Raw genomic sequence first — 72,089 nt, forward strand, 5'->3', positions numbered from 1 at the left:
CAACATGTAAAGACGCCGGTAAGCCACCAGCCATGTGGCAAGGTACAGATTTATAAAAATGGGTTAATTTAAGATAAAAGAAGAGTTAGCAAGAAGCCTGCCATGGCCATACAGTTTATAAGTAATATAAGTGTCTGAGTGATTATTTTATACGTGGATTGTGGGACTGAGGGGCTTGGTGGAACCTGGAGAGAAGCCCTCCAGCAACAAGAGCGTGAGGGGGAGGCCTCAGCAGGAGCTGCAGAATTCCACCCAGGCCACACAAAAAGAGACCTAGAATTCTGACTACAAATGCAAGAAGAGAAAGAGCAGACCCACCAGAGGGGCCTGAGCTGTGCACTGCCATCATGTGCAGGCTGTGAACCCAAGCTCTCGTAGGCTAGGAGGCAGCTTTCCCCAGTAAGGCCTGCCAGGGAAAGCCTTACTTCTGGACAGGCTTGCTAAATTGTACACAAGAACTTCAACCAGGCTGTACTCCTCAGCAGCACATATGCGTCTTGTCCCACGCCCCAGGTCATACATGGTGGAACTTCATACTGAACTTCAATCTGATTTCCAACTTCTCGACATTCCAGGCAAACTTCACCTTGCTCAGGTCCTGCACTCAACTCTCCTCCCTAAAATGACCCTGCAGCTTTCAAAGCTCCCCCTAGCCTCCCTGCCCCACTCAACTGACAGGAGATCAGTGTTCTCATTTTTATTTTTTATTTTTTTATGCAGAGCTCCTGTCCTTTGAGGCCATTAAGTAAGATAAGTGTTACTTGAACACAAGGGCTGTGTTCTCAAGAGGGCTGATCTTCTAATGAGACACCTGGAAAGCAGGTACTATATAGAGTGGGGATGCAAATGGAAGATTCAGGCCCCAAGAGTGAAGGAGACCCACAGTGTGAGGCTTCACCATGCTATTATGGATAATGCACAAATTGAAATTTATGTATTGTTTATTTCTAGAACTGTTTTTTTTTTCATGTGTTTGAATCAAGGCTGGATTTAGTTAGCTGAAGTCACAGAAAGTGGAACTGTGGACTGCCATAAATGCATGAGTTATATCACCAAGAGAGCTAATAAGAGAGCGGGGCCAGCACAGCTCAGGGCAGGCTGGGATAGAAGCAAGTAAGGAAGACCACTGCTGACTGCTGTGGGATGTCTTTCTGTATGCTGCTCCCAGTGGAGCAGCATACAGAAATAAATAAAGCTGTTTTGTCCTATGACAAGAAAGCTTACAGCCAGGCGGGAAATCCAAGCAGAGATATAGAGGGAAGAAGGTCGGAAACAAGAGAGAAGCCAGCCACTGCCGAAGGAGCAACAAGATGCCAGCAGACTGGTAATACCACGGCCACGTGGCAACATATAGATTAATAGGAATGGGTTAATTTAAGATGAAAGAGCTAGCTAGCAAGAAGCTGAAGTCATAGGCCATACAATTTGTAATTAATATAAGCCTCTGAGTGATTATTTTATAAATGGCTGTGGGACCACGGGGCAGGGTGGGACCTAGAAACTTGCGGCTACAGCTGACTGGGCCTGTTTTGCATCTGGCAGGCATCACGGGAGAACAGGTCTAGGCTGCAGGTATTGCTTGGTCCAATGCCTGCAGCAGAGAGGAAAGGAAGCATGGGGGGACAGTATGACAGATAGATCTTGGGATTCACATTTTCTTACCTTCATTGTAATAGTACATTTCAGTTGAGCAACAGTGTGGGCTGAATGAGTCCAACCCCCGCAAAGTTCTCAAACAGTACCTAGAACAAGGTGATGAGACTCAAGGCAGGACTGTGTAGGTATCTATTGCCACCTCTCAACTCTGAGCATCACCTTATTCAGGTTTATAAGGAGACGGCGATCCCTCCCCCACGCCGCCCCATGCAGATTTTGCAGAAATGTATAATTTCATGAGCTCCTGCATAGCTGTGTATAAAATAGATTTATTGGCAATTGTGAAGGAAATAGACAGTTGTTTTCAGCCGTGGGCATATGGTCAAATAGTTGGAAATCTATCCTGTGTCCCTCAAGTTCTTGTTTCATTCCATTATAATTGCACAGAGCTTCAAGTCAGCTTGGATTCTGGGTAGAAGGCTACACTTTAGTTAAAAGAAATCGCACAGGTGAGGCCCACTGAGGTTAACTCTTCCATCCCCAACTCCTATGTGGGACAGAACCATGTGTGGGAAATCTTTCTTCTCCCAGGAGTGTAAACAGATAGAGGAGTGGTTTGTGCCAACAGGAGAGCTAGGAGCCTTCACACAGGTGGCCAGGTCTCACACTGAATGTGCAGGATTGTTTCTTTCTACTGAGGTCATCTGAAGTTGCCGCAGGCAGGTAAATAAGGCCATGGCAGGGACACTGTAGGCGGAGGTCCACTGTGGGTCATTCTAGGAAAAGACCTGCATAAAGTCTTGGCTTCCTTTACTGACAGTGTGATCTCTTAGCAGGTAGAAGAGAGCACACAGAGGCCTTCTGTTTGAGGCCTCAGTTAGGATGGAGGAAGTGGTTTGGAACCCAAAGGGCAGGGTACATCAGGGAAAGACACCACCACAGGGCATGCCAGACAGCACAGTGCTGAGTGTACATGGGCTGAGGCCACATCCCCTAGGGCCAGCAGCTGGGTCTAGTACTGACTAGCTGTGTGCAGTTATGTTGCTGTACCTTCGTTTTTCCCTCTGTAAAATGGGAAGAATACTACTCCTTAGTTCATAACATGGTTACCAAATTAAGTGAATCAATATACTTAAGTATAAGAGAAGTTATTCAGCTAATGTTGGTATTGGTGGTACTTGAATTCATACTTGTAAATAGGAAGTTTAGATGGACATATTCATGGACTTTAGACTTAGAGAGATAAAAATTAATTAAATTGACTTTTAAATTCTATTTTAAAAATTCAGAGCTAAGAGATATAGAAACAGTAGAGAGGAATTTGGCTTAAGAAAGTGTGGCAAGCTTCTCTATAAAGGGTAAGATCGTCAATAATTTTGGCTATGGGCTGTGGCATCCTCCTGGCAACTAGTTAACTGTGAGGAGGAACTCCATCACATCAGTAGACAACATGTTAACAAATTGGCAGGTCTGCAGTCTAGTAAAACTTTATTTTAAGAGGAGTTAGAATTCTTATTTGTAAACCCTTGGGCCAAGAGGGATGAGAAACACACAAGAATATGTGCTTGTTGATGATGCTTGTGAGAAGAGAAGCAAGGACAATAAACCCACAGAGCTTCAAAGGAGCTGTTTAATTCACTGGAGTGTGTACGTGCCAAAAAGAGGGCAACTGTGCTGTCTTCCACCTCATGTAATACAGAAACCAACAAACCAACATCATCGTGTGTGTGTGTGTGTGTGTGTGTGTGTGTGTGTGTGTGTGTGTGTACACGTGCGCATGCCTTTTACAGATAAAGGTGTCCATGAATCTCTGGAAAATGTTGAAGAAAGAGAGAGGAATAGTTTGGTGGTGTATTTTTCCCTCTTTCTTCTTCTTCTTCTTCTTCTTCTTCTTCTTCTTCTTCTTCTTCTTCTTCTTCTTCTTCTTCTTCTTCTTCTTCTTCTTCTTCTTCTTCTTCCTCCTCCTCCTCCTCCTCCTCTCCTCCTCCTCCTCCTCCTCCTCCTCCTCCTCCTCCTCCTCCTCTCCTCTTCCTCTTCCTCTTCCTCTTCCTCTTCCTCTTCCTCTTCTTCTTCTTCTTCTTCTTCTTCTTCTTCTTCTTCTTCTTCTTCTTCTTCTTCTTCTTCTTTTCTTCTTCTTCTTCTTCTTCAGTGATGGTGATAGAGTTAATATATTCAAAAGTTAGAATGAGGCCCAGGATGGACTACTTTCCCTGATTCAGTGATGAGATGCAAATGGGGAGTTGTGGCTTCTGTAACTTCCATCATTGGGAGGGGACCTGGAAATGGCCTTCAGGACCTGAAAGTGACTTGGCAATCAGAAATGGACCTGATAATTGCTAGGAAAAGTTCCTGGAAAGAACCAAAGGGTTCTCTAACAGGTCCGAGCATTACAAACATGGCACTGGAATGTCTTGCCCTTCCCCCTTCCCTCTCCCTTGCTAAACCGTTAGATTACATTCCTAAAGCTAGCCATTAAGGTCTATTCCCTTATTTGGCCACTCCCTATGCCTGATTAAAACTTCAGGTCGACTGTCAAAACACCAAGGTCCAGCAATCAAAATTCATTATTTGGTTACACTGGCTACCCTGTCTTATCAGGACTTACCAACTCATACTAACAGACTTCTTAAAAAAAAAAACTATTCCTACAGAAACACCAGCTTCTGTCTTTGTGTGATCCTGAGGCATCCCCAACCCCATCTCTCCTAGGTAATAAATCTCCATTGTGCTAAGAATTTGGTGTCTGGGTGTGTTCTGTGCCTACTCTGAGGCCCTTTCAAGAAATGCACGTTCCATAGAAACTTCTGCAAGGCTCATTAGCTGATTAGAACTTTACTGATGTGCAAAGGTCGGGATGCTACAGGCCTACAGCATAAATATAATGTATCTTGGGCTATCTTTAGCCCTTAATAGCAATTCTTTGCCCACCTCTCTGACCTAACATCTCCATGACTAGCAAACTAAACTTGTTGGAATGTAATAACAGATCAAAAGCTTCCCCCAACCAAGAGGCTGAGAATGTTATAAGATGGCATCTGAAGCCTATAATAGAGATCTGCTGTGGTGATATTGTGTTCCCCAAAATATTGTGCACCCTAATAAACTTATCCAGGGTCAGAGAACAGAACAGCTGCTAGATATAGAGGCCAGAAAATAGTGGCACACACGCCTTTAATCCTATCACTTGGGAGGCAGAGATCCCTCTGGATCTCTGTGAGTTTAAAGCCACACTGGAAACAGGTGGGCATGGTGACTCACGCCTTTAATCCCAGGAAGTGATGGCAGAAAGCAGAAAGGTATATAAGGCCTGAGGAACAGCAACTAGAGCTGGTTAAGCTTGTAGGCTTTTGAGAAGCAGTTCAGCTGAGATCCATTCTGGATGAGGATTCAGAAGCTTCCAGTCTGAGGAAACAGGATCAGCTGAGGAACTGCAAGGTGAGGAAGCTGTGGCTTGTTCTGCTTCTCTGATCTTCCGGCGTTGACCCCAGTACCTGGCTTCAGGTTTGTTTTCATTAATAAGATTCTTTAAGATTCATGCTTATAATCTCATCATCATGCTTTAAGCTGCCTACATGATATCCCCACAAAGGCATTTGAAAGAGTCTTAACTTATGATTTTCTTTGTTTTGTTACTATAAAAACTTCATAAAATTGTTATTGATTGGGGTATGGAAATTGGGGTAACCCAAATCTGTGTTTCTTGGCTATAGTTACTCATTTTGGGTTCTAGAGTAAACTATTTCTAATTTTCTTTGAGGTAAGAGATTTGTTGTGTGTCCGTATGGTCCAGTAGTTTTACTAATGACCTGGAAGTGATGATGCGGAACAAGGCGACCCTTTGAGAGATGTTGGGCAGTGGTGCCTTGAGATAACTTAATACAAACCATGAAAAACAGACCTGGCTCAAGCACAGCCTCAGCCTTGTCAATGAGAGTAAGACATTGGCAGATGATCTGAAAGTTCTAGATGGAAGCACATATTGTCTCCAAACAGAGACCTGTAATAATTATCTTTAAAAATACTTTCAAACAGTTTTTATTATGAGCATATATTACTTTTAAGCATCCAAAGAAAATGGAACCTATTTAGGGTGGAAGAGTTCATTTGGGAGAGCGGTGTTAGTATTGGTGTTTATAAATTATAAAAAAGCCTGTTTTTTTTATTCAGCTTAAATAGACATTTCTCCTTGTAGTGGTCTGGCTTATAAACCACCAAATGTCCTAGATCTTAATTGCTTTCCCATCAGCCATGTATCTTTTCCTGATAGAGAATGTACTTGTCTCCCAGTACATTCCCAATATGATCTTCATTAGCTTCCTTTGTAGTTAGGGTAGTGAAGAGCTACCCCATTCCAGCCAAGGAGGAACTTTCTGTGAACCTAGGAGAGGCAGAGGCCAAATTTCTCTCTCCTCCCTCCTCTCTCTCTCTCTCTCTCTCTCTCTCTCTCTCTCTCTCTCTCTCTCTCTCTCTCTCTCACACACACACACACACACAGCTTAAGTACAGTATTTGATACACTCTGTGATTAGCCACATTGAGGAACTAAACCTGAGATGACCATCTGGTATCCTGGGGCTAGCCGATGGGCACTGGTGGAAAGAATAGGATGTCTGATGCACGGAATGGTAGCCTTCTTCTCCTCTAACTTTTCAGGCTTCTGAGGAAAGTGTTAATGAGGAGCTGGGTCTGGCTGTGCCTTTTACACTTCCTGATGGCCATTTCTTAGACTGTCCAAACACTGTCATCTGCGAGGCTGGCTCAACAGTCTTAGATCCCTGAATATTACTTGTTTTCCTGTAACATCTTGCAATGAAGGACCACAATGTAGGTTTTTTTTTTTGCAATTTTATTTCATGTCATTATACTTTGTTGCTTTAAATATTGGGGGGAATAAAGGTGTTTTAATGTGGCTCACTGATTTCTCTTTTTCATGATGGCTGTCATCCTTTCCCAAGCTCAGCTCTGTGGGAGAGAGAGGTAAATCCTGGAGATTCATGTCACTGAAGGAGGAAGTACTTAGTCTCTGCATTCGAGAACTCATGGGCAGGTCTCGGGGTAACACCAGCCTTCGCATCTCCTACGAGGCAGAGAAGAATCATGGTGAAAAAGAGCTTGGGGGTTTAGAGCACCCCTTGACATCACCAAAGGGAGCTGCTAACGGGAGCATCCTGTTGAACCTCCCCAGGTTCAAACCCGGGCTTTGCTCTGGAATACTAACAGTTGTAGACAAATAACTATGTGTTTCTCTAGTTTTATGTACTATGTGGAGAGTGAATGTAATGCTCATTTGCAGAGTGCTTGAGAATTAAGTGTTTGCACAGTCTTCAGTGACACACCCATGTGTTGTTTGAGTGATAAATGGCCCCCATAGACTCACGTATTCTATCACTCATCCCCATCCCCTGGTGGTGCTGTTTGGGGAGGTTGTGGAATCTTTAGGAGGTAGAGCCTTGCGGGAGGAAATGCATCACTGGGGGTGGGTTTTGAGAATTTATGGCCTTGCTCCACTTCCTGTTCTCTCTTTCTGCTTCCTGTTTGTGCTTCCTGATGCCACCATGTGGCAAACATCACTCTGTCACGGACTCTATTACTCTGGAGCTATAGCCCAAATAAACCCTTTCTTCCTTATGTGTTTTTGGTCAGAGTGTTTTATCACAGCAACAGGAAAGTCACTACTACAACATGATGTGTGGTAAGAACTGAACATGTGAGCACTGTTCTTTCTAGGACATAGGAGATAGTCTTTTCCCTGGGAGAAGGCATCCACTTTTAGGGACTTGTTCTGCAGGAAGACCGTGTGTGTGTGTGTGTGTGTGTGTGTGTGTGTGTGTGTGTGTGTGTGTGTGTGTGTGTGTTTAGCAGAAAGCAGTGCGGACATGGATGACTCTTAGCTCCTTCTGAGCATTCAGTTTATGCCTATTCTCATTAACCATTTATCGCGGTAGTATCGGCAGCATTACTTTGGTTCATGACAGTGTGTCCCTGGAAGCATGCAAGCCCCTCGGAGTTGGGGTTTGGGTTCGGCACAAGCACAGTGTCTGAAGAATATTGGCCAGTGGACAGAAGGGGGATCTGGCTAGTCTCTGGAAAGTTTGGAGCAGTCACAGTTTTCAAGTTCAGCTTCGCATGGGAGTGAGTCCCTGGTGGTTTGAGTGACAGACCATCTGGTTTGCTCTGGTCTTGAGGGGCTGAGATATTAGCTTTTAGAACAAGGACCTAGGGGTTCTCTGAGGCTCGGCACTTCACCGTGCTCAAAGTTGGAAATTACGGGGACAAGTGTGAACGCCGGTTTTGGGAAAACCAGAACGAGTTGGTCACTTCATCCGTGAAGATTTAAGACCTGCTGGTGTAATGTCTGGGATCCAACCCCAAGCTCCTTCTTTAACTGCTCTGAGAAAGACTTCTAATTACCCGGCTGATTCTGATGTTCAGATCAGCATTATTAGTACAGATGCACAACAGTCGATTCCAGCATATGCGGGAGGGCTCTGACTAGTTGCAGTTGAAATCCTGTCTCTCCCATGCTTGGTGTTCTGGTTGCTTAGCGCCTAAATTTACCCACTGTGCCTTCCAAGATGTATAACTTTTGATGTGTGCCTCGGTAGAAGCAAGGTTGGGATATGCCGACTCAGCAATAATGTACAAAGGCAATGGATACAGAATCATTTAGGAAGGCAATTACAGCCCCTCCCTACCTTCTCAGAATGCTCTGCATAATTGAAATCCTGAAAGCTTGGCATCTAGATGTGTGTGTGTGTGTGTGTGTGTGTGTGTGTGTGTGTGTGCATGGATACATGGAGGCCAGAAGTGGATGGTTGATATACTGCTCTGTCATTCTCTACCTTATTTTCCTGAGATAGGGTCTCTCTCATTGAACCTGTAGCTAGACCAGCACCCACTACATCCCAGGGACCCTCCAGTTTCTGCCCTTCTCCACCCACAGTGCTAGAATTACAGCCATGAACGGGGCCTTGCTGAGCATTTTATGTAGATGCTTGGGAGTTTGAACTCAGGCCCTCAGGCTCACACAGCCCATAAAGTCATCTCCTCAGTCCCTGGAATCTACATTTTAATCAGGCTTTCCAAGGAGTGCAGTGGCACACTCAGGTTTTTCGGATGGCAGGATTGTATGACAATTGTCCCCTGTTCCCAGTCTACCTCTTCCCCTGAAATCATCTCATCTCTGAACATCAAAGCTGTAGCTACTGCCTTGTAATCTTCCCCTGGACTTCTCTGAGAGGTCATTGTCCCATATAACCTAAGAGACTATGTATAGTGGTGGATGGGAGGATGATTCTCAACTCTTTACACCCTCCTGTTCTGTGAGCTGGCAGTGAGCAGACGTGGAAGGAGAATATTTTTTCCTTTAGATAACGAATCAGGAGAGTAGATTCCTGCCATTTGAAGATACTGAGTTTTAGAGTTTAATTTTAGTCCTTTGTTATTCAGCATTATTGGGGCCACGACTGACTAATATACTCCTGAAAAGGATAAAGAACTGAGGTTCAGCCCCCCCCCCACACACACAAGACTTAATTTGAAACTCACCGTGGTGGCCAGAGCCTGGAAAGGAGAGAAGATCTGTCCAAACTGGTAGCACTTATGCGTGCTGATGTCACCAAAGCGGCTACGGCGTTCCTTCCAGCCTGCCAGTCTCTTCTCCGCCTTCATGTCCATGAGGTGCCGGAAAGGGCCCTGCTGGGGCAGACGGGCCATACGTGCCTGCAAAGGAACCAGTTACCATGGACACATCGTAAGACAAAAGGCACTCTGTAGCAGGCAGCTCTCATTCATGCCCCTCGTGCATGAGATAAACTTTCATTGACTCTTGCCTTCCACGATTGAAAGACAGAGGAAAGGGCCATGCCCTCCCCCTGCTGCCAGGAGTCTAGTACCACTCGTGGAGAACCAGAGCACTGACTTAGTTCCAGCCAGGACCACGCCAATTCACTCTGGGGTCTTGACTCTTCACTCAGCTCCGCAGGGACGATTGATCAAGGTTTTTTGTTTGTTTTCTCCCCAAGCCTTGATGCAGCCGGCATAAGTTTGATGAAAGTGACTCCTCGGACTCGGTCAGTCAAGTGTTGGCTGAGCAAGCCTGCGGCTCTGAGTTTGGAGCCTCAGCACTCATAGAGGAAGCTGGTTACAGCAGGGCACACATGTAGTGCTGGTGCTGGGGATGCAGTGACAGGAGGATTCCTGGAGCTCACTGACCTGTCAATCTAGTTCAGTTAGCAAGCAAGTGTCAGGGAGGGACCCTGTCTCCAAAAAATTCCGGGAAGAATGATTGAGGAAGACACCTGATGTTGACTTCTGGCTTCCACATGTGTTCTCTCTCTCTCTCTCTCTCTCTCTCTCTCTCTCTCTCTCTCTCTCTCTCTCTCTCTCTCACACACACACACACACACACACACACACACACACACATCCCACAGATAATATCCAGAGTGCTCCGGGCATGGAAACCAGCCTTCTCAGATGCCAAGAGGCAAGATCTGGCGGGCCACATGACTCTCAGCTTGTCTCTGTAAGAACATGGGTGGCAGAGACAGGTATATTTGAGTTTGAGGCAGCCTGGTGTACATGGGGAATTCTAGGCTAATCAGTTATAGTTACATGGTGAGATCCTGTTCAAAAATCAAGAAAGAGACAGAGACACACATGGGGGCGGGGCGCCGAGGGGAGGAAGAGAGGAAGAGAGGGAGAGATCAAAGGAAGGATCATCACCGACTTTCCACTAAGGGCACAGCAATGTGGGTGCCCAGTGGATCCTCCAATATGAGAATCTTTCCCAGTAATTCCTCCATGGTGTCCCTGCCCAGTCCTAATGCTGGAGTTCTTTACTGGCAGCATGCCCTGGTAGGTGTCCTGCCTTCCAACACTTTGATTTTTCCTGTGATGGTTCATCTTGCTAACTTGATAGGATTTAGCATTACTGTGGCAACAAACCCTGGGCATGGTGTCTGTGAGGCATTTTCTAGATGAGACTAAGCGCAGTGGGAAGACCCACCCTACATGTGGCACCATTCTGTGGGCTGGGGTCCTGGACTCAATAAAAAGAATGGCACCAAAGAAGTGCCTTTGATTCATACTCTAGCCACCATGCTCTCCTCACCAGGCAGACCCTCGAACTGTGAGCCAGAATAATCCTTCCTTCCTTTTGTCATGGTCCCTAGAAAAATAATTAATATGCATCATCTTCATGGTTTTCCTAATTTCTGACCACGTCACCCTTGTCTCCTTTCTCTCTTCTTGCCTTGCCCTCTGGACTGTCAGTGGGTCCCAGTGGTCTTCCTGGACAGTACCCGTTTCTCTTGTGCAATTAGTGCCTCCTCTTGATCTGCCCAGGTGTGGTGGTGGTGGGGGGAATGTCCTTGACTCCTCCCCAGGGAACTCCCCAGGACTTCTTGGTTTCTTTGTCAGTGGAGGAGTCCTAGCCATTACTATCTCTGTCCACATCTTGATTCTGTTGTTTCCACAGAGCCAGGAATATGGCCGGTCACTGAGATTGGTGGCTGATGGCTTTGGGCTGCTGATGGTATCCTCGCTCCTTCTAACTAGGCATCTGGCAGGGTGAGGGTGTGCTGGGGAGTGGGAGGCTGGACTCACCACAGGAACTTGGTCCCAGGGAGGGTTAAACCACATCCTGTCTCCCACACAGCAGGAAATAGGACTCTGTTTTTTTCTTCCAGCACTGACCAGAATGACACCAGACAGGGAGTGTGATAGCCATCCTGGAAGCAGGGCAGAGGAGCTGACAGACATTAGAGGCCAGCAGGATCTCGGGAATCAAGCCTCTGTCTTCCCAGATGGGAAAGCGGAGACTCAGCACGGGGAAGGCAGGCTTTTCTGTTTACCCCAGTTCACCGTGCGGACTTTCTTTAGATGATCGATCCCTGTCACCATCCTCTTCCTCATCACCACCATCACCTGCCACCATTCTATTTTTAGTACAGGACCTAACTGTACATCCTTTCTGCTTGCATCCTACCCATCCTCAGCTTCCTCTACCCTCTTGCCTTCTCCCTCACTCCCCATTCATTTTGAAGACTGACTTGGGCTTCCAATAACTTATCATCTCTGCTGGAGACCATTCCAGATACTGAATGGAGTTAGCTTTCCTCAGGACCCTCACAGCATCCTCTCAAAGGGGCTCTGCTCCTACGTGACTACTGCTAATAGTCTATCTGTTTGAACCTGTCCCAGTTAAACCCTAAGGTTCTTGTGACCAGGACCCACGTTTTATCCACCTGCCTGGGTTATACACCGTGTAGGAAGTTCCCCACAGACATTTTCACCCAGGTGAGCAATTGGATTTGGATTAAAGAATCAGAAGAATGCTCAAGTGTTGGGGAAACATTTCTCACAAAGTGAAATGAACCCATGACCTTTGGGAAAATCAGTTAACCCGTTAGTGGCAGGAAAGATGAAAGGGCCTTCAGGGCATCAAGAGGCAAAGACCAGACCTGTAACATCTTATGCAGTGGACACACACATAGCAGAGACTCAGGGAGGGCTGCGAGGCAGAATGGAAGTGTCCTGGGGTGGAAATGCCACCAGGAACCTCAGAGAACTGAATACTGGAGAGTTTCTTCTTTTGAAAGATCCCTGAGAGAGTTTTCTCAGTACCATTTTTACACTTGTAGGGTTTCATTCCTCTCTAATCTGAGACAGTGGAAGGCCGATGGGAAGGTCAAGGTGGGAATCCTGGTGAGTTAAAACCACTTACTCCCATCCCTCTGGTCCCCCCACCCCACCCAGCCACCTTTCCTCATTTTCTCGGCTCACCCTTCTGTAGGGACACATCTTCTCAGTCTGCAACAGGTTAGGAGAAGAAAGAGGACTCACGTCGTATATTCGGAAGCTCTTTGTTATTGGGGGGGATAATTCACAGCTTCGTCCGGCAGCCTTGCCCTCACTCAGACCTGAGGAGATTAGAGGCGGATTCACAGCTCCCAGAGCGGTCGGCAGCCTCCAATCTGTTTCAAACAAGCAAGAAGAGAAAGGCTGTATCCTGGGATCCCTGATCTGGAGCTTGTTTCTTTCCTAGCATGCACGGGGTTAGTTTTGTGGTGTCTGACCACAAGGCATGGGAAGGAACGACAATGCAGCCTCCGCCAAGAGCCAAGAATGGAAGCTGTGGTGGGGATGTGTGGTGGCCAATCTCAAGCCACTTGGCACTACTGTGAGGGGTTTTCTTGATCAGATTATTTCAAGCAGGAAAATTGACCCTAAATGTGGGTGACATGCTCTGGGGCAGTCAGCATGGACACGGCAGAACTGCTTTCTGTCTGCCTGCCTGCTTGCGCTCTCACCAGCAAGTTCATCCCAACTGCTTTGGGATTCTGACATAGTCTGAAGACCAGCAGCTCTCCAGGAAACCCCCAGGCCTCAGTGTCCTGTTGGGACGACTGAGACATTCAGCCTCATGGGCTGAACTATGACTCTATTCTTGCCATGTCCACTGTGAGACATCAATTGTTGGACTAGAGGGACCACATCCTTTAGCTAAGCTAATAAATCCCCCTTTAGTATATTTATTCTATCAGTCCTGTCCCTTTGGAGGAACCTAGTTAAGGGTGCCATGTGACTCCTAGGTGATGCTTGGATATGCCTCTGTGGAAGCTCCGAGAGTGCGATGAGGATCGTGGGCAATTCCCTTGGCCAGGAGCATCATCAAGAAGATGTTCTGCTGAAGCTATGTGAGTTGAATGGATCCTCACTGTGGAGATTTAGCCGAGTAGAGACTATCACTAGGGCTCCAGAATGACTGTTTAATTAGGTCAATTAAGGAGTCAATTGTGTACACCCTTCATTTTGCTGCACGGATGCAGAATTCTCCCATCTTATTGCAGAGGTTGACAAACTTTCTCCTCAAAGGCCAGATGGTAAATGCTTTAGGATTTGTTGACCACGGAGTTTTTGTTCCAACTGTACAGGACGGCTATCAGGTGCAGAAGGAGCTTTGGTTGGGGCTAGGGAGGTAGCTCAGTGAGTAAAATGATTGCTGTGCAATAACAAGGACCCAAGTGTGATCCCCAGAACCTGCATTCACAAAAATCAGGTGTGGTGGTGCATGGCTGTGCTCCCAGTTCCCAGGGGGCAGAGGCAGGAGGACCCCTGGGGCGTGCTGGCCAGCTAGGCTAGGTGTAAGCTCTAGGTTCAGTGAGAGACTGTCAGAAAATAAGGGTAAGTGACTGAGGAAGATGCTCAATGTCAATGTGAATGCTCACATGCGCGCACACACACACACACACATAATTGTGTTCCGGTAAAACTTTCCTTGTAGATACTAAAATTCGATCTTAAAATAATTGTGTGTGTGTGTGTGTGTGTGTGTGTGTGTGTGTGTGTGTGCATGTACATATGTATGTGGACATGTGTCTATCCATCAATTCAGTGAGGCCGGCTGGCCTGCAACCTCCAGGAATCTACTGGTCTCTGCTCCACAGTGCTGGGGGGATCATAGCAGCATGTTACTGTACCTGACTTTTTATACAGGTGCCGGGAATCTGGACTCAAGTCCTTGTATGTTTTCAAAGCAAACACTTTACCTTCTGAGCTGCCTCTCTAGCCCCAAAGCTCCTTTATATTAAAAATACAATAAAGGATCCCAAATCCTAGAGAGAACAATTTCATTGTCGTATTCCTTAATCACCCCCTCTCATACTAGCCAGCTTTGGGGATTCATGAGAGTTTCTTAGATGTAGCCTACCTCTCAAGAATGCAGGAAAGGGTTATTCACTCTCCCACACATGAACACCAGCGGGTAAGTTAGGGCATCATCTCCCTTAGGTTTTCTCGGAAGGTTTCCTCTAAGGGCCAGCCCTGCTCTTAGCTACTGCTCATTCATTTCCTCTCCCTCTGAGGAAGGAACGGCTGTTGTGGAGGGTCTGGGCTGCTGTGTGCTGTGTCCTTCCTCAGCCAGGGTGCTGTGTGCTGTGTCCTTCCTCAGCCAGGGTGCTGTGTGCTGTGTCCTTCCTCAGCCAGGGTGCTGTGTGCTGTGTCCTTCCTCAGCCAGGGTGCTGTGTGCTGTGTCCTTCCTCAGCCAGGGGTGCTGTGTGCTGTGTCCTTCCTCAACCAGGGATGCTGTGTCCTTCCTCAGCCAGGGTGCTGTGTGCTGTGTCCTTCCTCAGCCAGGGTGCTGTGTGCTGTGTCCTTCCTCAGCCAGGGTGCTGTGTGCTGTGTCCTTCCTCAGCCAGGGTGCTGTGTGCTGTGTCCTTCCTCAGCCAGGGTGCTGTGTGCTGTGTCCTTCCTCAGCCAGGGTGCTGTGTGCTGTGTCCTTCCTCAGCCAGGGTGCTGTGTCCTTCCTCAGCCAGGGTGCTGTGTGCTGTGTCCTTCCTCAGCCAGGGTGCTGTGTCCTTCCTCAGCCAGGGTGCTGTGTGCTGTGTCCTTCCTCAGCCAGGGTGCTGTGTGCTGTGTCCTTCCTCAGCCAGGGTGCTGTGTGCTGTGTCCTTCCTCAGCCAGGGTGCTGTGTCCTTCCTCAGCCAGGGTGCTGTGTGCTGTGTCCTTCCTCAGCCAGGGTGCTGTGTGCTGTGTCCTTCCTCAGCCAGGGTGCTGTGTGCTGTGTCCTTCCTCAGCCAGGGTGCTGTGTCCTTCCTCAGCCAGGGTGCTGTGTCCTTCCTCAGCCAGGGTGCTGTGTCCTTCCTCAGCCAGAGGTGCTGTGTGCTGTGTCCTTCCTCAGCCAGGGTGCTGTGTGCTGTGTCCTTCCTCAGCCAGGGTGCTGTGTGCTGTGTCCTTCCTCAGCCAGGGGTGCTGTGTGCTATGTCCTTCCTCAGCCAGGGGTGCTGTGTCCTTCCTTGGCCAGGGGTGCTGTGTGCTATGTCCTTCCTCAGCCAGGGGTGCTGTGTGCTGTGTCCTTCCTCAGCCAGGGGTGCTGTGTGCTGTGTCCTTCCTCAGCCAGGGGTGCTGTGTGCTATGTCCTTCCTCAGCCAGGGGTGCTGTGTGCTGTGTCCTTCCTCAGCCAGGGGTGCTGTGTGCTGTGTCCTTCCTCAGCCAGGGGTGCTGTGTGCTGTGTCCTTCCTCAACCAGGGATGCTGTGTCCTTCCTCAGCCAGGGGTGCTGTGTGCTGTGTCCTTCCTCAGCACCTCCTGCAGGCTGAGTGGAAGCCTTGAATTTCTCAAAACAGAGACAGAAGTAAACTTCACCGAACAGTTCCCCCTAGAAACCCAAATTAGATATAAAAACATGATTCAGAAATATTCTTTCTGAGGCTGCCAAAACATTTAAATTTGAGGCCGTGGTCAGCTCTAGTACGTTGGAAGCATTCTTTTTCTTTTCTTTTTCCTTTGTATTCGTGTTCCTGGGTGTGCACATGTATGCAGTGGATGTGGAGGCTGCTGGTCAATCTTAGGTGTCGTTTCTCACTCTCTGTCCATCTTTTGTTTAGACAGGATCTCTCACTGGCCTGAAACTTGCCTGTTAGGCTACACTGTCCGGCTATGAACTTCAGAAATCCATCTTTTTCCTTCTCCTAGTGTTGGGATCTCAGATATGTGCCACTATGGATTTATTACATGGATGCTAGGGATCAAACTCAGGGTCTCAGCTTGCACGGCACACACTTGACTGACAGCCATCTCTCCGGCTCTGAACAGCTATTGACAGAGTAGGGTGGGGGTGGACTACCATGCTTTAGTGGGGCGTCTGATATTTAACAGATTCTCAGTGAATATTTGGGGAACACGTGCATGGGGTGAGGACCAGGAAGACGCTTGTCTGAGCAGAGACCCTGTTCTTCTTGCAGCTGCTCTGCCTCCCGGGATGCCTCTCAGGACTTTTCAGAAGTGTGTGATATGAAGGGAGGGGCTTCCCCATTGGCCCCAGAGCACACAGGGCTTTTCCACCTCGAGCGGCTTCCATTCGCCTGCCCAACGTTATCTTAAAAGTAGAATCCGGCTTCTTGGGGCTTGGCTGTAGCCTCCTTAGCCAGTAAGTCTGCTTTTTTTTTTTGACTGGTACTGCTGGACTCAGGGAGTGCCCATTCAGCCGGCAAAAGGACACTCTCACACACATGAACACCAGCGGGTAAGTTAGGGCATCATCTCCCTTAGGTTTTCCTAAGTTTTCCTAGGTGCATCCCCACCCAGACCGGGATGCACTCTTGAGCCAAGATATGGAGGCCCTGGGGATGAGGGGAGCCACAGGGAGGCGGAGGAGGTGGTAGACTCCATGTTGTTCTTTATTTTAGTGAGATAACCAGGATATTTGGGTAATTTTTAAATTCCATCTTCAGTAATGATTCTTAGGGGGTCGGGGTAGGGGGAAGGAGGAGGGGAGATGCAGGGAGACGATTCTCTGGAAGTGATTAAGCCCTGGAGATAACACACACTCATAGAAAACTGGGGGGAAAAATTAAAAAATATGTGTTTATAACCTCAAAATTAATCCCATGCCCTTGATACTGAACCGCAGAAAAGGCGTCTTCCTACTTAACACTGAACGCTTTAAAGTAAAAATAGCCTTCTGCTGAACTATTTTTTTTTCCTCTTAAAAAAAAAAAAAAAAAGCTAGAAATTGAGCTCAGGCCTCACGCATACTTGATATTTGTTGTTGTTTTTGTTTTGTTTGTTTGTTTTTGTTTTTGTTTGTTTTGAGAAGGGGCCTCACTATGTGGCACAGGCTACATAAACATACATTAACTTGCCTACAGGAGCCACCGTGCCCACGTCTGTGGAGACCAGAGCACAACCCTGGGTGCCATCTTTGCCCTCCATCACCTTTGACACAGGATCTCTCATTTGCTTGAAGGCTCACCAATTAGGCCAGGCTGGCTGGTCAGCAAGCTTTGGGGACCCTCCTGTCTGCAGCTCCTCAGTGCTGAGCGTCCAAGTGTACACTGTCACACCTAGCACTTTCTGAAATTTTATGTGAGTTCTGGGGAACTGGACTCAGCTTTTCAGTTTCTCAAGGCAAGCCCTTTATGGACTGAATCGTCTCCACAATCATTTGGAACTTTTTTTTTTTTTTTTCTGAGACAGGATTTCTCTGTGTAGTTTTGATACCTGTCCTGGATCTTGCTCTGTAGACCAGGCTGGCCTTGAACTCACAAAGATCCGCCTGCCTCTGCTGGGAGGCTGGGATTAAAGGCATGCGCCACCACCGCTTGGCTTGGAACTATTCTAAAAGAGACTTTAGTGTTCAAGATAGGCGTAATGAACTCCCACTGGCTAGTGTGGCAACTCTCAGTCTTGGAAGTGTGGTGGAGTCTCCCAAGGAGCTTTCAAAAAATTCAGTGAGAAGGTGCGCCGGTGCCCATTGCTTCTGAATTTTGCTGAGTGGTGCTTTGGACAAGTTTTCCACTATTTCAACCTGGGCATCAAGGGCTCACACACCTCCAGATTGGAATCGACTTGTCCACACAGACTCCAGCAGCCAAAGAGCTGCTCCTCTGACTGCAAGCTAGAAGCCAAACCAGGGGCTTTTGAGGGTGGAAATACTAACCCCACGGATCACAAAGTCTGACTGGCGTCAGCGTTTCTTATTTCTGACAGTGGCTCCATATGCCAAGAAAACACTGGGCTTTTTATATCAAAAAGTCATTTGGTTATATTAAAGCTTCAATGCTTCTTGCCAACTTTTGCATCGCGGGAAAGCTGTTGTTAATGCCGGAGAAACACTGTTTTAATTTAATTTTGTTACTGTTACTTTCGCTGCTGTTTCATGTAACCCAGGCTGGCCAAACTCTATGTGTAACCAAGGGTGGCCTTGAACATCTGATTCTCTTCTGTCTACCTCTCGAGTGCTGGATGACATGCAGACATTTCAATGCCTGGCTTGTGATTTCTTTTAAAACAAGGTTTATGTTGATATTGTTTGAATACCCCAGTTCCTAGCATGGGGCCTGCCTACCATGTGGCTTGGGTATTCAGAATGACCCTATGAGATGGGATTTGAATCTTCATTGTATAGATCATGACAGGCAGAATTCTAAAGTGCCTAAGATTCTAACACCCTATGGTGCACGTCCTAGATGACCTCTCTCCTTATATGTGACCTGGGCTAGTGAATATGATGAGTCAACATTCCCATGGCTATGGCACTACATGGAAAAGATGAAGGAATTTTGTACTTAAAGATCCTAATCAGTTGTCTCTAAAGTGATCAAGGCAGAGCTTATGGGGCTGGAGAAATGGCTCACTGCCTAAGAGCACTTGTTGCTTTTCCAGAGGACACAGATTTGTTTCCTAGAACCCACGTGGTAGCTAAGAACCACCTGCAACTCCAGTTCCAGAAGATCTGATGTCCTTTTCTGGCCCCGACAGGTGCTGCACACATATGGTATTCATGCTTACATGCAGGCAAAACACTCGTACCCAGAAAATAGAAGTGAACAAACAAAAGAGCTTATCTTGGCAGGCCTGACCTAATTTGCTGAGTCCCTTAGAAATGGTCTTGGGTTCAAGCCTTCAGGAGACAAGCCACCATGAGTTCTAAGCCTGTGAAGAACCCGGAGTCACAAGGAGATGCCAAGGACAGGAGTGAGCTGAGCTTTGCCCAGTTTCCTGACCCATAAAAACTGACATAACTAGCAGAGGTTTTAATCCACCAAATGTGTGGTCATTTGTCTGTGGCAAGAGGACTCAGAGTGGTGGAGAGAAAGTGACAGGGAGAGGCTAAGGGACTTGGCCAGGGGCACACTGGGAACTGACGGAGCTGGGAGTCAAGCCTCCACATTTCCACCACTAGCTTACAGAACAAGGCTCGTCAGTACCAACCCTCAGATTTTCTGGAAAATATGAACTGGGACAAACCAAGACTGACTCTAAACCCTGCTGCTTTGTTAAACGAAGTGGAATCAGAGGAAAGAGCTGACATCACAACATAGATCTACACATATCACACACATACACCATACACACATCTGCACACTCATACACTGACATCACACACACACACACCACACACATCCACATACTCATACACTCACACACATCACACACACACATATACCCTCATACACACACACCATCCACACATTCACACACTCATACACTGATACACACACACACACACACACACACACACACACACACACACACCACACAAAGCAACAGGAGTTGGGGAAACTGAAATGTTTGGTCACCACCTGGGCTCTCTTTGCAGGATGCTGGCTGTGCCAGGAGATGGAAGGCAGCATTTGTGAGTAGATGTGATTGAGTGGTTTGTGGGGCATTTACCCACCACCCCCACAGCTTCCCAGAGTTTTCTTGAGTGTAAGCAGCAGGAAATATTAGATAGAAGGATTTATAGCGGAGAATCTTGTGGAGATAAACAGATAGAAAATAAAGGATAGCCTCGAGAGGGCCTGGAACCTTTTCTAACGGGCCCAGACTGTCTCTGGCCCAGGGTTTTTATAGAGACGCCAAGGGGTGGAGCAAAAGACCTCCTCCCCCAGCACAGCCAAGTGCAGGCCATCTCAGACACCTGCACTCAGGCCTGTGGTCCTGATCATCCTCTATTCGGACCTGCTGGGTAAAGCCACGAGGAACCCCAGAACGGGCTCCCACAGTGGTTGGTTCTAAATGCTGCCTCATGCAAGCCCTGGGTGTCCCACACAGAAGACACTATGGGTCCTTGGAAGCTGAGAGGTGCTGTGCTCTAGCTGCCTGGGCTGTGAACTTGGGAAAGTCTCTTGACTTACTTAATGGGATTTTCTTTTTGTTTTTTTGTGAATTGAGGATAATAACACTGATCAACCCTGACCCTCACCATCCGTTCTCCCATCATTATTGATCTTGACTATGTCAGAAAGTGAATGTTCTACATTCCATTGCTTTGCATCTGGGATGACCCTGTGACACACACAGTTCTCACCAGAAAGCAGGAAAAGTCTGGTGTGGGGAAGAGGGCCTTGGGAAGATACCATTTTCTAGTAAATCACTAAAATAGGCCTGTTTTGTTTTCCAGGCTCCATCGTTCCTTTTCCTGCCTGTATGTGTATGTGATGTACATCAGGGGTGAGCAGCCATCTTGTGGACCTGACATGAAGGAGGAGTAGGGGATGTGGAAAGCCTGAGTCTCTGATGGCAACATGGAGGCACCTGCCAGCCTTGCATACATTCTTCCAGCTAGCTTGTCAAAACTGGGAATGTTTCCTCTTTCTGTTTATGACAGGTTATTTTTAAAGAATTTTAAAAATGATAAAGTACAACTAATAATTCAACATCATTGTGATTGTTGAGTGAGACCTCTCTAGAGCTATAATGGATGTGAGAAAGAGACATGCACCTCTCTTTCTCTGGACAGACTCTCAATACAGTGTGGGGTGGAGTCAAAGTGTGGTCCAAATGGAATTTAGCCGAGTAATAGTCCTAACAAATATGGCTTCTTCAGAGCCACAACAAACCCAAGAATGTGTTGCTTCTTGTGTTTGAACACTGAAATCTAAAAAATATAAAGAGTTTAGACAGTAACAGCCTGTCTGCCAGCAAAATTATGTCCTAAATCAGGAGGCACAGGAGCCAGAAGAAGGAGAAGACCGTCCATTCTCTTCCATTCCAGTCGCAGCAGAGTCTCTGAATTCAACTCCAGGGTTGGGCTGCAGGAAGCACCTGAGCCAATGTGGCTCATTGGCGGAATATGGTAAAGATGGTTGAGGAAAGCAAAACTTCATCTGTCACATAGGGCCATGGTCATGGGAGGAGGGAACAACTGTCTTTAAGAAGGATGGACCCAGTTGGGGACATGCAGTTGATTTAAAATCTCATGTATCGTGGGACATACTGATTCTTGGTTCCATACTAGTGACACATGGAACTGATGGTGGAAACTTCTGGGAAGTATGTTTGGGTTTGAATTTATGGAAAAACCTCATTTCAGCATCTTCGCCCAAACAATATCTTAGCTACGTCCCTTGCCACTGTGGCAGAACCTAACAGAACTTAGGGGAAGAAGGACTTATTTTGGCTCATAGTTTTAAGTGTACAGTCCACCATGGCAGAGAAAGGATGGTGGAGTTCTTGGTTTCAGGAATGTGTGGCTGGCCCTCCTCACATCTCAGGGGACCAGGAAGCAGAGAGAAATTAGTGCATGACAAATTCCAGTTTGTACCACAGAAGACAAGTCCCCAAGATAAGAAGCAAATTACCCATCACCACACAGCATGCTCGTGGAGGACCCTTCATTCTCCCCGGGTCTTGGATCTATCCACTGTCCTTTCTTTTACAGTAATCTGCTCCTTCCAGAAAAACAGTTATGCTCTGCTAAACGACCCAGCCATAGTGAGCATGTTTGGACAGGATGTGCAATTATGCAATACTGGTCTGAAAGATGAGTTTTCCCCAAGTCTGGATAAATTGGAGCAGGCTCTTTTGATCTACAGTCTCCCAAGTTTTCCTTGATACCCTCAAGCAGAAACAGATTATAAGCAAGGGTTGTGGTTTCTGTTGCATCCAATGCACAGCTCTTAGATGGAGGAGGACCAAGGACTCTGCAGTCTGTCATCTCTACCATTTGTCCGCACATAGATTCCAAAAATTACAGGGGAGACCATGCATTTCTAAGCAAACCCATTTCTGTTTCAAACATGCCTGACTGCCTCTGTCACCAACACACACACACACACACACACACACACACACACACACACACACACACACACACATTCCTTTCGAAATACTAACATGTCGCTAGGTGCCTCATCAGGTAAGGAAAGCCAATCTTGCTTCTGCCCCTCCTCAGCCCTGCGGCCAAGAAGGCCACCCGGCTCCCACTCCTCCTCCTTCCCGGTATGTCAGGCTTGCAAGATGAAGGGAGCGTGAGTTGGCAGACATAGAAACTTGCCTGGCCCTGGCAAAAGTATCCATTGGAAACTTGCTTTGTAATTTCCTGAGCGTTTGGGGTCAGAAGTGGGAGGACACCCCCAGATGGAAGAAAAGTCTAATCACTTTCACATGGGAGGAAAATAAGAAACACCCAGCCTTGAAAAAAGCACAGTGACTAGATTCTAAACTCAGGCTCAAGGATAAACGTTCCCCAAACACGACTTTTGGAGGGAGTGAGTGCCAACCGCCTGAGAAGATTTCCTTGGCCCAGATGGGACCACCCTTGGATGGGAAGGATGCTCAAGTTCCCCACCCACAGAACTGTTCTCTGAAAAGACAGGGATGGCTAGGAGACTGGATAACACAGTCACTTCATGTCTTTGACTGTTTTTATTAGTTTTTATCCTCCAGAATGTTTTCAGTTCTTGGAACAGTGCCTGATGCACAGTGGGTGCTCAAAGTATTTGCTGAGTGAAAGACAGAATGTGGCTTTCATTTGAAGCTCTGTCTGAAGTTCCTGTCACTCAGCTGATAGTATAAACGGCGCCTGTAGGAGAGGTGAGAAAGCTAGAGGGACCTCGGTCTCCAAACAGAATTGGAGAGCAAGATACACTGGGAAGACAGGAAAACTGGAAGAGAATCGATATGGATGCATGTGGTATCTGGGAAAACTGGGGACTCCTAGAGACCCTTAGGACGTGACTAACTAGATGGGTAGAGCCTTTGATGTGAGCATCAGCTTCGAAGCTCTGATGATCTCGCTTTCTCTGCTTTAAGGCCAAAGCTCTTATCCCAAAGTAAAGGGGGCTCCCCTCCTTCTCCTTCCACCTCCATTGAATGTCTGTCATATCTCCTCTTTGCCTCACCCACAGTTCTCCTTGAGGACTAGGAAGTACAGCAAGCTTTGCAAGTGATCCATTCTCTAAGCTCTTCCTTATCAGGGTCGTGGGGTCATAGCTCTCTTAGACCAGAATGTTACTGCAATGAGGATTTTCCTGGGGATCAAAAGTGTTAAGTTTTAGAAAAGTATGCAGTGTGTTCATCAAGTGAACCCAGCCTGGACTCTGGGTGACTGGGGCACAGGAGGTCATTGGGAGAATTTGGCAAATGCATTTTGTCAATCTTTTTAGCACTATTAGCTCCATGTTCATGACCAGGGGACCTCTGTCTTTCAGATTGTAAATGAGGGTCACAGACAAATGTCTACCTTAAAATACTTCCTGGTTTGTCCCTCTGTCATTGAGGCCCACTTAGCTGACCCGTTATGCATTTGACAAGAGTTTGATTCTTTTAACTAGAGGAAGACATGGAAATGTAAAGACAGCTTGCCTCTCTCGAGCTCTCTCGGCTCAGGCAATGTGGAAAGTCCTTGTCTTTGGTGCTAAAGTCATTCTGTGGGTAGATAGGACGTGAGGCTGAGAGAAAGAGACAAAAACGGGGAGAAAGGAAAATCTGCTAGAAGAACTGGGGTGTGTAGCTCACTTGGTACTTCAGTGGCTAGAGTGCTTGCCTAGGGTCCAGAGAGCCCAACGTTTGATCCCCGATGTAAACTGGATCTGGTGGTACGTAGCTGTCATCCCAGCACTCCAGAAGTGGGAGCAGGAGGCTCTGGAGTTCAAGGACACTCTCTGTCACACAGTGAGTGAAAAGGGGCCATCTTGTGACCCATGAGACCATGTCTAGAAATACATAAATGAATAAATAGAAACCATTGTCTCAAAAATAAATAAACGAATAAAAGCCCACTTGATTAAAAAATAGGGTTTGCAAGAGTAGAGAAAGGAGGGGTCATGTGTGATGTGTCTCCACCTCAGTGGCTGTTATGCGCATCAGTTACAGCATCATCACCTTGGCTCTGAAGACTTTTGGCGCCAGGCAAGATTCGTTCTTCAGTCTTGAAGAGAACTCTCATTGGCTAGCAGCCGTTCTCTCTATGGGAATGTTTCTGGGATTCAGGTCTGAACCTCGTTAGGTTTGGAAGCTCCACTCAGCATGGAGGAACCCAACTTCACACATGCAAAAGCAAAGTAAGGGACAAAGAGTTGGGGACCCCTAAGTCAACGTATCCCCAAAGCCTAAGCGCCATATGCTTCTGTCAGATCCTCTCCCTGAGAGTTTGTTTTAATTAAGTAAAATCTTGACCAGCTGTGAACCCTTTGAACGATATTAACAACCAGCCCTGCAAGACATGTTCAGTGGTACAATGGTGGCACCAGTATCTTAAGATCTGAGGCCTACCCCACAAAAGCTTGGCACTGTTATTGGTACAGACAAGCTATAAGGAAGCTTCATCCCTACTGACCAACTTTTATAGTACTGAAAGGTGTTATCCATGCTACCAAGGGGAAAAGCAGCCATCAGTCTTACCAAGCTGTGAACGTTCTAAGCTATAATAACTGCTGCAACAGTGGTATGATCATCATGGGAGTAACCAGCCACTTTACGATTGGATTTAAGTCCCACTCTCAAGATGAAACTCATACCTGGGCACCATTACCAGGCTAAGAATCTGTGTCTAGACAGGTAATGGGCCCTGGAAGAGAACATACTACTATTATTCTACTGAGTGGACACACTATTAAACCAACTCCTAATGACTTATCACTATACTACATCTATCAACCTTCACCAGAGAAGGTTTTTCTTCTTTTTTTGTAGTAGATGGTGATTAACGCAGAGACCCATACCCGGTCAATGTTCACAGTTTGAAGTGCTTAGCCCTAAATGGGACATCTATGTTATATGCCTCCTCCCAAGGCTCAAGGATGACCATGGATGAGAGGACAGGAAGGTTGTAAGAGTGACAGGCATTGGATGGCTAGATTGAAACAGTGTTCTTCAGACACAACAGGGCAGTTTCACACATGAACTCACAGCAGTTGTGACAGCATGCACAGGAACTGTGCAAGGGCAGACCAGACAAAATCTCTGCCTGGAATGGGGAGGTGAGTATGAAGTCCCACCCCTAGCTGAGGAGCTATTGATGGCTGCTGGGAAAGTTAGTTCTCTTCAAGGATGTGGCCCCTGGTAGGTTGACCATGCTCCCGTGGGTGACCACGCACCCAAGAGTAGATAGACCACACAAATTGGACTCAATGGATTATTTTTTTAAAAAGAAGACAAATTTGGAAGAGGTAGATCTGGGAAGAGTTGGGGAGAGGAGTTGGGGTGAATATGGCAAAGATTCATATGACATTCACAAAGAATTAATAAAAAATATTTTAAAAGATAAATATATGAAAATAAAACCCTTCCATTCCTGGGCTCTCCTTGTCAGGCATTTAATCAGAACAATGACAAAAACAAGCAATATGGAAAGTAGAATCTTTGAGCCAAAGTTTCCCCATGGATGGTAGTAGCTTAGCAGACTTGCTATTTTTTATTTATATATATATATATATACATATATATATATATATATTATACTACATATTATATATGTATTGGTCTTGTCTTGTGACACTAGCTTTGCCCTCCTCCTGGGCAGGGGCCCCAGTTCCAGAGTCTTGGTTAAGCCCCTATGCCCACAAGGACACCAGGCTGGGCTGCTCCCACCTTTCACATCTTTGCGTGGCTCTATTTTGCTGAGCAAAGGTCCTTCCTCTGCAGCCCCATCTTCTCCCGCCTCCTTAGTCTTGCTGCCAGCACTCCAGACACCCTCCACATCCTGCAGCATCTGACCATGGGGTGAGTGATGGCCTTCTGGAAGATCTTCATGATTTTTGTTCTCCTTTTTCTTCTCATGAGGAATCCTAAATGTGGACAAAAATATAAAGTCCACCATAAAGTGCATTTAGAATGACCCAATGACCTACAAATGACTCACCCCGTATGTGGTCAAGTGAGGAAGAGATTGAGCTGGGGCCTCTAACTTCATGAAGAGTGATTTAATGTGGACAGAAAAGAAGTTGGTAATGTCAGCTGATTCTTGAAGAAGACATTGCTGGGAGAGAGTGAACACACTGTCCTGAGGTGTGGTAATGCCAGCTGCTACAACTTTTTAGTTGCTTTTCTTATTGCTATGACCAAATACCTGACGAAAAGCAGTGTTAGAAAGGAAGGAGTTATTTTGGCTCACAGTTTGAGAGGATACAGTGCATTACAATGTGGAAGCCACAATAGCAAGAATGGGAGGCTGGCAGGTCACATTGTATCAGTCATTAGGCATCAGAAAATGAACATCAGGCATCCCAGCAGGGCTATTTAACCTCCACAACCACCACAATGACCAACTTCCTCCAGTGAGGCTCCATCTGCTAAAAGTTCCAGAACCTTCCCAAACAGCTGCCGTGCTGTGGATATCACTCTATATGCTGTGAACGTGTTGCTCTGATTGGTTAATAAATAAAGTGCTGATGGCCAGTAGCCAGGCAGAAAGTATAGGTGGGCCAAGAGAGAAGAGAATTCTGGGAATAGGAAGGCTGAGTCAGAAAACACTGCCAGCTGCCACTATGAGAAGCAAGATATAAGATACTGGTAAGCCACGAGCCATGTTGCAAGGTATAGATTTATAGAAATGGGTTAATTTAAGATGTAAAATCTAACTAGCAAGAAGCCTGAGCCATTAGGCCATACAGTTCGTAATTACTATAAGCCTCTGTGTGTTCGTTTGGGTCTGAGCAGCTGCAGGAGTGAGGGACCGCAGGAGCTGGGTAGGACCAGGAAAACTTCGCCTACAAATGGTGCCAGAACATGGGGCAAGAGTTTTCACCTAAAACCTGAGAAAGAAGATTCTAAAATGGAGCTAAAAACAGCTTCCTACTTGTGTCTCTCAAGTTAGCCACAGTCTGTGGGCTTGAGCTACTCTATGGCAGGTTCCTGACATGTGGGCTTGACCTATAGCATGGTGGGAATGAGGCATCTGCAAGCTGCACATTACACTGCATGGATTTAGCCTTTGCTAGTACAGACAAATAAAAAAGAGGTTTCTGGGCTACATGCTGCTTTGATAGAAGCATAGACCCACTGCTTCTGAGAGTTGATGGTATACATGGCTTCCAGACCCAGAGCTGGTGGTAAATGTACCACTGTCATGGTGGGAAGCTGAGGTGGGCAGAGAATGCTACAGTTTAAAGCAATAGATTCACAATAAGACAGATTCCAATGGGATAAACCTCTAAACGGTTTACAATGTGTGTAAAAATATATGTAGGCTTGGAAGAGAGAAGAAAATAAATATAGACAGTTACGTAAAAAAAAGTTTTAAAAAATAAAGTCTTTAAAGAGTAAGTAAAAGTAGTATAAAAAATAAGCCACATAAAGATGGATATTACACAGAAAATCTGGATTGTGTTTCTTTGATATTTTTAACTACAGAAAGACATTTGATTGTAAAGGCTGCTCAGTTAAACCAATTTGTATATTTTAAGGGCACCTTGACTTCAAAATTTGGATCTAAGGATATGTTGCTTTGGAAAGGAGGCTCTGCTTTTGTTTCCACAGAAAGCAAGAGGCTATGGATTTGTTCCAGATTAAGATACATCAGGTTTGACCAGCCAAGACCCCCTGAAAGGTCTCTGATGACACCATGGTTCAGATGATCCAACACCCAGAAAGGTTTCAAGGCAACTGGCTCAGACAATACAGCCTCACAGACTACTACATAATCCTAAAATTTTCTTTGTGTCCCCATAAGAATACAGCACCCTCATCCAGCAGGAAGTAGTATGAGAAACTATGCCCAAATTCCCAAATATCTCCAAGCTGGCTTTGGAGATGGAATTGGCTCATTCCTTCTCTAAACCCAAGCATATTGCTAAAAGAAAAGGTTAAGATATTCTTCTGTTCCATATCAGAAGAGCCCTCTGGTGTGGGACAGAGAAAAACCAACATTTTTATTTAAAACAGGTTGGTTATAAATGCAATCTCTTTCTAAAGAAGAAGAGGGGATATGGTATAGATATGACAGGATGAAAGGGTAGATTAATGAACCTATTTTTAAATAGCAACAATTTGTCTAGAAATGTTTTACATTGCTATGGATTTTAGTTTATTGATACAAGTTTAAACTTAATTTTGTTATACTGTATATATATTTCTATTCTCATTTGAGGTATTATGTTTATGTAACTCATTTAGATTATAATGGATAATTAAAAAATACAGATTAATAATTAGTCTTCTATGATAGTCAAACTTATAGTCAAGTTAAGTTTTCTATGTATACATAGATATAATTCAATTAGGTAGGTAATCTTCAAACACTTCAAAGACCTACAGAGTATGGCATTTAAAATGTTTTAAAAATTTAGACTTTCTGGACAGTGGGACATGTCTGCTCCTGGCAGCACTGGTTTACTTCAGAGAGGAGGATTGGCACTGAAGACATTCTTTATCGAGTTTATCTTCTTCTTGGCAAAAATAGTCATTTGGGCAAGAAATTGTTCTTGCCTAGACTGCTTGACAAAATGATATATCTACTGGACATGCAGGACCCATAGGAAGGTGACCACTGAACTTTGATTGGTGAAATGGTCCTTCATGTTTCTGCTTTGCAGAGAAAATTGCCAGACATTCTACAGGACACAGAGAGAAGTGACTGAGAGACTCTAGGCCTGTGGGCTGAAGACAGATGCCTCAACTTTACAGAGAAACTTTGGATGACTGTCCAGGTTGCCAGCTGTCTCTGTCTACTCTTTGCAAAAAAAAAAAAAATTCCTGAAACTTGCTTGCATCCTTCTCCCATTTCTTAGGTAATATTATATCCTTCTGAGGTCTTTGATGTAGTTGAAGACTAGATAGTTTAATTTCCTTAGTTATGATGAAAGATATAAGTCAGATATAGATGCCAAATATAAATAGACTAGATATTGTTTTTTGTTTGTTTGTTTTTTGTTTTGTTTTTCGAGACAGGGTTTCTCTGTGTAGCTTTGCGCCTTTCCTGGAACTCACTTGGTAGCCCAGGTTGGCCTCAAACTCACAGAGATCCGCCTGGCTCTGCCTCCCAAGTGCTGGGATTAAAGGTGTGCACCACCACCAGACTAGATTTATTTATTATGTATACAGCATGTATGACTGCAGGCCAGAAGAGGGCACCATATCTCATTAAAGATGAGCCACCATGTGGTTGCTGGGAATTAAACTCAGGACCTCTGGAAGAGAAGTCAGTGCTCTTAACCCCTAAGCCATCTCTTCAGCACTAGACTAGATATTGTAACTGTAATTCTTGCTTAATAATTGTTTTGCTATATGTAATTTTACTATGTTAAAGTTAAAACCTTACTTTTTGAAAAAAAAGAAAAGGAGAAGTACTGTGGATATTGCTCTATATGCTTTGAATGTGTTGCTCTGATTGGTTAATGAATAAAATGCTGATTGGCCAGTAGCCAGGCAGGAAGTATAAGTGGGACAAGGGAGAAGAGAATTCTGGGAATAGGAAGGCTGAGGAGAGAGACACTGCCAGCTGCCACCATGAGAAGCAAGATATAAGATACTGGTAAGCCACAAGCCACATGGCAAGGTATAGATTTATAGAAATAGGTTAATTTAAGATGTAAGATCTAGCTAGCAAGAAGCCTGAGCCATTAGGCCGTACAGTTCGTAATTACTATAAGCCTCTGTGTGTTCATTTGGGTCTGAGCAACTGGAGGTGTGAGGGACCACAGAAGCTGGGTGGGACCAGGAAAGCTTTAGCTACACTGCCAGCTGGTGACCAAGCATTTAAACTCATGAGTTCTATGGGGAGACATTTCATATTCAAATCAGATCAATTTTTTGATCTGGGATGTTTCCCCCCAAACCCATACATTGAAGATACCCAACTTGTGGTATTCCTCTCCCCTTCTCTTTCTGCAGCCTGATGATGAGATGAGCAGCTTTGTACTTGGGCCCACTCCTTACCATGACTATCTCACTGTGATGCTTTGACATTCTGACGTCAGACTCAGAGACAATGGAGCCGACTCACCCAGCGCTGAGATCGTGAACAGAAGCAAATCTTCCTCCTTCCTGATATTAGGGGTGGACTTTTGCTTCTGCATTGGATCACTTTGTATCTTTTAGGATCTTCAAACATGGATATTCAAACATAGACTCCCAAACACCCTTCACCTCACTCTAGAAGAGTCCTCCCGTTCTCCCTGATTCAGATCTGCTCCCATCTCTGTCCTTGCTGTGACTCCTTTCCTAGTGATGTTTCAGACGCCTGAGCCTTTTTGACTTGGCCCAAGTTTCTCGCTCCATCCAGAACGCAGTGGTGTCCTTCCTTCCGCCAGCTCTGTTCCTGACCCCATTCTCCTGGGACTACCGAGGGTCACTTCCTTTGTTTACTGTCCATGACACCTCCCACTCCTACCTCCAGATGCAGACCCATCTTTCCTTTGATCATCAATGCATTGTGAATAAATTCACTTTTATAAAGCCAGCTACACTGTAATGGTCAGGTCACATGTCTACTCCTTTAGGAGGTTATCGGTTGGTTCTGTGAGGTTCTAGTTTCTGCTTACTTTGAGTACAGTTGTCTCTCTGTCACATGGTGCTGCACTTGGCAGGAGGTAGACAATCTGTATTTGATGGGCAGATGGGAGCAGAGTGGGTGGATGAGGGTAGAGAGAAACAAAAGCAAGTGATTGAAAATATTAACTACAGGGGAGGGAGTTGAGGCATGCTTGTGTGTGTGTGTGTGTGTGTGTGTGTGTGAGAGAGAGAGAGAGAGAGAGGGGGAGGGGAGAGAACTAAATTTAGGATTTGGAGTAGAATAGGCGATGTCTCTACTGATGGCTAAACTATATTCTCAGGTCCCCTTCTCTCCTTTTTTTGTGATAGGGTCTCATGCAGTCCCAGCTGGCCTCACTATGTAGCTGAGGATAGCCTTGTACTTCAAATCCTCCTGACTTTACCTCCTAAATGCTAGGATCACATATGTGTGCCACCATGTCCATTTATATGGTGCTGGGCACTGAACTCAGGGATTTTTTTGTTTTGTTTTTGTGTGTGTTGTGTGTATAGGCAAGCATTCTACTAATAGAGCCACATTCATAACCCCAACTAGCTTTAAAAAAAAAAGCATTATTTTCACTTTTGAGACAGGATCTTGCTAATGCCACCAGTTGCACTTGGAATCACCATTTTTCAGTTTCCTGAGTAGCTATGACTACAGGCCTGTACCACTAGGCCTGAATTGCATTACATCTTTTTGAGAAACCTGAAATCCACAGTAATGACCAGAAAATCAAAAGAATGCATTTATATCTGAGAAGATTATGTCTGGAGTTGATTAAGGGTGCCTTGGGGTTGAGTCAGAATATCTTAGTACTGGCCAAAGGTATTCTGGGGTTAGAAAGGCTGTCCTGAGATTGGGTCAAGGTGTCCTGGGATTGAATGAACCAGGCTGTCTTGGGATTGGTTAAGAGTGTTCTGGGGTAGAGTCAGGTTAGTCTGAGGTTAGTGAAAGTTTTTTAGGATTGAGTCAGGGTATCCAGTAATTGGGTCAAGACTCAGAAGACAGGATGTAACTTTTCTTTGGTATTTTGAGGTTAGTCCGTCTGTAGGAGTATTAAATGATAATATATCTATTGGATTTAATTATTTTTTTTCTGCCCAAACCAAAGAAACTAGGTTTGAACACCATCATCCTAGCTGGGGTCACTGGGATTGAGAAATAACAGACTCCTAGATGGCTCCTTTTGTCCTTCTCTGTCTCTGAAATACACACACTGATTCTGGGACAGGAACCTGACATTTTCCTCTTGCATCCAGATGTAAAAAGTCGTGCTATTTTCCTTTTATGGGTTTGAACTTGGTTTCTGACATGTGGTTTCCAAAGCCTATACTCCCTTCTGATGTGTCTCTTCTTCCTCTCCAAAGACTCAGCTTAAGCAGTTCCTGTATACACAGCGGTGGGAAACTAGGCATTTTTTTTCCAAAGGAAAACAAAATTGTTAAGCATAGGAAAACATCTGCTCTGTGTCCACTCAATGGATTCCTCAACATTTCTAGCAAGCTGTGACATTTGAACTGACAACCCTGAGGCATATTTTGGCACATTAAGGAAATCTACACTCAATAAATAAGTGATTATGCATTTTTCCAGGGGCCCATTCTGAAAGTGCGCCACATACCTTGGAATTCTTGTTTACAAAGTAGCAGTGAGGCATTGGCAATCTACCTTATTAGACACATATGCAAATGCTCTGAGCCCACAGGACTCAATTAAGTCAGGCCTTGTCAAGAGGAATGGAGTCATCCAGGAGCTGCCGGGGAGCTGAGATGCTCTTCCAGAAGCTACTGACACTTAAAAATTATGCTCATAAAATATTGAGGAGAAAATAATAATTTTCAAAAGACCCCAAATCCAGGAACTAAGAGGATGTGGCCAGATTTCTATCTCTCTGAAAGTAAGCGTGTTTATTACCACTCCCCTTCATGTAATCAGAAAATACCTTCTGCAATCTTAACAAGCTTTTCTTTATTAAAAGTAGTGGTATTTCCCCTTTTTTGTTCATTTGTTTCTCATACATGCTTTATTGAAGGTGGAGCGTGTTATCCATCGGCTCTATGTGGTAACATTTATTTATTTGTTTGTTTGTTTATTTATTTATTTATCTGCTTCTTGGTTGTTATCTGTTCTGCCTCCCAGGACCGATGCTATATGTTAGAGGTACAGCAGGACAAAGTCAGTAAATAGGTCAGTAAGGTAACTGCACTTTATGGAAGCTGCCAGAAAGAAATGCAGGAGCTACCGAGGGAGTAGCTGAAATGAGGAGGTTGGAAAAGGCTCTTCAGCAACAGCATTGGAAGCGGAGATCCTGAGGCTTGGAGCAGCCACCCAGATGGAGCCTGGAGATTGCACAGTGCATGAGGGGTAAACAAAGTCCTTGAAGCAGAGTTTAAGAATATTTGAGGGACAGAGAGAAGCCATTGTGGTCAGAGTGGCTGAGATGGGAAGTGGCTGAGACAGGCCAAAGAGAAGCCTGAGCCAGGCTGCACAGGCCTTATGAGTATTAACTGTGACTTTAGATCTTATTCTGAAAGTGATGGAACAAGGGGGAAACGTGCCATGGTGGAATTTATACTTTATGAAAATTAATCTGGCTGACCTTTGAGGAGTAGATTGAAGAGGAGAAGGATGGAGTCTGGAGGGAGAGAGAGACAGAGGGAGGGAGGGAGGGAGGGAGGGAGGGAGGGAGGAGGTGGGGATTTGGTAGAGCACACAGGATCAGTGTTGCAGGATGTAGAGAAGGGAGGCTGGCTGGATGATGGTTTTGGAGGTAGCACTGATGAGACTTGCTGATACATTGGATTGAGGGGATGGAGGAAAGAGAGACAAGTGTATTTCTTTACATATGTATGTGTTCATGTTTACGTTCTGGTACACAAGTCTCTGCATATGTATGTATATGTATGGAAGCCAGAGGACAACCTTCTGAGGCTTCCTCAGGAACGCTATCCACTTCCTTTGAGATCGCGTCTCTTGTTGCCTGGAAACTCACCAGTTAAACTATACTGGCTGACCAGTGAGTCCAGGGGATCCTCCTGTTTTGAATTCCCCAGTGTTGGAATTGCAGGCAAACATCACTATGGCCAGCATTTTTATGTGCATTCTGGTGATCAAACTCTGCTTTCCATGCTCGCAAGGCAAGCACTTTGCCCACTGAGATTCCTTCCCAGTCCCACTGCTAGTGTTTGGAAATGAGCAGCAGGGTTGTTGGTGTTGCTGGATGCCAGAAAACTCTTAAAGAAGGGTTTTCATAGGAAGGCTGTGGATAAAGACATAGGAGCTCATAAGTTGGGGAAACCTGTTACTAGTGTTATGAAGAAATGATGCCTAATGGCAACACATTGTTTGAATGTCAAGCCTTGTCGTTTATTGCTGTGACTCAAAGCAATGCTAGAAATACTCAAAGAACAGATCACATAGCTTGAGACGCCTAGTCTGGGGCATTAGAGGCGGTTCAAGTATTGACAATACGTTTAGCAAATGACAGAGCGGACGGAAGTGGGTAATCACAGGTTTCTCTTTCTTGCGGCCTGCCTGGTCAGATCTTGTTCCTGCTTTTGAACTAGATGAGCCAGAGGACATGCAGGTGCAGGGAGAGTGAAGGCTGTGCCGAAAGGGATGGCAAGAGCGTCTAGAAAGAATGAGAACGGTGATTCAAAAGAGAAGAAAGTGAGCTGGCAAGATAGTCAGCGGGTAAAGGTGCTTGCTGCCAAACCCGAGGACCTGAGTGATCCCTGGGAGCCATATGGTGGAAAGAAAACCAGATTCTCTGTGTGTGTCTCTCTGTCTCTCTGTCTCTGTCTCTCTCTCCTCACCAAATAGATAGGTAATAAAGGACAGAGTGCACCTGACACTCTAAGATAGCACAATCTGTTCATTTAGCACCGTCCCTGGAGTTTCAGGATGTATAGCTCTGCTTTCTAAAATCTACTCTTCCAGATAAATTTTTTTCTTTCCGAACCAAGTATTTAAACAAAAGCCGAAAGCCCTGGAGTCCCTCATAGCATCCTCCAGCAGAGCTGCCTTCCTATTAAATTTCACAGTTTGCTTTGCTGCCAGCCTGTCCACTGCCGAGGACACGCTGTCCTGTGCTTCGCTCGGCTTATCTCAGTTTCTGTTTGCTGTTCTGACAGTGTCCGTGGTGCTTTAGGAAGTACAATATTTGGATGGTTGGTTAGCAGTCGGCAGAGCAGAATGCATAATTTTGGGGAGGACAGAGGACAAGACACCTGACTTAGAAGAATGGAGGGTTACAAGGGGTTTCTGGTTTGGGGGTCTAGAATTTTGGTGGTGTGCAGGGCTAGTTCTGTTCGTTTGGTAAAATGCACTTGAGTTTTGGAGTGGGAGAGAAGCCTGAGATCAGTGCTGAGCTCTGCTGTTTTCTACTGTGTAACTGTAGGCTTGTAACTTCATGTCTTTGAACGCTGTGTTGTCATCAGTAAAGTATGGATAATTATAGATATGCAAATTGCAAGGTTGTTGTGAAGGGTACCGGCTATAACTCATGTAAAGCGCTTAGCATGCTACTTAACTCATGCTGGAAACCACCAAGTCTATTATGACCACCATATTATAATAATTGAGCTTCAAACGTGGCTGTCAGTTTGACAGGAAATGCAGTCTGTGTTTGGAACCCTGAAGGACTATAGCCCTGATGTCATGAATGGAGGATGTTGAAATGATGGGTGAGTCAACTCTAATCCAGCAATGCTTGTAAACCGGAAACTCCTGGCCTGTTGCATGCATTCAGTTTTCAAATTCAATTAAAAATTTAAAATTAAACAATTAAGGGTAGACGAGTATGGCTAGATGGGTAGGTTACAGGTATGAATAAGATGTGCTTGTAATACCAGCATCCAAGAGAATCAGGAGGCTGAGGCAGGAATATCCTAAGTTTGAGGCTATCCTAGGCTCCATAGTGATATACCATCAGAGAGAGGTGAGGAGGGACTAGGGAGATAACTTGATTGGTAAAGTGCTTGCCTTGCAAGACTGAGAACCTGTGTTTGACCCTCAGAATCCATGTTTGTTTGTTTGTTTGTTTGTTTGAAGTTGGACATGATGGCATGAGCAGGCTATCCTAATGCTGGGAAGTCAGTTAGGCGGATCCCTGAAGCTCACCCGACTTGGCAAATTCCAGGCTCATGCTTCATAAAACAAGATGGATAGTACCTGAAGAATGATGCTAGAGCTCGTCCTCTGGCCTCCAAAGGTATATGGACACATATGAATGCAATCTGCATGTACACACATTACATACACATGTAAATAAAGAAAAATTTCAGTGGCCAAAATAGGCCCTTGCCTATATAATGTAGATTGTTAGCACTAGAACACACACACACACACACACACACACACACACACACACACACACACACACACACACCCTTCTCAGGCAGCCACCTCAGCCATCACTTTGGAGGCCATCTGTTCCCATGCTTGTCTTCCCTTCCCAGCTACAGGCCTGGCTCAATCTGGTTTCAGTGTTAGACCTTTAAGCAGCTCATAGTCATATTCCTTTAGCATCTCCTTGGCTCCTGAGCTCTTTTAGCCTCAGTTACCCCATCTGCAACCTGGGGATGGTAGTGTTGTTCACCCCCAGAAGGCTCTTATGGAGATGATGTAACACCAACATACAGATTTGCCAGGAGGGAACAGAGACTAGCCACGGTTACCACCAGAAAGCTTTGCCAAGTAGTGGGTGTCAAAGTGACCTTCCTGATAACCCTGTCGGTTCTTGGAGAAGCAGGAAGAAGGACACATGTCCTCTTGGAGGAGGCAGAGGTGGGCTGTGTAGTCTAGTCAGCATGAAGGAGGGTGCTGACAACTTTACGTGTTTGGAAGTGGTTTCTACAACATTTCCTAGTGGTTCAGTGTGGTAAGACAGTGAGGAATTAAGGATGTTTCCTGGGGCTGCAGAGGTGGCGCAGTTGGTCAAGTGCTTGCCACGAGGCATGAGGGTCTGGCTTTGGATCATCCCTATCGTCCTGCAGATGGAGATAAGTGGACCCCCAGAGCTCCCTGGCCAGCCCATCTTCAGTAAATTTGATACAGGGTTCAGCGAGAAACTGTCTTAAAAAGTAAGGTGGCGAATGATAGAGGAGACTCCTGACGCTGGCTTCTGGCCTCCACATGCACATATGTGTGCATCCATCTCCCTGCACGTGGACACACAAATAAACCTGTACACAGGCATACATCAGAACACACATACATACATGCACACATGCACGCACCAAACACACAGATTCTCTTAAGCTTCACACGAGTGACTGGGTACATGGAGCTGCTAATTGTTGAGATATGTTGGGTGATTCTAATGCATTGTCCAAATCTCAGGTAACTCTCTCCACATCCAAGGATTCTGCACACATAGGTTCAGGCAGCTATGGATTGAAAGGCTTCAGAGGGAAAAAAATGCATTGGTCCTGCACATGGGAAGGCTTACTTTCCATGACCTCATCTCCTAAACTACTCGGCATAACCATGATTTCCATTGTATCAGGATGATTGAGTGTGCATAGGTGGTATGCAGATGCTACACTGGGAGTTTTTCCATTTTTAAATTGATCCTTTGATGGTTTCCTATGTGTATATATGATGTGTTGATCATATCAACTCCCCATTCCCCCTCCAACTCTCCCCAGATCCCCCACCACATTCATCTTTATGACTGCTCTTCAGATCCCGCTGAGTCCAATCAGTACTGTCTTCGTGTGCATGGGTGTTGGGTCATCCACTGGAGCATGGACAACCCAACAAAGGCCACCTCCCTGAAGAAAACTGACCCTCCCTCTCCAGGCAGCTTCCAACTGCCTGAGCTCCCAGCTCTGTTAGAACACTGGTGGGCTTGATCTTACGTGGGTCTCAAGCAGATCGCCACAGCTGCTGTGGGCTCGTAAATAGCATGGATCTGATGTGTCCAGAAGACATGGCTTCTCAGAAGTCCTCCCTGATCTCTGGCTCTTACCACCTCTCTGTCCCCTCTTATCCAATATTTTGTGAGCCACATGGGGAGAGGGCCTGCTATCGATATCTCATCCAGGCAGACTGACCACTTCACAGTTATTCATCCTCTGCACACTGAACAGTTGCTGACCTCTGTACTGATTGCCATACTCTGCACAAATGAAATGCTACACCATTTATGTGTGGGTCTTGAGCATCTGTGCATGAACCAGTCCTCCAGGGACAACTACATGCATAGACAACACTGACTTGTCTCCGGCATCCAGCTAAGTTGGGCCAATGAGCTGCTCCACAGGGAGCTCAAAAGAAAGCCAGGCGATGGTGGCACCCGCCTTTAATCCCAGCACTCAGAAGGCAGAGCCAGGCAGATCTCTGTGAGTTCGAATCCAGCCTGGGCTACAGGGTGAGTTTCAGGAAAGGCACCAAAGCTACACAGAGAAACCCTGTCTCGAAAAAACAAAACAAAAAAGAAACAAAGAAAGACAAGAAAAGAGAGAAAGAAAGAAAGAAAGAAAGAAAGAAGGAAGGAAGGAAGGAAGGAAGGAAAGAAAGAAAGAAAGAAAGAAAGAAAGAAAGAAAGAAAGAAAGAAAGAAAGAAAGAAAGAAAAGAAAACAGGGCAGTAGTGTTTCCATTCTTCCCTGAGAAGGGGGCTTGGGATCCAGAAGACCTTGATGGAAGGTTGTCTTTGTGCACGCTCTCCTGAGTTTGATGCCCGTTCCCTGAGTTCAGCAGGCTTTGGGCCTTGGGTTCATAGCAATTACACAGTCAATCAGTTTCTTGCAATAGTCCTACACTTCTATGGTATCTTGTTTTGATTTATTTTAGCTTGATTTCCCCTCTGCATTTCCCTTTTCCTTCTCTTTCTCCTTCCTTTCCCTCTTCCCTCCCCAGTCCCCTTTTGTTTCATAGTTCTGCCTGTCTTTGAACCCGTGATCCCGTTTGCTTCAGCTTCCCAGGTCCTGGAATTATAAGTGGGTTACAGCCCCCCTCCCCCACCCCCGACCTGTCTTGGCTCATCCTATTTTGAGTAAATGGAAAGTGGTAAGGGTCCGAAAGAGTGGAGAAAATTAGGGTGGTTACAGTGTGAAGTGAAAACAAAGGGGTCAGGTTTAATGTCCTAAATATCAAGAGGGTATTTTTAGTCTACAGCAAGATTTCATTCTAGAAATAAGCCTCTATGAAGAAGGAAAATATTTTTTTTTTAAATGTAAGGAGTCCAGTTAGATCATGTAAGATCAATGTCACTATATAGAGAAATTGACTAATGGAAATTTCTGGTAGAAAGGAAGAGGAAATGGAAAACATTGGCAAAGGAGGAGGGAGGAAGCAGAGAGACTTTGAGAGGGCACAGCGGGTCACTGCAGAATTACTGTGAGCTTCTCCACTCTGCCATGATTAAACAAACTTGGGACAGCACATTAGAGACTCAAGGACCCTTACAGGCTGTGTAGGAGAGCCAGTCCTCCCTAGCATTCCCACAATGTCTCCACCATGGCCAAGAAGGGTCCTTGTGGTCTGGATCTCCTGCTGCCTTGGTCAGAAGTCACCAACATGTTGAGGACAACACTGTCCTGGCACAGGCTTGGGACTAGGGCGAGTACACAAGAGGGCATAGAGAGCATGGGTCTGAGTGATGTTGGGCATCAGTAGCAGATGTCAGCAGGACTCAACATAAAGGACAGTGGAATCAGCTAAACTCCAGCAAACACTAGTCAGATGCTAGTATGTAGGCAATATGTTGGGTCACCAAAGGCTCCAAGGACCTTTGCCACAGGACACTTCTGTTTTCTTTTCTACCTGGTAAAGTGGGAGCTTGCAGTCTTCTCAGTGACTGGTTGGACCTGCCCAGAATCGCTCTTCCTCCATAAACAATGCTTTCTAGTTCCTTTTTCTATCTTCTGGAAATTTTATTTAGTCATTTTTTTCTTTGCCTGTGTTTGGAGAGGAGGAATGGCCAAAGGGACTTCTGAGAAGGAAAGTTGTGTCCTTTGAATTAAGTGGCTATTTTCTCAATGAAGTTGAGTTCATCTCAGGGTGACCTTTTTCTAACAGGGGCAGCAGAAGTAATCCTCCATTAACAATTTCCATTCTTCTCTGCCATTAGGATAGATGGGGGCTCCAGAGGAGCAGAGTATGATTTCAAAAGGAAATAATGAGACAGCTGTTGTGGCATATGCTTTTAATACCAGTGCTCATGAGGCAGAGGCAGGAGAATCTCTGCTGGTTCTAGTCTAGCCTGGTCTATATAGTGAGTTCCAGGCCAGCCAGAACTACATAGTGAGACCTTGTATAAAAAACAATTATAATGAATTTCATCTTCTTAGAAAAAAGTCTGAGTGTTCTGTGTAAATTTTGACATTGGGTGGGTGGGGGGTCTCCCAAGCTTGATCCTTTCCCGAACCTTCATTATGCGCTGTGGAGTCATCAAGTAAGCATGGCAGGTGACTTTCACCTAACATAATCAGTACTTTTACTTATTAAATAATTTTCAATATAATCACATTAAAGGAAATCAATACAAAGAGAAATATCTATCCACAGAACAAAAGTATCCCTTTAATAATGTGTTGTCTTTGTCTGTGTTAAAAACATGGCTCTGGGGGGAGACTTGGAGGAGAGGAGGGAGGGGAAACTATGGTTGGGATGTATTATATGAGAGAATATATATATATATATTTGGTTGGCTGACTGACTAAATCTTTTGCCTCAGGAAATCTGTGCTACCCACATCCTTTGCTCACCCCTGTTGACGCAAAGGGAAGGAGAGGAGCAATTACCTGATGCTGTCATGTGACATCAAGCTCTGGCTCATTTGGGTGCTCTTCCAATTATTGAAATAGGACATTCTTAGGATGGTACCCAGACTCAACAGTGGTGGCAAGGCTTTGCTATTTCTTCCTTCTTAGCCGTTGCCTTTATACAAAGCCCCAGGATTTGTGGGGATTGCTCTCCATCCTTTCTCTGGCATCCTAGATCCTGACTCTGAGGCTCTGGACTCCTTTGGAATGTTGACATTATGATGTGATGGAAAGGGTGTTGGCAATGTCATCCCTAGGATTCCACAGAGTGGAAACTATAGAACAGATGTTAGCTCTGTGCAACCTCTGCACATTTGCCCCCCTGTGTTCTACAGCCCGTGATATTTGAAGGAAGAGTTTTCCTTGGTTGACTGAGGACTGGATGGGCTGCAAACACACAGCCCTGCTTTTGTTTGCATTGTTCTAATTCAGGAGCATCTGATGTTTTAAAGACTGCTGGGTTGTGTGCTTCCTTTAACTTAGGTCCACATCTGAGAGTAGGGGAGGTCCCTGCGTCAGCAGCAGTGACTATCAGAGCTGCAACCGTGGTTGCGGAAACCACTACATGACATTTACTGTGTTACCAAAGGTGACCATGTGAATCAAATCAAATGCACAGTGTTCATAATTTTCATCATGGCTTCCTTTCTGACCCATAAAGAATTTAAAACCATTTTTAAGTTTCCAGATTCACAAGACTATGTTTGTCTAATTCTTAATTTCTCTGTGTCTCTGTCCCCTCTCCCTCTGCCTTTCCTCATCCCTCCTCTCCCCTCCCCTCTCCTTTCCTCTCTTCATCTTTTCTCTTCCCCCAACACTTTCTTTTTCAGAAGGCCATGCCTCTTTCTTTCTTCTTCCTCTTCCTCCTCCTCTTTCTACTATCTCTTCTCCCTTTCTGGAATTCAGTTCCCATCTTGCTATATTATGGTCAGCTTTTAAAATCTATGTGGCTTTAAAAACATTCATGGAAATGTCCGTTTTGGCCTGGAATTTGCTGTCTTTAAAAATATTCCCTGGATAATTGGAAAGAATGCAGATTATTGAAGAGTTAGCAGAATGTTCTACAGATGTGATCACAATAAGTATTGTATGTTTAACTTCCAACATCATTGTTAATTTTTCGATGACTTAATCAATTTGCAATAATTTAATGTTAACTTCACACTTGAAACATTCACAGTTTTATACTTCTGTTGGTGGTTTTCACTTTCAACACATTGCTGTTTTATAAACAAACAAACAAACACACAAACTCATAAAGTAAAATACTGGCTTGGGAATGTTTCAAACCAATGTTTAAACCTCAAATTTGTTAGTTTTCCTGTATATTACATAATAGCTTTCCATTTCACTAAATAATGTTATAGTCTGAAGTTTATTTAATCTAAAATTCTATGATTAAAGTATCTTAATTTTTATGAATATTTTAAAAATTATAATTTATGTTTCTTTGTTCTGATTACATTTTGTTTGGATTGATTTTTTTTTGTTTTTCTGTGCCTTGTTTCAATTCTTTATTTCCATTCAGATTAAGCCAATTCTTTCCAGTGTGTTTCCTTCCCCTCTCACACGTTTCTTTTAGAGTTACTTATTCTGTTTAATAAGGATTTTAATGGGTAGCTTACTTCAACTTGCTAAGCAAGCACCCGACCACCTAAACTCCACCCCAGCTCTCTCTTCAGGTTTATCAGGACCCTAAATTTTGAGCATTTTAATGGCAAGAAAGAACTTTGGTCAAGCCAGTTTCTGCTTTAATTTTTCTCCCTCAAGCTGTTACTATTGCTTGTCATAACCTTTGTCATAGTTCATTTTGTCAGTCTGACACAAACCTAGACACACCTTGGAAAACGGAACTTTAGTTGAGGAATTGCCTCCATCAGATTGGCCTATGATCATGGCTTGGGGTGACATTTTCTTGATTGTTGATTGATGTAGGAGGGCCCAGCCCACTGTGGGTGGTGCCATTCCTAGGCACCTGGGTTGTATAAGGAAGGAAGTTGAGAAGGCCAGAGGAAGCAATCTAGTAAGCAGTACTCCTCTGCGGTTTCTGTTTAAGCTCCTGCTTTGAACTCATGCCCTGGCTTGCCCCTTGTCTCGATTTTAGATTGTAACCTGTAAATTGTAATCAACCCTTTCCTCCTCAGTGTTGCTTTTGGTCATGGTGTTCATCACACCAACAGAATGCCAACTAGAACAACCATATATTTAAGGTATTAGAAGTGCATTTCTGGAACTCATTTTTACTTTCTCCCTGATTGTGATCTGGTTCATAAACAAGATCACACAGATGGAAAAGAATGTCCCAATGACCTCATACATATCTGAGAGAAGTGCTGAAGAATGTGAAATTCCTCAAGCCAAGAGCACCTTTATGGATTCAGGTCAAAAAGATAAAGAACCCTTAGAGCTTGTAACATATCTTCTTCTACTTTATATGTTTGTTCATTAAGAAAACTTGCCGGGTGGTGGTGGCGCACACCTTTAATCCCAGCACTCGGGAGGCAGAGGCAGGCGGATCTCTGTGAGTTCGAGGCTAGCCTGGTCTCCAAAGCGAGTTCCAGGAAAAGGCGCAAAGCTACACAGAGAAACCCTGTCTCGAAAAACAAAAAACAACAAAAAAAGAAAACTCCATGCCAACACTAAGACACTATAATACATATTTTATTATTTATGTGTTATTGTACTTGCATTCAGACAGTTAACAATATGTTCCTCTGGAATATGTCACCTATTATGTGTCCTGTGATATATTCTTGTTTTTAGCCAATAGGTAGATTTATTTATTCTTTATTTATTTAGAGACAGAGTCTTACTATGTGGCCCAGGCTGGGCTAGATCTCATAGCAACAGTTGCACTCAAATACTGGACAGTGATGGAGGTGCTGGAGAAAAGGACCAATAAGACATTGTCCTTTTTGTGTGTGTGGGATAAAATTTGTGGAAGTTTGGTCATTTCACAGAGCCCAGTTTGCTAAATTCCATCACCAAATGCAATGCTCTTCGTTACTCAACAAACATTAAGGAAGATATATGTAAACATAATTAACCTCAGGGACTAAGGCTTAAATATTAAGCATAGAATCAAAATACTAAATGTCCAAATCCTTCTGAAAGCCATGCCTCCACCTTTATTCACATCTCCCCAGGTGGCAAAGGATGCCCAGTACTTATGCAAGACTGAGCCATGGTGCTTGGTGCTTGGTACGGGATTGTCCTTATTTGCTTAGTGTCTTGTCTCCCTGGGGTGCGCCCGCCCCCTTCCTTGCCCTCAGGTCTCCGTGCAGGGACAGAATGAAGCTCAGATACAAGCACAGGGAGATACAGGAGTGCTGTGGTTGAGAGATCAGGTCTGCTGCCCATCTGGTGTTCCCACCTCCTATGTCTGCGAGTCTGAGTAAGTCAGTCAACCTCTCTGTGAGTTAGTGTCTTCATCTTCATGATGGCTCCTCCTCAAGAAGCGACCATGAAGGTTAACTAAACCATCAGCTCAGGGACATCGAAAATGACAAACCAGATGGTTCAATAATCATTAGTTACGACTCCAGGGTCAAAACCTTTTTGTTGGTTTGAAAGGATAGGTGAAGAGACAAACAGGAAATACAATAAAATTTAATTAAAATGTTATCTGTATTCAAAAAGATGTATGCAGAAAGGTGTATAGAATTTCCTGGTTTATGGATTATTATATCTTTATTGCTTTATTTTTTTCTAAAATGACTATGCCTTACTTGTGTTTAAAGGCACTCTGAAGGAGAGCTACTTGTATGCTTTCTGTATGTGGATTCAAATGACGGGGCTATAATTGAGAGAGCTTGCAGTTGATGCTGGTCATCTTTCTAGGTTCACATTGTTGGTAGGCAGCCAATCAGACAGGTACCCTCCACCTAACAGAAAGCCTGTCTGAGAATTCTAAAGCTTCTTGGTGCTCAGAAAGGACTTCACGGTTCTCAACAAACCCAGGGTAGGATTTCTTCAGAGAGAACCAGGCCATTTTCCCAAGGCCCTTAGGGAACAAAATGTATTTTGTATTCTATTTATTGGGGGAGGGAGGGTTGGATCAGAGAGTCCACAGGGAGTGGAAACCAGAAACCCTGCCTAATAGTATAGGGTATCCCAAATGCCTTTGCTGCTCTCTCTCTCTCTCTCTCTCTCTCTCTCTCTCTCTCTCTCTCTCTCTCTCTCTCTAAACTTTTCTTGTCATTTTTTAAAATAACAAAAACCGTTCTAATTTCAGTGGAAGCAAACATCTCAGCTTTCTGGAAAAGCCACTGTTCTATGCCATTGTCTTGACTGTAATTATTTATCTCCTTTCTCCTTATTTTCAAAAGCACTTCAGGTTGGAGAAAGCAATCCTCTGGAATGTCTTTTGAAGTCTCATGTGACTCTGACTACCAGTGGGTTAGAGACTTCAGCTATGTGCCAGACCTAAGCTGGGTTGATGTAGCAACTGTAAACTGATACTGAAGCAGGAAACAGTACCAAACTGGCTGTTAATGACTTATCATTACACCCATGTTCATTCTCTCGACTCTTACCAGAGAAGCATCTATTTGCAGCAGATGGTGATTAGCACAGAGACCCACCACTGGTTACAGTGCAGAGAAGAATTGTGGGGTGCTTATCCCCAAGTGGGTCTTCTCTAACATACTCCCTCCTCCCAAGACTCGGGGGTCATGGCAGAAGAGATGAGAGTGTAAGAACTAGAGATGGTAGATGGCTATATGGAAATGGTGTTTTCTGGATACAGCAGAGGAGCTGCCCATGTGAACTCACAGTGACCATGACAACATGCACAAGCTCTGAGCAAGCTCAAGCCAGACCAAATCCCAGCTTGAAAAGGGGAGGTGGGAATGAATTACCATTCCTAGAAGAGAAGCGATTGGCAATGGACGGCTGCTGCTGGAGGAAGTCCATTTTCTGTAGGCGTATAACTGCTGGGAAGTTGACCATTCTCCAGTGGAAGGCCACACATCCGAAGATCTATGTGCAGTGCAAGTTGGGCTTGATGGATTAAAGGAAAAGAAGAGGATGGAAAGTAGGGTGGGTAGGAAAGGGGTGCGGGGTGGGTCTTTAAGGGGCTGGGGGAGGAGTGGATAGGATGAAACCACATTGTAAGGAATTCTTAAAGAGCTAATGAAACAACAACAAAAACCAAACACTGAAGCAGAGGCTGGGGGATGGTTTAGACAGTATGAGGACCTGATCTCAGATCTCCAGCACCCAGACAAAAAGCCAGATGCAACAGCATGCCCCTGTGATCCCGGTGCTGTGGAGGAAAGGACTGGAGGATCCCCGGGGCTGACTGGCCAGCTTGTGTTGCTGGCAGTGGTGAGCTCCCCGTTCAGGGAAAGGACTTGTCTCAAAAATTAAGGCAGAGACACAGCAAAAGAAATGCTGCTTCTTTCACACATCCAACATGTAGGACCAGAAATGGGGGCAGGAAACTACCAGGAAGGGACTTACAACCTCCTTCCACACACCAGATGCAGAGACCAATGGCTTCCATTCATCCTTTTTGTGCACAGTACCCAGAGGGATCTGAGATCCCCACCATCGCAGCCATTGAGGTGATTGACTCCCTAAGTGAGTGTTGCTTTCAACTTCACCTGGAGAAGCATCTTTTGCGGTGAGTGCGGAGACTGACTCCTAACTGATCAGTGTTGAGTATTGAGAACCAGTGACTGTTGAATGCTCAGCCCTAAATGGGACATCTATGTCGAGCCAACCTGCCTCAGCAGGCTCAGGTAACACTGCAGAAAGGGAGGGAAGAACGGAAGAGCTGGGGGTAGGGAGAAGTGCTGTGGGATGCTGTCTCCTGGATGTGTGTTACGGAATATTATTTTAAGGTGTGTTACTTTTGTTTATGTTGCATTTGTTTAACTCTGTGAAGCTGTGTTACTGTGACTGTCTAAAACACCTGATGGTCTAATAAAGAGCTGAACGGCCAATTGTGTGGCAGGAGAAAGGATAGAAGAGGCTGGCAGGCAGAGAGACTATATAGAAGGAGAAATCTGGGAAGAGGAAGAAGTAGCCAGAGAAGGAGGACTCCAGGGGTCAGCCCCCCAGCTACACAGCAAGCCATGGAGCAAGAAACAAAGAAAGGTATACAGGAATAGAAAAGGGAAAGCCCAGAGGCAAAATGGGATCATTTAAAGTTAAAGAAAGCTGGCAAGAAACAAGCCAAGCTAAGGCTGGGCGTTCATAAGTAAGAGTAAGACTCTGTGTGTGATTTCTCTGGGAGCTGGGTGGTGCCCCCCCCCAAAAAAAAGAGTAAAAAAACAAACAAACAGCACAGATGTGACACGACTTTCACTCATGAACTCACTGAAGGTGTGGTTACCTGTCTATGACCAAAAGATCTACACAAGACCAGTCAGTATTTCAGCAGGCAGCTCCAACAGCACTCAGTGGGTTATTTAAAACCATAAATGAAAGGCCATGAAGGTGGGAAGGAAATGTGTTTGGGAATGTTCTAGTTTCCTCTCCATGATTGTGATAAAGTAGCCTGACAAAATGCAGCCTAGGGAAAAGTGGGTTGATTTTAGCTCACAATTCCAGGTAATAGTCCATCAAAGGGAGGTGAAGGCAGAAACTTTAAACAGCTGGTCACATCCACACCCACAGTCAAAAGCAGCTGGCTTCCTTGGTTAGGCTCAGCATAATTCTTCCATTCTTATACAGCTCAAGACCCCCTATCCAGGGAATGGAATTATCCACAGTGGGCTGGGTCTTCCCATAATCCATTAAGACAATTCCCCACAGACATGCCCAAAGTCTATGCTAATGTAGACAGTTCCCTCATTAAAACTCTCTTCCCAGATCCTAGTTGACAAATTTGACAAAGCTAACCCTCACAGGTGGTGTTGGGGATTTGAGAGGGAAAGTTGGTGATGGATATGATCAATGTATACCTATATGAAAATTTCAAAGAACAAAAGATTATATAAAAATCAACAACACATGTGTAGAGCAATTGAAGAGGACACTCAACATTGACCTCTGCCCTACACACAGAGGCACATATACACACACACACACACATATACACACATACAAACATTCACATAGATGTACATACACTCCCAATACCCCACAGTGGAGCAATTAGCTATTGTGTAGAGGAACTGAGGATCATCTGAAGAAGTCTAGTCCCAGCCCATCCTGGGGTGAGTGTTGTGTGTGACAGACTTCAAGCAGTACCTACGCTCCCTGCAATTCCAGCTCCCATGCCTAAAAACCAGCTCTTCTGAGTTCCTTGTTCTGCAAACAAATGCTCCGGGGATTTCCACACACTGCTTCTTACAGTCCCTCAGAACCCTTCACTACCAGACTTTTTCCTGGCTTACGTGATCACGTTGGAAGTTTGCTTTGGTTTTAACAACAGCAGGGTAGGTGATAAGAGCCTCAGTATAGCTGTGGGATTGGCACTCCCTCCCCACAATTGTTAATAATGATCGGCTCCAGTCCCATAGAAAGAACTATAACACCAGGCAGGAGTGGAAGAAGTCAGCCTTTGAGACTTCCTATCCTGAATTACAATTTTTCAGAGAGGACCAGGGTCAAGACATGCCCTTTAGATGCAGGGCATGGAGGCTCCGAGAAGTGAATAACAATAAGGTCACATGATTTCATTTCCATTTCTAAATGTTTGCAATAGAATATGAAAACAAGAGATTTCAACCCAAGAAACCAAAGCTTATTGCTCTAGGACACAGCAATTTCCTCTGAGTCAGACTGGATGTCATTTGAGGCCACATAAAGCACTGAGTTTCTTACAGTTTTTTTGTTCTGCAGAAGAAGTGCCATGTCTCTCAGTTAATAAGAAAAAAGGATTCCAAGCTCACCATCCCTCTTATGAAGCCACCCAAGTGTCCCCCATAGTTAGGATTCAGGGATATAATCTGTTCTGAGGCACTCATTTCTAAATGACCATGCACAAATTATGATTTGATTATTGTGATTTATTTTGTTGTTGGGTGCATACATGTGTGTGTCTGGGTACACGTGTGTGTGTGCAGGTCAGGTGTGGTCCCCAGTCATTTCTTGTCCTGGTTGGCTTTCTATTGCTGTGACAGCCACCATGACCAAAAGGAACTTAAAGAAGAGAGTTTATTTGGGACTAACAGTTCCAGCAGGTTGGAGTCCATAATGTCAGGGACAGTGGGCAGCAGACAGGGAGGACAGAGCTGCAAGCTGAGAACTCACATCTCAAAGCACTAGACAGGGAGCAAATTGGAATGGGTGCAAGTCTTTTAAGCGCTCATCTTCCACCCCCTACAGCAAGGCCACACCTCCTAAGCCTCCCCAGACAGGGCCATCATCTGAAGACCAAACATTCTAATGCCAAAGACTATAGGGGACATTTGTCATTCAAATCACCACACTTCTCTGCCTTATTTCTTGGAGACTAAAGACTAGTCCCTCTCTAAACCTGAAGCTCACTGGTTAGCCTGACTGGCCTACAAGCTGAAGGGACCCTCTTGTCTCTGGCTCTCCAGCACTGGGGTTCCAGGTGCATGAGGCTGTACCTGGCTGTGTGCATGGGTACCCAGGATCTTTGTTCTGTGTGACTGAGCTATTTCCCCAGACTCACAAATTATTTATTATTCTATTTCATATAAAATATTTTAATCATATTATTTTCCCTCTCCCAACTCCTCCCAGGTCAATCCCACCTCCGTACCCACCCAAGTTCATGTTCTTTCTTCCTCTGCCTCTTTGTCTCTCTCTCCTTCTCTCAAAAAACCCCAACAAAACAAACATACAAATAAAAACACCAAAAAAATCAAAACAAACTTAAAAAACATTAAGACAAAAAAATACCAAAAGACAAAAAGTGCATGCATTTGTGTGCGCGCGCACACACACACACACACACACACACACAGAGAGAGAGAGAGGAGAGAGAGAGAGAGAGAGAGAGAGAGAGAGAGAGAGAGAGAGCGCATTTTGTGTTGGTCAACTACCCTGGGGCATGGGGCCCGCCTTGGAGTGTGATTGATATACCCAGTGAAACTCTTTTGGAGAAAACTGATTTTCTTTCTCCCAGCAGGAGCTGACTGCAAATAGCTTCTTGGTTAGGTGTGACATTGTGTCCACTCCCCCTTCTCAGTGCTAGGGTTCTGTTTGGTTTGAATCTGTGCAATTCTTTTGTATGATGTCACAATCTCTGTGAGTTCATATAAATGTCAGCTCCGTTATGCTGGAAAGTGCATTTCTCATTTGACCTCTTCTCTTGCAGTAGGGCTTAATAGATCTTCATAGAAATCAAGAGGACTTGCTGGAGCTACCCTGGAAGACACTATCAGGAGATTCTAAGATTCTTCTGGAAGGGGTGAAAGGGAGTCAGAACTTCCTAGAGGGGTGGAGATGGAACCTGAGAAATACTCTCTGGAAATGTCCTTGGACCTCCATTTTTTTTTTTTTTCAGTAGGATCAAGAGTTAGAGAATTGGACCTGGAGAGACGGGCTCAGTAGTTAACAGCATGTATTGCTCTTGCAGATGACCTGAGGTCAGTTCCCAGCCACCAACAGCAACCCCAACCGGCTATAACTCCTATCCAGGGGCTCTTCTGGCCTCAATGGGCATCACATGCACATGGCACACACACATGTATACAGTCAAACACTCATACAGACAAAATATTAAATAAATCTTTAAATAAAAGAGTTGGAGAAGCAATCTAATACAGGCTGGTGGTGCCGCACCCCCCAATTCATCATCAGGACCTGTTGTCGTTCAGTATCAGAAGTTCCCACCTTCACAAAGTCTTCTGGGCCAGGAATACACACATCTAAGAATGCAGGGCAGGAGTGTGACCCGGTTCCTTAGGAACCCACATAAGCTCTCGAAGCCCGCAGATTCTCTGTAATTATCTCGTATCATCTTTGTGCTAAGAGAATTGCAACTGACTATAATTCATTAGCTCAAGAGTGAAATAAAACCAGCGCCAGGCAGATCCGCAGGCTGCCTCCATCATATGCATGACAGGAACTTTCTGGCTTAACTTCCATCTTTTCTGGCACAGTGTTCTTACTCTTTCTGAACTAGGCTGTTCTAAGCTCATCTAAGAAAAGTATCAGTCTCATGTAATGCCCAAGGAAAAAAATGAACCCAGAAAGAGCTGGAAACGCCTCCTTATTATTGAAAGAGAATTAAGGGAGGGCTAGTTACTGTGACTTAGAAGAAAACACTCAAATAAAAACACAACCAGTTTGAATGAATTATATCTGAGGATTGAAGTTAAATATTTAAAGGCTGCACTAGGACATTTCCATGAAGAGAAGGATTTTAATGACTCGGGATGTTGGTGGCTCTCTACCTGTGGTCCTGGGGTTTATCTTGCTTTCTGTTGCTGTGATAAACACCATGACCAAATGACAACTGGAGAACAAATACTGCATTTGACTTACACCTCCTGATCACAGTCCATCACTGAGAGAAGGCAAGGCAGGAACCCAGGCAGGGCAGGAGCTGGAGGTAGGAACTGAAACAGACCGTGGTGGGCTGTTGCTTACTGACTTGCCTCCCGTGGTTTGCTCAGCCTGCTTTCTCAGGGAAACCTAGGCCCACCTGCTCAGTCACTGGTCACAGTTGGCCAGACCCTCCCACAACAATCGTTAACCAAGAAAATGCATCACAGACCAATCCGATGGAGGCAATTCCTCAACTGACATTCCTTCCTTCCCAGATGACCCCCGCTTTGGGTCAAGGTGACAAAAAGTGACCAGCACACCCAGTGAGGAAACAAATACAGACAGCAGCACTCCAATCAGCATCACTCCTCATTTATAAAAGTCACACGCATTGTTCCATTTGACACCTTCAACAATCCTGTATGAGGAATGATGTTTTCTCCGGTCTACAAGTAGGAGAAACTAAAGCCAAGGGATGTCCTGAGACCTATCTATATTTCTGGTTATTAGTAAATCCAGGACATCTGAAATATTCTCACTGTCATGATTTGAATATGGAATGTATTTCCTGGACTTACGTATGTGACCACTTGTGAACACCGATTGCTGGTGTTGGTTTTGGGGGGTGGTGGAAACTTTAGGAGGTGGAGCCTTGATGGAGGAAGTGGGTCACTGGAGGTTGGTCTTTAAAGATAATGTCCACCCCTGGTTCCAGCCTGAGTGCTATGCATCTTGATCTGCAGAGATGTGAGTAAGTTGTGCCACGAGCTTCTGCCGTGGAGCGAACTGCACCAGCTGCCATGCCTTCTTGTTGTGATGGACTGACAGCCAGGAGGCAGAATAAATACTTGAGGTTGTCACAGCAATAAGAGGAATAACTAACCCCACTTTCCTCACTCCATTGTCCCTTACTTAAAAAATAAGGAATAACATTATAGTAGTGAAGTGTGATGTTCGTAAAAATAGAGATAGCATGATGCTGGATATAAAAGTTTGCAAAAAAATGACCCAAAGGAAATGAGCTCATGAAATTGCTACACAAGTAGCGATCCAGATTTGCCAGGCATATATACATGTAGTATTTTTCAACAAGCCTCTCAGTCCACTTCCCCTCCCCAGAACATAGGGAACTGACTATCTACAAAGTTGTTTAGTTGACTGGTTTACTTCTTTTAGGACAGACATCAGCCAGCAAAGATTTGATCCCATTCTGTAGGCTGCCTCTTTGGCTGAGTGACAGTTTCCCTAATCCATGTTCCAGGGAACATTTCGGAAGAGGAAGTGGAAAGAACATAAGAAACTGAGGCTGGAGAAGAGTGCTGTTAAATGCTGGATCTGGATAAAACATAGACATTGAATCATGAACACATCACAGCTATGCTTACCGCTATAAGGTCTACAGGAAATGAGGCTCTTCAATGTTCCAACATTGATGGGGTGATGTCCATGAGGCCCCGCCCTTTCCTGAGGAGCTTTTGGCGGTTTTGAAAGTTAGTGGTTATTATAGACAGTGTCATTTTTCAGTGGTGTAGCCACTGGTAAGTTGCCCGTGTTCCAGTAAATAACACTCTGCTCATGCTCATGTGAGCAACCCTAATTAAACTTTGCGGGGCCGGAGGGGGGATAGGATGAGGACTAGCTGGGAATAAAGAAGTTCAGAGGGAGAAGGAGGAAGATAAGAGTAGCTAATTGGGTGAATATACATCGTACATTTGTATTAAATTGTAAAGAAATTAAAAAAAAAAACCAACCAGTTCAGCTTTGGGGCCACACTGAAACACTGTTACATTGTATCCTCTGAGAATTCTTGGATAGTCACATTCAAAAAGAAAAGCCTACCTAGTCTCTGAAAATGATATTGAAAGAAGATGATTATAATAATTCTTTTTATAAAATGACATTTTATGAGATTTATATATAGATTGTGAGTATAAATTATTATAAGGAAGACAGTCTATTAACAGAAAGGTTTTGCCTTCATCTGATCACTAACTACTATAGCTTGGAGGGAAGCCAGCCTGGAACTCAATGTTCCTTCCTCATTCAATGGCTCTCTTGAGAGGGATGTGATGTCTTTTCCTGGAGCAGAAGAGGACCAACTGAGTCCCTGCATTTCACATCATTCTGTCTCCATCAAACTAATGATAGCAAAAAGATGCAGAGGTGGACAGTCATCCACATCTCAGAGAGACTCCATGTGGAACTGCCTTCCATCCCATATGCATGCACTCACATGATTATTCCAGAAAGAATCACCCAGTTCTGGTGCACATCTTTAAAACCAGCACTTGGGGGGCAAAGGCAGGCAGATCTCTGAGTTTGAGGTCAACCTGGTCTATGGAGTGAGTTCCAGGACAGCCAGGGCTACATAGTGAGACTCTATCTCAAACAATAAAAAAAAGAACAACCTCGGTGGAAAGTAATGCAGATTTCCAATGAGGACAGGCCACTCTTGCACATTGGATTATGTAGAGTGTGACACACACTCTACACCAAGAATTTTACTGAACTTCAAAGCAGGGCTCTGACAATCCCTGCCCCTCCCACCGGTGGGGTGCATGCAAGATGAGGCACCTACAGACTGCTTCCTGCTCTGGGTACTAATGACCAGGAGAAACAGGGACATAACAATCAGCCTCTTTGCCCTCAGTGATCTTGTGGCTCCTCTCTCCTACCTCACCACCTCAGTGTATTAGGTTGACAGTTGTTTTCTGTGTATTTATGATGATTGTACATTTGTGGCTTTTGTCTCCCATACACCCTCTCAACGGGGTATGGACGGATGATTTAATTTATGTACCTGTGTGTGGGCACACACGTCTTCATGTGCACATGCACACCATGGTACACATGTAGAGATCGGAGGACAACACATGGAAGTTGGTTATCTTCCACCATGAGAGTTTCAGGGACTGAATTCAAATTCCCAGCCTTGGAAGCAAGCATCTTCCACTACTGAGCCACCCTACCAACGCTGGGTAGGCTTTTTCTTCATTTCCAATCATCTTCTTGTCCCAGGACTTGGGGTCTCTAGAGGAATGTGTGGACTTGCTTGTTCAGGAAGTGCTGGGTCCTCCATTTGCTGTGCCTTGCACTCATGGAGGAGGTCTGATTAAACTCTCATTCAGTTCTGGTTGATGCATTCACAGCTAATAAGCCCCTATTCTGAGTGAAATGTAGGGCTAGGACCTTTAAGAGAAAAAGACAGTGTATGCCTCTCAGTGTCTTTCAGGAAAAAGGAGGAGATTTCTCACCAGCTTTCCATTTGGCAGTTGACAGATCCTGATGATGGGTATGGGTAGTTGTGAGATGTGTCATCAGTAATCTGTTACTAGTAGTAAATAGGATGAGTTGTCTTAAAAAAAAAAAAACATAAATATGAGTGGATTCAAAGTGACTTTTTTATAGCACCCCTTTAGATTTTTCCACTTTGTGAGTTGTGATGCTCTAGTTTTCCGCTGCTTTTGGTTTCCCTTGTTGCACCTGCCCAGCACCATGTTCCTCTATAAGAACTGATGGTTTCACTTCATTTGAGATGTGAATAAGAGAGGTGGTTGTGTGTGTGTGTGTGTGACATACAGCACCTTGGTTCTGACTCTGTTCCTTTCCCTTGAATGTCAGAAAGATTATTGACTGCAGTGTCATTAATGTTGACATTACTGTAGACCCTGCTTTTTGGGAGGGCATGTCATACCTAAGAGGATTCGAGCCAAGTTACCTAAGGGGGACAATATGGGAAATGTTCTGAGTTGCCCAGCATCAGAAACAGAATAATGGGAAGGGAGTGGGGGTAGCTGTGTTCTAGACTAGGCAGGTCAAATTCTTAGAGGCCTCTAAATGGAAGGTGATATATTTAGGTGGTCTCTGTACAGAATGGGGAGCCATCTAAGTTACTCAGATTGAGTACATGAACCAAATAGTTACAGGTGCCAGACATGGAATAATTCTAAAAGGCTCCTGGGTGTATCTTTCCATTGCTTGAAGGCCTTTAATATCATTTCTAAACATAGCACAAGAGCTAACTTGCGAAGTGCTTCTTTTTGTTTATTTATTTGTATTATTTTTGTGGAGACAGGGTCTCTAGTCCAGTCTGGCCTCAATTTGCTATGTAGGCCAGGATGGCCCTGAGCTTCTGGTGGCCCTGCTTCTGTCTCTAGCTGAGATTAAGGTGTGCTCCACCATGCCTGGTTTGTGCTATGCCAGGGATTGAACTGAGGTCAGCAAGCATGCTAGGCAAGAATTCTGCCAACTGTGACCCTGTCATTTATTAGGGATAAATAAAACTGGATTATTGTGCTTTAGTTCTGTCATCTAAATAGAGGAAGAGAGTGAGCGACATCTCACAGGTCCATTGCGTCTTGAATAGGCTGAAACACCAGTGCTTAGAACTTAGTACAGAATAAGCATCCAGCACAACCCAACTGCTTGTAAGATTGCTGTTGGCAGCAAGTACTCTCTTGTGAGCGCACATGTGTGCACAGGCGTGTAGAGGGTGATGGGAAGTGCCACGTGTCTTCCTCAACCCCTCTATATTTTATTTTTTGAGACAGAGTCTCCCACTGACTTTGGAGCTCACTGATTCATCTAGACTGGTTGACCACCAAACACCGGGAATCTGCCTGCCTCTGTTGCCTGCCCCACACCCCATCCCAGTGAATATGAGCCGTCTTGCCTGGATTTTATGTGGGTTCCAGAGATCAAAAATTAGCTTTTTTGTACTTATGCAGCAAAGCACTTTGTCCCAGGCCCTGTTGATAGTTCCCCCCCCCCACCCCCCGGGTGACCAGGTACATGCCTTGGGGTTGTTTCCTAATAGTGTGAATAAAGTAGGATCACACTTAACACATAAATGCATACTCACTGAGTGACCATTGCAGGCACTGTGCAGTGTTCTGAGGGACCCGGAGAGGAAAGTCAAGGACATAGTTCCCAGCAATCTTGCAATATTTGAAAAAAAAAATGAGACACACACGTTTGTAAAAAGCAATGAACTATGAAGCAAAACTTTAGTAGTTTATTGGATGGCATAACCCAGTGCCAACTGGTGTTCGTGACAGCACACTTATTATTAAGAGTATAGAGAAAAGAGGGGTGAGACTGATTGTTTGGGAAACCAGTCTTTAACACTGATGTGGGTTTGAGCTGAATAAGAGAATGGAATGCCTCCCCTATCTTTCTTAATGTGTATCATTAGTCCATCTTTTCACCCTTCATTCTCTTCCATTCACATGCTGTTTGGTAGTTAAAGGGGTTGTCTACATTTTCTCAAGCTCTCCTCTGCGTGTGCACTCATATGTTTTTCTGAATCATGTTTATCTTTGCAGAGCATCCCCGGGCTGTAGTGTAGAGCTCTGATGCTGGGTTTCTAAGAAATGACCTTCTTCTGGTCCTAGGATTTATAAACATGGCCATCACATTTGTCTCTTAGAATAATCTGAACACACAAATCTTTTAATCCTTCCAAGGAGACATTTGTTTTCCTTTGCCCAGATCCTTTTCTTTTCTTGGTGAGCTAGTCAGTCAGGGGCCACTTATGGCATATTGAGAATCTCTGTGTGCTTCATGTCTGCTGAGAAAAAAACATGCCTGAAGAACTTTGCAGAATAAGCTCCCCTGACATGGCCAGAGGAGGAAGAACAAAGGGAAAGGAACCATGAGGGAGACACCGTTGTGTATCTAAGGAAGCCAAATAGAAGAAAAATAGAATCCAGGAGTACTTGATACAGGAAATTGTCGGGGAGAATTTAAATTGAATCTTTGCTATTCCCTGCTCATAATTATTTTGTCATTATCTTTCATTTCTTGTGAAGGGACAGACTCCATGGAAGGAGGAACTGCATCTAACCCAAAACAGGTGGCCTTGAGTGTGAGGACATGTTTGTAGGGCGCTTAGGTCAGCAGGTCTGGGGACACAAAGGTACAAGGGAGGGGAAGGGAGGAGAGTCACCAAGGCCAAGAAAGCAGCAGAGGGCGTTCCCAAGCATATGCAGCAGATCCTGTAAACAAGTGCTCTGGGGGTGTCCTCACTCAGCAGTGGGGTGTCCTCACTCAGCAGTGCAGACATTTGATGATGGAAGGACCCAGGAGAGAAGAAAAGACTAAGGGAGTTGGAGGAATGAATGAATGGTTCAAGAATAAAGGATGTGAAGGAGAGGGAATGATATTGACCTCTAGTGTGTGTTGCTGTTTGTTGTGATTTGAGTGAGACATGTCCCCCATAAGCACTTGTATTTGAACATGTGGTCCTCAGCTGGAGGTGCTGTTTGGGGAGGTGGTTACTCTTAGGAGAGAGAATATTGTTGGAGGAAGTAAGTCACTGGCTCTGAGTTTATAGCTTTGCCTGGTTTCCAGCTCTCTCTCTCTCTCTCTCTCTCTCTCTCTCTCTCTCTCTCTCTCTCTCTCTCTCTCTCTCTCTCTCGGATGAAGATATGATCAGCCACCTTCCTGTTCCTTCACCCACGTTTTCCCTGACTGTTAAAATTCCTTCTCTGCCATGTTGGACTCTGTCCCTCTGGAAAGATAAAATAAATCCTTTTCTTCCTTAAATTGCTTTTGGTCATGGTATTTAACCACTGTCAGAGAAAAGTAGCCAATGAACAATTAGAGTGATTGATTCTACTGTTTAACTTACCTGAGCTACAATGCCCAGATAGTTGGTCAAAAACATTGTTTAAGATGTTTCTGGGAGGGTGTATTTGGATTTAAATCCATGTGGCAGTCTTCAACTAGAGAAGATTTTCTTCTATAATATGCATGGGCTGCATCCTATCTGTTAAAGCCTAACCACCTTGAGCAGGAGAAACCTTTGACTTCCTCTGTAGCCTTGGCACTTTATGGTTTATTAGCAGGCTCCTGGCCATCAGCCTTCTGGGTCAGATTTTGGGCTCACAAAGCCACCGCTATGACATGGACCAACTCTGATGTCTGTGAGCCCTTCAGCTTCAGTGGAAGGACAGGCCAAGTTTTTCCTGTCACAGTGCTGGGAAGTTCACAGAACAAACACATTATCCTGCCAAAGACCCGCCTCGCCATCCCTTCTCTGCTCCCTGATACAGACCCTTCTATCATCCCTGCCCCTTTCCACAGAAATGTGGGACCTGAAGAGCACAGATGCGGGAGAGAGGGAAGAAACTCCAAGTCTGTGACGGAGGAGAGGGGCTGCTACCAACCAAGGGCCCATGAAGCTCTTTCATTAGTTCAGTAAGTTTTGAGACAGGCTTTCACATAGGTTGGCCTCAAATTCACTGTATAGCTGAGGATGACCTTGAATTCTTGACCTCCCTGTCTCTACCTCCCAGATATTGGGATTGCAGGCATGTATCATCACATCTGGTTTATACAGTGCTGGGGATTGGACCGGGTATTTTGTACACACTAAGCAGGCACTCTACCAATTGAGCTACACCCCGCCCCCAGCCTTCCTTCCCAAGCTCCCCCTGTTAGCACAGAGAAGAAGAGATGGGATGAAGGACTTTTCTTACAATTTCTTTCTCCCTTTGGGCAGCTTGGAGTTTCAGGACTGCAAAGCAGCAGGTTTTTCCAGTTGCTTTGAGCGGCAGAGGGAGTCCCAGATGTCACATGCTTGAACTCCTTCACGTCTTGAAAGGAGGGCCAGCTGCTGACAGCTAGCAGCCACAAGGGTGGAAGAGCCTGTTGGTGCACAGGAAAAATAAAACCCTTCACACTACCTGGTTTGTGGCTCCTCTGGGCCCTGGACATGGGAAAGGTTGTATGCTGCTTTTATTCCTCACTTGTTTTCTTTGAAGGGAATCTACAATTAGACCATAAATATTCAGTATGCCCAAAGTTATAGATCCCAGGGAGTATTAAACACATGAATCCTTATCAAGTGCTATCCACATGACCCCAAATCTCTGATAGGATGTAAATCTTCTGTAATCACTGTTTCTTTGACTTCATTCAGAACCTTGCACAGAAGCCAATACATTCAAACAAATTAAAATTAATCCTATCTAGCATGTCATTGACTATAAATGGGCCAAATACCATATTTTTTTTTAAAAAAATGACTGGTTAACAAAACAAAATCAAACTCAGTAGAAGCTGAGGAAAGAGACATATTTAACACAAAGTAGCTCATAGAAGATGAAGATTAAAACGTTAGAAAAGGCATGCCCAGGAAAAGTGAAAAGGAAGTGTGATGTTAAAACTAAGAAGTTAAAAATCTCATCCAACCCCCAACCTCTGCCACAAAAAACCAACAAAACAACCCTCCAGCACAAAAGCACTAAATAAAATATTTTACAATCTTAAAGGCAATCATATTTAAGCTCTAAGACTGTCCTAGGGTCCACAGGGCCATGAAGAGTATTTTTCTTTCTTTTAGTGTATGTGTAAGAACCTGGGTTCAATTCCCACCACCATCAACTACAAACAACAACAACAAAATCTCAAGATAGAGATTGTTAAAGAAAGAAAAACAGCAAGCTGATTCTGTCATGATCATGTGTAGGCGGATTTTTCACTGGGCTATCAGCTCACAAAAAATGCCATGGAGACTTATTATTAATTATGAAAGCTCAGCCTATAGCTTAGGCTTGTTCTACCAGCTCATAAATTAAATCAACCCATTTATATTAAATCTACATTTTGCCTCATGGCTTTTTACCTCTCTTTCATCTTGCACCTCCTATTTCCCCTCCATGTCCTCTGGCTTCTCTCCCACACAGAGGTTCATCTCTCCTTCTTCCCCTCTTTGCTCAGAAGTCCTGTCTAACCTTTCTCTGCCTAGCTATTGGCCATTCAGCTCTTGGTTAAACCAATCAAAAGGCTCCTTGGCAAAGACACATCATCTGCACGGTGTCCAAAATGATTCTTCCATAACAACCCTGTCTGCCATGTTTGTGTAAACAAAGTTTAATTGGAACACAGGCATGGCCATTTGCTCCCTTCCACTCCAGTACTGCGTTCACATTACCACGGCAGCATCCAGTGGTTATGGCAGATACTGCCTGGTACATAGAGCCTAATGTGCATGTAAGCTCACCTTTTGCAGACCCAACTGACTGGTTAGTTAGTTCAACAGCTGTGAAATAATTCTCTCCCTCAGGCCTGTTCAGTTTTAGAATACCCACTTAGTTCTAAGTCAGTTTGGTTTCATGTACACAATGTACAAATGCATGTATAACATAAACATCTGTGAAGACATACACAACACACACACATGTCCACACTGAAGACACTTAAAGACAAATGCCTCCAGCCTTCTGCTCTCTTTACACAGGATATGGAGACATGCCCTGCTTGCTGTCTCACACCCGGACGACTTTTCTCACTCGTTGTTGGTCTACTTAGGCCTCTGACAGGTTTGCAAAATTGTTTTATGGCCACACTTTCTTTTCTTTACTCACAATATTTAATTCTAGCTTATTAAAGTGAGCTGGGAAATGTTTCCTGGTCTATTTTTTTCAGAAAGAGTTCATGTAAAATTTGTGTTAATTCTTTCTTAGGTGTTTACAGGAATCTATTGAGAAGTCTTCAAGGTTTGGAAGTTCCGTGACAAGTGAATGTGGCTCATTTACAAACATTTAATCCACCTATAAACATGGAAGATTCTAGGACAGGTGGGATGGTTTGAAGCCAACCAACAATGTCACGGCTAGCAATTAGGAAAGATTCAAACAAAGCAAAGCAAAACAAAACTTTCTGTCAAGGTACAAGGCAGCCAAAGCAGTTGAGCCCCCCCACCCCCCCACCCCGCCGGGGCCAAGATTCTGAGGATCAGGAAAAGCCCTGAGGTGGCAGCACATTTGGTTTCTTCCCCTCAGGGAATTTGCCAGCTACACCACAGGTCTCAAAAACAAAATGAGGTTGCCTGCAGTTTGGGGCCGCTGTGCTGGGAGGGGGTGGATGGTGGGTTCAGGATCACTAAGGGAACCAGGACTGTAGACGCTAATGTCCCAGGGAACTGCAGGGAAGTAAGCATCATGTTCTAAGTGTGGTTTCCCTTTGAAGCAGCTGCTGACTCCTGACCTCTATGTTCTAAAATCCAATTCTATTTTTTCTCATTCTTTTATTAGTTCTTTGAGAATTTTGTACAAAATACATTTTGATTATACTCACCCCAGCCCCCCTACCCTTCAAGGTTCATCTGTTTCTCCTTTCTATCTACTCAAATTTGTGTCTTTTTATTTTTAAACCCATCTAGTACATTTGTGTTGTTTATATCCTCTTAGATGTGTGGCCTTCACTGGAGGGTGGTCGGTCTGTCCATTAGAGGGCCACAACAGTAGAGAAAAACGACTCTGCCAATGGATGCTTAGCTAGGCGTGGGACTTCATGCCCACCTCCCCACTCCATGCTGGAATTTTGAGCTGGCCCAGGTCTGCTGCATGCTGTTTGCACTGCTGTGAATTCGTTTGTACAGCTGTCCTGCTCTATCCAGAAAACACTGTTTCCTTTCTCTCATCTGCCACCTCTGGCTTTTCACAATCTTTCTGTCTCCTCTTCAACCAAAATACGATGTGGAGGAAGATCATGGAGCATAAGAAGCTAAATGGAGGTTGTGAGACAATGAAACGCTGATTTAGTTGTTTAAATCTATTTATTTTTAAGATGAAGGGCTTGATAAGCATCCTAGGGGAGGTTGATTAGCAGCATCATGGCCAGGGTTTGGTAGGCATCCCAAGGAAGATGTGTTAAGCATCCTGTGCAAGGTTTGGGGATGACTCTGGACTTTCAGTACAATCCCCTAAAGTACTATATACCAGGATCCAGAGGAACCAGATTTTCACCAGCTCTCACACAGCCTGAAGACAGCTCTGTGTGACCTTTGTCTCCAGGTGGAACTGACTTAACCAAGTCACATTTGTTTAATCATCTTTGAAGAAAACAACATTATCAAGAATATCCTTCTGTTTTTTTATTTTTGTTTTTGTTTTGTAGGGTCTGAGGAAACACTGAAGGAAGACCCCAGACTCAAACAGGATGCAAGAACAAAGAATGTTTGTTATACCAGCATGCATGTGGGGTTGTTCACCTGTACAAAACGGGGATGACCCGGAGAGGGACACGCAGGCTCCTTTTAAACACAGCTAAGGGGAGTTTCAGGGTCAACTACACAATTGGTTAAGCAAGCAGCAGTTACATTAGTGTATTTCTAATTGGCTGAATCTTATTGTTTTTGGACACATCTGCACAAGCTTGGACCTGACTCAGAAGGGCCTGCTGGGTTTGTCCTTGAGACACTGTGACCCTGAATGTAAGGGAGGGCCTTGTAGATAAATGGCTCTTTGTTGGACAAGACACCCGTGTGCCCTTCTTAGAGAACTGGGACCTAAATTCAGTTGTGAAAGTGGGAGACTTTAACCCTTCAGTTTGATACCCAGCACTTAAAAAACAAAAAACTGAAAAGGTTAAACTCTCCCACTTCCATAACTACTGTTTAAGGCAAATATTGCACCATTGAGCTGGATCTCCAGCCTGGAACTTCATATTATTTTTTAATATACAATGCCTGACAGCCAACTAAAAATACCAGACATGCCCAGAAACAGGGCCAGCTGACCCAATATTAAAAAGCAAACCAGACTGCAGTGAGATACAGACATTAAAATAAGTATGTTAAATATGTTTAATATAGATTGCAATCTGGAGAATTCAGTAGGGAATTGGAAATGATCTCATTTATGTACAAAATGAGTCAAGACAAAATTATTGGTTTAAAAAATGAGAAATTAAGAACACAGTAGGTGGATTTAATGGGGGATTAGAACCAGAAAAAGAAATGATTAGCAAATTGTCCTTATTTTTTTTTGTTTGTTATAGAGAGTTATATAAAGGCACTTGAGAAAATTGTCTTTAAAGGACAGGAAGTAGATTGAAGTGCCGATACTAAAACGAAGAATGGAAAATGCATCAAAAAAGTTTAAGAAACATGAAAATCTCTGAAACTTACATGCATAATTGGAGTGCCAGAAAGAAGAGGAATAAGGAGAGGCAGGGAATAATTAAAGAGATTCCAATGATGCTTTCCCACAGCTGACAGAGGAAGTCAGTTTACAGATTCAAGAGTCTTTTACTCTAAGCAAAATACATAAGGAAAACTGTAACAGGGCCCCAGACCTTAGCACAACTGACTCCATGGTGGAAATGCCAATCAGGCTGTAAAACTCAGCACATAGACAGCACCACCTGCCCCAACTAAAGCAGAGACCTAGTCCATCAAAGTCCATTGTTCTGGGAAAGTCTAAAAGGTGTTCATCTTGTCTTTTAGCTTTTGCAGTCTTGCTTCTGGCTAACTGTTCTTGCTAACTGGTGTATGTCAACCCAGAACACGGCTTTTGTGCTTCAAAGCTCACCCTGAGAAAGACATGGGGCTATGCTGGGATCCTGAGCACTAGCCAAGTCGCCAGCTGGCTAATGAAGACTTTCTATTGGCTTAAACCCATGTCTAGGCAGTCATCTCTGGTGAATGTCCCACAACAAAAAACACACTAGAGTCTATCCAAAACTGGGACAAGATTAAGAAGAAAATAAAATTAATTAAAAAAAATTACAATGGGAAGAATAGAGGATGCCATACAGTTCCTCCCAAAACTAACAACATCTGAGGATTTCTTCCCCCCAAATATGGTCATATTGATAAGTCTGGAGACATCCACATATCCCTTGGGCAGGGACACAATTTGATGCATTGTGATTATTGAAAGAAATTAATAATATCTGACAAATATAATAAAAGAAGCAGTAGTGGCCAGTCCAGAAAGAAAACTGACCCATAATTCACAGTTCCTCCTCAGAACAAGATTTATCAGAATGAGATGGCACCAGGGACAGGACTGGACCCTGATGTGGGTGGGAAGGTGTTAGACAGAAAGCATACAAAAATTTTATGGAGTTCAAGACTTGACAGGGCCTTAAAGGGAGGGGGGAAGCTTCACTTTAAAGGTTTGCTGTGGGATGTTCTGCATGTCAAATGTGTTGCTCTGATTGGTTAATAAATAAAACACTGATTGGCCAGTAGCCAGGCAGGAAGTATAGGCGGGACAAGCAGAGAAGAGAATTCTGGGAAGTGGAAGGCTGAGGAGAGAGACACTGCCAGCTGCCACCATGACAAGGGAGATGTAAGGTACCAGTAAGCCACAAGCCATGTGGCAAAGTATAGATTAATAGAAATGAGTTAATTTAAGATAGAAGTAGATAACAAGAAGTCTGCAACAGCCATACAGTTTGTAAGCAATATAAGTCTCTGTGTGTTTACTTGGTTGGGTCTGAGCGGCTGTGGGACTGGCGGGTGAGAGAGATTTGTCCTGACTGTGAGCCAGGCAGGACCAGAAAAACTCCAGCTACAAAGGTTGAGAAGAGCTTTCATTAAGAGGAACACAGAAAACCAGGCAGTGATGGCGCTCACCTTTAATCCCAGCCCGTGGGAGGCAGAGGCAGATGGGTCTCTGTGAGTTCGAGGCCAGCCTGGTTTACAAAGTGAGTTCAGGCACAGAGAAACAGAGAGAGAGAGGGGTGGGGTATGTGTGATACAAGGACGGGCATCTTGGAAACTACCTTGTTCTCATGTTGTCTGAGCATGGAGGAAGAAGATTGCTTACCTCTGGCAGCCAGAGGGAATCTGAAACAAGAATGGATTTTTATCTTATCTCTGCCTATATCTGCTGTGGGACAGTCTGTATGTCAAATTGCTCTGATTGGTCAATAAATAAAACACTGATTGGCTAGTGGCTAGGCAGGAAGTATGGGTGGGACTAACAGAGAGGAGAACAGAGAAAACAGGAAGGCAGAGGGAGTCACTGCCAGCTGCTGCCAGGACAAGCAGCATGTGAAGACACCGGTAAGCCACGAGCCATGTGGCAAGGTATAGATTTATGGAAACTATAAGAACAGTTAGCAAGAAGCCTGCCACGGCCATACAGTTTGTATGCAATATAAGTCTCTGTGTTTACTTGGTTGTGTCTGAATGGCTATGGGACTGGTGGGTGACAAAGATTTTTCCTGACTGTGGGCAAGGCAGGAAAACTCTAGCTACATATATCATTTAAGACGTACTTGTTGAATACCTACTCTGAATTAGGTTCAGGGGATATAAAGATAAATAAAACATGATCTCTCCCTGCAGGGAACATTCGATGTAGCTGGGAAACTGGGCATATAAATCAGTAGTAAAAGCACCACGTGATTAGGGGTTATGATAGACATGTGGAAACAGTCCCACATCTTCTACAAGATCACACCTTTTTCTCTTCTCTCTTCCCTCGTTGTAGAGAGGCTGCAGGAAGATGAGCGGAGGCAAAGGCCAAAGGTGTTTACGAAACTTGAAGCCAGACTGCAATATTTAAGAAAAGAGCTTGCAGAGAAAGGAGAGAACATACATATGAGGCTGGGGTGGAAGGGGTGTGGACAAGGTATTCAGGCTGGAGTTAAGCAGCGTGTCTTTAAAATCTGTAATACAGAGCCTGAGTTTTATCAGCTCAAGAGGGTTTTAACCGTGGACATGATGTACTCAATTTGATATAAAGAAGAATCTTGGGTAAGAATATGTTGTGTGAGAAATTTATTATTATTATTATTATTATTATTTATTGTTATTATTATTATTATTAGTGTTATTATTATTATGGTTTTTTGAAACAGAATTTCTCTGTGTAGCCCTAGCTATTCTGGAACTCACTCTGTAGACCAGGCTGGCCTTGAACTTGGAGATCCATCTGCCTCTGCCTCCCTAGTGCTGGGATTAAAGGCGTGCGCCACCACTGCCAGAAAAAATTATTTTTCTTTAAAGAAAGAAATTATTTTTTATTTTTTGGAGCTGAGGACTGAACCCAGGGCCTTGTGCTTGCTAGGCAAGTGTTCTATCACTGAGCTAAATCCCCAACCCCAGAGAAATTATTTTTAATTAAAAAAAAAAATCTTGGAGAGACAACATGAAGAATGGCTCAGAAGATGGAGGTTTGAACCAAGAGAGTAGAGGTGGAAGGTGAAAGGTGAAAGGTGAAAGGTGAAAGGTGAAAGGTGAAAGGTTAGACTGAACTGAGCAGACCTGGAGAATGGCTGAATGTAAGGAACATCTATTTCAACAAAATATTTATCAAAGGCCTGGAAGGTGTTATTACTGTAGGTGCTTGGAAAACATTTCAATGCCATAACTGTGGGGGAGCAATAGGAGGCAAACAAAAATTAATGTAGTTCAGATCATGGCAAGAGCTTTAAGAAGTCATGTGGTAGGGAGGTAATGGTGGCTGAGGAGTAGAAACCTTTGCAATGATTCAGGGAAACAGCGGCCTGCGGTAGTAACAGGGCTCCCTGATTCGGGATTAGCAGGAATCACAGGGCTCTGATTGCTGGGAACTGACTACAGCTCCAGCTTACACAGGGACGCCAGGCCACAGCCCAGGAGGTCCTGGCCACAGAACACAGGCCTACTCAACAGTCCTGTTCTGCTTCTGTTCAGAACCCTGGCCCCCCTCCTTTCTAGCAGAACGTTGTCTTGACCTCAAGCGACAGTAGGAACCACTAGAAAACCACTCAGACCCATTATTTGCTTTCAGGACTGGGAATGATGTTGGCACATTGATCTGTGCTTTGGGTAGTTGCATGGGAAGAACACTCTGGCAGCAGACACAGGCCGTCACACTCATGCATCTCTCGGCAACCCTGCCGCATGGGCAGAATGAGAGAAACTAAGAAGCTGTTTTTTCTGTTCTTCAGGGTTCCTAAACTTAACTTTACCCAGATTAACTGTCTTTCTTTCCTGCCTCTCTCCCTCCCTTCCTCCCTCCCTTCCTTCTTTCCATCCCTCCCTTCCTCCTTCTTCTTCTTCCTTCTTTCCATCCCTCCCTTCCTTCTTCTTCTTCCTTCTTTCCATCCCTCCTTTTATTCTCCTCCCTCCCTCCCTCCCTCCCTCCCTCCCTCCCTCCCTCCCTCCCTCCCTCCCTCCTTTCCTTCCTCACTCTTTCCCTCTCTCTTTCTTTCCCTCTCCTACATTCCCTTCTTCCCTCTGTCTCTCCTTCTCTCCCTTAAAAAATGAGGAAGGACCAAGAATTTACTATATGGCTTTGTGAGTTGCTTAACCCAACTAAGCCTTAGTATTTTCCCCCAGTTTTAATTGTGGCTAATAATTCTACTGTCTTAAACAGTTCGATGAGAGAACTTAATGAGAAAGCCTATGTAAGGCACTTAATATACTGCCCAGAATATTGCAAGGACTTTGATAAGATTTTTGCACTCCAATAAGCCTCTCTGCTGATGCAACAATTCAAATCAGACCAAATCAAACCAAACTAGAAAAAGCCCCGATTTAATGGGTAAAGTGTTACTGGTAACTCTCTGGCCTCCCAGAGAAAAGCCTGGAGAGACCGGAACCCCATGTGTCTGTTTTCTGGGATGCAGCTTAAATACCCTGTGGGAGTGGTCTTGAGCTTCTCTGGGGGAGGAGCTGCATTTGGCAGGCTTTGTGCGGGTTTGGAGAAAGAGATGGATGAGGGGAGTTGACGTGGATCTTTCACCAGAATATTCCAGACTCTCTGGGTATATGGATGCCAGGGTGCCAGGGGCTGAGGTGGAGCTTCTGCCCAAACAGACTTGGTGGAGTTTTAAGGAAGATTTGAAAATAGTTTTTATCAGTTAACTGTGATTTATTGATCCTGAACCTTCACCTTCTTTAAAATATCATGTTGCCTTAATTTCATTCCAGACCTTTTTATCCCTTTCTAAGGGTAATTGATATAGGTCTGGGAGTCCCAGTAGTAGATCTGTCCATGGGTTACTACAGCTGCTGTGTATTTATTGGTGCCAGAAACCCAGGAATCCAGGACCTCACAAATGCTAAGCAAGTGCCATCCTGAACCCCAGTTCCACCTTCAGCCTGTAGCTGATAAAAATGTCCCACCAGGCAGTGGGTAGTTTGCTGAAGCCTTATCAACAAGAAGTGAGAAGGGCAGGATTTTCTCTGCCAAGTACAGTCAGCAAATAACACTTCCGCTCTTCCTTAGCTGTGGGATGTACACGAGATATCTATGGATAGCAAGAGGTAATGCACACAAAGCCCGTTCACCGAATGCTTGGAGTCTTGGAGAATGTGACCTTGAGTTTCCCCAATGGTCCTGTCATGTCCTCAGAGAGTGGCTGTCGGGTGACTGATGACTTAGGAAGCTGACAGTAGTGCAGAGCTCTTGGCTCCTCCAGGAACATTTAAGGCAGCTGACCCCTTGGAGAGCCAACGACATTGATAGGGTTTGGGAACGGGCAACACTGTGAATGGACCGCACAGAGGGGCAATGGGAATGGGTGGTATTGTGAATGGGCAGCACAGAGGGGCAATGGGAAGGGCCAGCACAGAGGGGCAATGAGAATGGACCACACAGAGGGGCAGTGGGAATGAGCAGCACAGAGGGGCAGTGGGAATGGGCAGCACAGAGGGGCAATGGGAATGGGCAGCACAGAGGGGCAATGGGAAGGGCCAGCACAGAGGGGCAATGAGAATGGACCACACAGAGGGGCAGTGGGAATGAGCAGCACAGAGGGGCAGTGGGAATGGGCAGCACAGAGGGGCAATGGGAATGGACCACACAGAGGGGCAGTGGGAATGGGCTGCACAGAGGGGCAGTGCTCTCTCCCTGACCCTTCAAGGTATAGGTTATGGGCTCCAACTTCACCTTTCAACATTCCCCTTGAAGGCTTTTCTTTGGTTGATGTCTCTGATTATCATGGGCATTGGGGAGCTGGCAGAGAATGAAATGACCTAATTCTCTGTAGTGTCCTAGATTGGAAATGGCTTTACAGTATAGAAAGTGGCTGTGTCTTTTTACTTCTTAGGGATGGAAGACAGGTAAGTGGTAATTGGCTTTTTATCAAAAGTTAGCTCTCTGTTGGCCCCTGCACAACCTACTTCTGGTGAACATTCTTGGTTAATCCTCATGACAAGCTTATAGACAGGAGCTATGATGGCATTCGATTTCAAATTATGTTTATTCATTTATGTTATCTGTGTATTTGTGTGCGTATGCATGTGCATGCTACAGTGCATGTATGAATGTACTCTTTGCAAGGCTTGGCTTAAATATGTACAGAGACAGCCTAGTTGGTCACCAATGCAAAGTGAGGGATTAGAGTACTTAATGGAGGTGGTCACGTTCAGACATTTGTTCTCTTGTCCTCAAAACTCAGAGTTGACGGGGAACAGAATTTATCTACAACTATGGGAACCCCAGAGGTCCTGAAAGTCAGCAGTCTTGAAATCAAAACCACACTGGTTTGCATTCTAGAACATCCTTGACGGCTGACTTCATCTCCACTGAGCACAGGGTTGAAAAGAGCTCTCTCCAGCCCCCCAGCCATTTTCCTTGAGGTGGTTCATGTGGACTCTGACATCTTAGTTCCACCTCCATACTGTCTGTCCAGGTTGATCTGTGACTCCCATGTCAACATCTATGCATATAGAGATGACTTGTTTGAATGTCTCCTTATCTATTGGAAAGGCCACAGAACAGTGCATTTCTGAAGCTGTGTGTGTGTGTGCATATAAGCACATGTGCCTGTGGAGGTCAGAAGTCAACCTTGGGTATCATTTGTTCCTAGGAGCTGTCCATCTTAGTTTTCTTTGAGGCAGGGTCTCTCCTTGGCCTGAAGCTCTAAAGAATGCTAGGCTGTCTGGCCTTGATCCAAAGGGACCTGCCTGTCTTTGATGTCTCAGTGCTGAGATTACAAGCACAAGTCACCACACTGGGATTGTTCACGTAGGTTCTAAGGATTGCACTCAGGTCCTCACATTCCCACTTTGCCAAATGAGTTATTCTGCCCTGTGGCTTTTCAGTTTTTGAATATTTCAGTATCGTGAGACATATGCTGTGCGTGCTTCCACAGTCATAGGAAACACAGTTTCTTGTTGGTTTTCACCTTAGACAGAGCAACCCTAGTCAGCCTGCAAGATGGCCTCATGTGACATCAGCCTCCCACTAGTCACCTTTTTGTCTGTTTTCTGTTAATAATTGATTTATTTTTATTTTATGTGCATTGGTGTTTTGCCTGCATGTATGTATGTGTGATGCTGTTGTATCCCCTGGAACTGGAGTGATAGACAGTTGTGAGCTGCTAAGTGGGTATTGGGAATCGAACCTGGGTCCTCTGGAAGAGCAGCCAGTTCTCTTAGCTGCTGAGCCATCTCTCCAGCCCCTGTCTTCTGCATTTTGACACTTACACAGATTAAGGTGGAATACACAGCATGAAGCCATTGCCAAGTCGTGAGCAACCTATGGAGAGGCCCAAGTGGCTGAACTAGAGCCTCTTGCCAGTGCCGTGTGAGAGAGTTCTGAAACAGATCTGGGTTGATGACAGGAGCTCTGGCTCACAGCTTGGGCCTCATGGGAAGCCCCGAGCCAGAGGCACCTAGCTAAGCTCTTCCTGCGTTCTCCACCCTTAGAAGCTGTGAGATAAGAAACACATGCTGTTTCCAGGGGCTAAACGTAATTTGAAACACAGCAACAGATAGTGCAGGCAGTTTCTCATGCTTAAGATACGTATTTTGTCTTTCACAATAAGATTTAGCCTGTGGACAAGGTTCTGGGGGTGGAGGGATGGCTGTACTGAACAATTGTAGCCACAGGACAATCTGGTTTGCCACTGAGCAGGCAGAGCTCAGAGTAAAGCCACCGTTGCCTCCAAGCAGGACCATTGTGTCCTCAGAGTGTCCGTCACACACAACAAGCCCTAGCGGCAAAAAGCGGACACCAGTTTAGTTGTCTTGAGTCATATCTGACTCAGGACAGCACCATCATTGCCGCAAGATCATACCATCACTAACCATGAAGAGCCCCAGATGCAATCATCATCAGACACCGTGACATTGAAACCCTCCCCGAGGGTCCCCCTAGAAGCTGCTCTCTCAAAAGCAGCCCTGTAGAATGTTCTGTGTAGACAGGTCTCAGAAGTCTTCCCTGTTGTGACCCCCGCAGTGAGTCTAATGGACAACTTCACATTCCTTTGTCTTTGGTGAATTCATTCCCAGCCTGGGTCATTGGTCTGTCAATGCCATCCCCAGAGTGACCAGCCTAAATGGCTTCCATTTACCAGACAAGAAGCAATTTAAGGAAGTAAGATTTAATCTTGGCTCACAATTGAAAGATGCTCACAGTGGTGAGCAAGCTACGGTGGCAGGATGGTTCACCGTTGGAAGATGCTGCCCATCATGGCGAGCGAGCTCTGGTGACAGGATCTTGAGGAGGCAGCTGGTCACATTGTACCAGCAGTCTGGAAGCAGAGAGTGAAAATGCCCATGCACAGTTAGCTTTCTCTTTTGCATTTACTTCAGGACCCCAGCCCATAGAATGGTGCTCCCTAAAATTAGATCAACTCTACCTACCTCAGGAAACTTAATCCAGAAAGTTCCTCACAGGCACACCTAGACTTTTGTCTCATGAGTGATTCTAGCTTCTGTCAAATTGAAAGTCAATATTAATTATCTCATTGACCAATTAAAGACAAATTTCTACTAAAGTGGCTGATTCTACCAAGTCTTATCTTTGTAATTATGTAAAGGAAAACTAAAGTTATGATCCTGACATGAGATCTCCAGGATCCACAAAGTAAAACCACAAGATGAACCCAAAGCTTCTTGGGAAATCAGGAGAAATTGCCTAGTATAGATGGCCACTTGGCTCCAGAAAATGTCTCTTTCTAAGTTAGTATGTTTTTCTGAGGTGAGACCAGGAAAAGCTACTATTTGGAAACTTAACATTCCACAACCAATTCCTGCCACACAGGGTCATTTTGATAAGACCATTGGCCTCCAAGCCTTTGAACTAACTCTGTGGCTTTTCCTATTTTTCTCAGGACCTTTGGGATGGAATGAGACACTTCAGTCAAGTTACAAAGCTGCTTTGCCTTAGACAAGTGAAAAGGATGAAGGATGTGCTCTTCCAAGAGAACTGGGGCTTTTATAATGGTGGAAAAGACAGTGACCATCTTAGGGCAGTGGCTTTGTATTGAGGCTGCTTGAACTAAGCAAGTGTTCTGGAATATCTGCTAATCAAGTTGTTTTTTAGAGGACCAGGGAACTGAAAGAAACTTCTAGAAGACTCTGTGTAGGCAGAATCCATTGATGCTGATGGTGAAACAGTTGGAAAGCTGGCCTGAGATGG

The 72,089-nt window shown here is 44.8% G+C and overlaps 1 protein-coding gene across 2 annotated transcripts; it reads right to left on the reverse strand.

The window, feature by feature from the left end:
• Positions 1-6,425: 6,425 nt before the first annotated feature.
• LOC102911133 (uncharacterized) lies at positions 6,426-40,767 on the reverse strand. 2 transcript variants are annotated; one of them, XM_042283035.2, is made up of 5 exons: positions 40,549-40,767; positions 25,917-26,113; positions 12,445-12,575; positions 9,145-9,318; positions 6,426-6,673 (listed from the first exon to the last, which is right to left on the reverse strand). In XM_042283035.2, the coding sequence occupies exons 1-5, from the start codon at positions 40,614-40,616 to the stop codon at positions 6,443-6,445; spliced, it is 801 nt and encodes a 266-aa protein (XP_042138969.1). In that variant the 5' UTR covers positions 40,617-40,767; the 3' UTR covers positions 6,426-6,442. The 2 variants fall into 2 exon arrangements, with proteins under 2 accessions (XP_042138969.1, XP_006970523.1); XM_006970461.4 differs by having other exon boundaries at positions 12,385-12,575.
• Between the last annotated feature and the right edge of the window lie 31,322 nt (positions 40,768-72,089).

Source organism: Peromyscus maniculatus, chromosome 8, assembly GCF_049852395.1.
Source record: "Peromyscus maniculatus bairdii isolate BWxNUB_F1_BW_parent chromosome 8, HU_Pman_BW_mat_3.1, whole genome shotgun sequence".
In the NCBI taxonomy this organism is placed as follows: domain Eukaryota; kingdom Metazoa; phylum Chordata; class Mammalia; order Rodentia; family Cricetidae; genus Peromyscus; species Peromyscus maniculatus.

What these genes read in the sequence shown, in the direction of transcription:
- LOC102911133 (XM_006970461.4), bottom strand. Translation starts at nt 40,616, where the DNA reads ATGTCCTATTTCAATAATTGGAAGAGCACCCAAATGAGCCAGAGCTTG. An exon ending in ATGTCACATGACAGCATCAG is followed by an intron (nt 26,114 to 40,548) that starts GTAATTGCTCCT and finishes GTCCACATTTAG; the next exon opens with GATTCCTCATGAGAAGAAAA. An exon ending in AGATGTGTCCCTACAGAAGG is followed by an intron (nt 9,319 to 12,384) that starts GTGAGCCGAGAA and finishes GTTCCTTTGCAG; the next exon opens with GCACGTATGGCCCGTCTGCC.